This window comes from Quercus robur, chromosome 2, assembly GCF_932294415.1.
Source record: "Quercus robur chromosome 2, dhQueRobu3.1, whole genome shotgun sequence".
NCBI classification, from domain to species: Eukaryota; Viridiplantae; Streptophyta; class Magnoliopsida; order Fagales; family Fagaceae; genus Quercus; species Quercus robur.
Window position 1 is genome coordinate 81657860 of NC_065535.1, and position 72089 is coordinate 81729948.

The following is a 72089-nucleotide window of genomic DNA, read 5'->3' on the forward strand; positions in this document are numbered from 1 at the left end:
GAGATACTTACCACAATTGTGATGCCAACTAAAAGAGTGAGAATTATAGAGTGATACTTGCAAAAAAAAAAAAAAAAAAACCCACAATCAGATAACCATAAAAAATAATTCATTAATCTAAAATTTGAATAACAAGAACAAGAACAAGAACAACAACAACAACAACAACAACAACAATTATCATAATCATAGACATACAAATAATATTAATTACAATTACAACAATACATAATATTTTACAATGTATTAGCTTTTAATATTTACAAAGCACATGTTTATACAATAATAATAAATCTGTTAATTTCTAGAGCTATAAGTTAATAAGCAAAGCAAAAAAAACTTACATTAACAAAAAACTTACAATCTTTAGTTGTGGCACACTGAAACAAAGTAAAAGAGTAACTTTGCAACCTGAGGAATTGTGATGAGATGCAATTCTAGTTCACACTTCCCTTATCTTTTATTACCAATTGAACAATAAAAAGACAAAAAAGAATCACGTGGTGTGGTAGGCGTGGCAAAATATAGATTCTGCAGAGAATAAAAATCAGATGAGATGAGAAGCAGACAAGAAAGAATCATGTTGGAGATGAGATGAGGAGTAGACAACAAAGAATCACGTTGGACATTTAGGCGTAGTAAAAAATATTTTCTGCAGAGAATAAAAATCAAATGAGATGAGGAGTTGAGGTGACTGGTTGATTGAATCTTTGTTTTCTTTGGTTTACTTTCTTTGCTTTTTTTTGTTTATAGCGTACATGTAAGAATTTATGTACTTTCTTTGCTTTTTTTTTGTTTACAGCATGCACATCAATCATTTTTTTTCTTCCGTAGTGTAAGAATATATGTACTTTTTTTTTGTTTTTTTGGTTTACTGTGTGCACATCAATAATTTTTTTTCTTCTATATTGTAAGAATCTATGTACTTTCTTTGCTTTTTTTGGTTTACAGTGTGCACATCAATCATTTTTTCTTTTCTATTGTAAGAATCTGTATACTTTCTTTGTTTTTTTGTTTACAGCGTGCACATCAGTCATTTTTTTCTTCTATAAGAATCTATGTACTTTTTTTGTTTTTTTTACAGCGTGTACTTTAAAAAAAGATTCAATGTAGCAGATAGTGTACTTGAATCTATCCTTATCTATTTCTAAAAGAATATGACAAACCAAACTGGTTCAGTCAAAAAAATATTGAAAGAATAATATGCGTACTTTTTTTATATCTCTCTCCTCTATTTCGGCAATGGGAACAAATTTTTTTTCTCCTATTTCGGCAATGCCATTGTCACAAATCCATTCCACATTTTATTTTTTAAAGAAATGATAGGTACATATAATTTTTACAATATTTTAACAACAAATTTTAAGTGGAGGTTGTTATTGTTAGATTAAAAAAGTAATATAGTGATAAATTCAAATTTGAACTAATAATAATTAATTACCTGTGATTTATTGTGAAAATATTATAAAAATATTGTGAGCCTAACACTTTTTCTTTTTTTTTAATTCCTCCCCAGATTTTGGCAACCACCTTTTTTTTAAAAACAATTTCACCTATTTCAGCAATGTTATTGCCACAATTCCATTCCATTATTCCCCTCCCCATTTTCGGCAATGACATTGCCACAATTATCCCAAAAAAAAAATCATCTATTTCGGCAATACCATTGCCACAATTACCAAAAAAAATTCGCCTAATTCTTTTTTTTTTTTCCTCACATTTTCGGCAATCCCATTGCCACAATTCTTTTTTTTTTTTTTTTTTTTTTTTTCCACACATTTTCGGCAATCCCATTGCCACAATTCTTTTTTTTTTTTTTTTTTTTTTTTCTTTTTTTTCACATTTTCGGCAATCCAATTGCCACAATTACTTTGTCACAAATTTTTTTAACTAATAATAATTAATTACATGTGATTTATTGTAAAAATGTTGTAAAAATATTGTGGACATTACATTTTTTTTTTACTCTTTTAGATATTTTGGAACCACTTTTTTTTTTTTTTCTTTTCCTCACATTTTCGGCAATCCCATTGCCACAATTCTTTTTTTTTTTTTTTTTTCCTTACATTTTCGGCAATCCCATTGCCACAATTCTTTTTCTTTTTTTTTTTTTCTTTTCCTCACATTTTCGGCAATCCCATTGCCACAATTCTCTTTTTTTTTTTTTTTTTTTTTTTTTTTTTTCACATTTTCGGCAATCCAATTGCCACAATTACTTTGCCACAAATTTTTTTAACTAATAATAATTAATTACATGTGATTTATTGTGAAAATGTTGTAAAAATATTGTGGACATTACACTTTTTTTTTTACTCTTTTAGATATTTTGGAACCACTTTTTTTATTTTTTTCTTTTCCTCACATTTTCGGCAATCCCATTGCCAAATTTTTTTTTTAATTTTTTTATTTTCCTCACATTTTCGGCAATCCCATTACCAAAATTTTTTTTTTTTTTTTTTTTTTTTTTTTCTTTCCTCACATTTTCGGCAATCCCATTGCCACAATTCTTTTTTTTTTTTTTTTTTTTCTTTTCCTCACATTTTCGGCAATCCCATTGCCACAATTCTTTTTTTTTTTTTTTTTTTTTTCTTTTCCTCACATTTTCGGCAATCCCATTGCCACAATTCTCTTTTTTTTTTTTTCTTTTTTTTTTCTTTTCCTCACATTTTCGGCAATCCCATTGCCACAATTCATTTTTTTTTTTTTTTTCTTTTCCTCACATTTTCGGCAATCCAATTGCCACAATTCTCTTTTTTTCTTTTTTCTTTTTTTTCCTCACATTTTCGGCAATCCCATTGCCACAATTCTCTTTTTTTTTTTTTTTTTTTTTTTTTTTTTCTTTTCCTCACATTTTCGGCAATCCCATTGCCATAATTTTTTTTTTTTTTTTTCACATTTTCGGCAATCCTATTGCCACAATTACTTTGCCACAAATTTTTTTAACTAATAATAATTAATTACATGTGATTTATTGTGAAAATGTTGTAAAAATATTGTGGACATTACTTTTTTTTACTCTTTCAGATATTTTGGAACCACTTTTTTTTTTATTTTTTTATTTTCGGCATGGCCATGGCGACAATTACCAAAAAAAAAAAAAAAAAAAAAAAATCTTTTTCTCCCCTATTTCGGCAATTGCATTACCGCAATTGCCTTTTTTTTTTTTTTTTTTCCCCTGGGCACTCCACACACGAGCACATAGGAGAGAGGGTTGGGCAGCAGAACTGGGCAGACGAATTTCGGTAACCACGTTGCCGAAATTCAACATTTTCTCTTTCCTCCTTTTGCATCTTCTCTCTCATACTTTTGGCTGAATTTCGGCAACGGTGATACCGAAATTCAGTCTCTCTCCTCAAAATCCCAAATAAGTTTCAATAGTACCTATAACGCAAATTAATTTCAGTTTTTGCAATATTAACCCAAAAGACTCATGTTCATGAGCACACTTATGGGTGCATAAAAAAAATATATTGAGAATAACTATTAACAAATTGGGAAAAGTTCACACATGCCCTAAGGGTATTGATTTAAAAAATATTTTTAGTAACTTTTTATGAAAAAAAAAAAAAACATTTAACTTTTTTGATAACTTTTTATATTTCTTGTGAAAATGATATTAAAATTTTATTAAAATGATGTATTAACTAATGCCCTAAGGATATTCGTTAACATGACCCTAAGAAATTAAAAGATGCTTGTTTCTTCCCTATTCTTTCTTGTCTTTGTTGACTTGTGTTTTGTTCAAATATGTATATTTATTTAAAATATTTTTTTTAGTTAGATAACTCTTCATAAAGGGAGACCATCTTATTTTACTCTTCATGTATTTCTTTCAATTTAAATATTTTAACAATTATTCTTTATAATGAGTGAGAGACGAGGGTTTGAACTATGTTAGAACATGTTTTAGTCTAAAATAGTTTTAGCTATTTGTTTGCAACTCGGAAAACATTTTTCATGTGTTTGGCTTTACAAAAAATTCCATCAAGGATGGGCTCAATATTCATTAATAGAATTTTGTAGATCTCAACAAACTTTAAGAAACCAAAGGGATCAAGGAACTAAGATCGTCGACAATGTGACGGTCGTAAAATGAAGGTTGATATAGGGTGGTGGTAATCGCAAAACACAAATCAATATTTTGTGATCGTAGTAGTGAATTGAAGGTCAATTTGGGGATAATGGTGATCTCAAAACATAGATCTATTGGGGATGGTCACGAAACATTGATTAGTATTTTAAGTCACACCAAAAACCTTGGAGAAGATGTTTTAGGGTGAAATATACACAATATAGGTTCTATTTAAATCATTTTATTACTACCACACTCTTTTGGCGTGATAGTCACTTTACAAATACAAGTTATTGTATTTATATATATAAAAAAAAAAAAGTACAAGCTCTTGTGCGTGGAGTACTTACATAAAAACAAAATTATTTTCTTTATTAGGACAAAGTTTAGCTACAAAATTGATTGTAACCTAAGACTACAAACTTACTTAATAAAATAAATATTATTATTCTTAATACACATGTTAAATTTTGTGTTAATCGGATATTATTTACTATATGATCTATAAGATTATATTTTATGCATAATTTTAAACTACAAAAACTTGTAATTTAAACAATTTTTTAATGACATAGTTATTGATCTTTAGTTTTTTATAAATTTTGTAAGTATAGAAGATATAAGAAGAAGATGTAATTTAATGATGGATTTATCAAAATTCACTTCCAATAAAAAAATATTGAGTAAATTTGTAGTTTTAAGTTACAACTAATTTTGTAACTAAATTTTGTTGATCATCTAATTTTTAGTGATATGAAAAAAAAAAAAAAAAAAAAAAATCTAAAAACTTCAACCAAAAAAAAACGCAGGACCTAAGGCCCAACAAAAAAAGTGAAGGCCCAAGCCCACACGCGCACACCGCTTTCCTCGCCGTCAAGAAAACTATCTGAGTCCTATATATAAAATATAAATGGATTCCCAGTTTTATTTAAGCTAACACAGAGCTACCCACCCAGATTCTATCAATAGAAACTCAAACAAAGCGAACAGTAACTTCAAAATCAGATCCCAAATCGAAACCCTAACCCTAACTCTCATTCCGACGATGGCGACTGTAGGAATCGAAGCTGTGGCGGCGCCGGCGGAGGAGACGTGCTCGGCGAAGGCTTCGAAACAAGGCGAGGGGCTCAGGCAGTACTACCTCCAACACATTCACGAGCTGCAGCTCCAGGTTCGCCAAAAGACTCACAATCTCAACCGCCTCGAGGCCCAGCGGAATGAGCTCAATTCTCGAGGTATTTTGTTTTATTTGAATCGAGATTCGTTAACCCTAAGCTAAGTTTTACTCTTAAGAATTGGTTTTTTGATTGGAATTCTGCTTGTAATTTCGATTGGTTGGAGTTAGGGTTAGGGTTATATTTTGGTAAAAATCTTGGACTGTATGATAGTTTTCATACCAGTGAAAACGATATTAGGGTTTAATCTTTGAATAATATGTAGAAAAAAAAAAAAGGTGGCGACTTTAAGAATGGATTATGAGTGATTTTACATGTGGAGGATGAGACGTGGCATTGGCAGAGCTTTGACTTGAAAACGATATATGATATTATTACTGCAATTTTATTTTTGGGTTGAAGTAACCATCCTAGGCTGAAAGTTGAGATTTGGGAGTGATTGTTGTGGATCTTGGGAGCTATTCAGTGATTGTTTGGAAGTGTAAGTTTTGGTTGATTGGAGGGAAAGACTATTGAGTTTCAGGAGAATCTGAGTTCCGAAAATTCCTCCAACCCGCTGCGTAGAAATTCATAAGACCATCCGCATATACTTTTAGTCACATGACTTATGAAATGAGTTGTGTGACTTGTTTAAATAACACAAGTGGATAGTTTTATGAGTTGGGTTGGAGGAGATTCTTTCAAACAGGTATGGAGGAAAACTTTGCTGGTAAAGGAAAAGAAAAAAAAAGGGTTGAATAAGCTTGGAAGATGTGACCTATAGTGTTTGGAAGGATGATAAATCAACTTCTAGTGATTGAGATGACATTTTTTTATTGTTAAGTTACACATGCACCCGGTTGGTTGTGGATGGAGATAACATGAACCTCAGCCTGGGTGTTTATTGAAGTCTCTAGAAGGATACCTATGCTCTCCCAATTCATTAAGCGTCATATGCTGCTTGAGTCACTTTGATTTCCCAATGTAATTTTTTTTCTTGGGATAATATTTCCCAATGTAATTATATTACTTGTAAATTTATCACACCCTTTTTTTTACATAGAGTTGAAAAATTCCTATATCAGAAAGTTAAGTGCTTTATGGCGAGTCTGCAACTTCTATTCAGTTATCAGGATGTCATTTAATCAATGTTTTGGCTCAAATGTCATGGCATTGTAATGGGTGGATATGGTTGTCATGGGATGCTAAACACTAACTTATTTTATTATTCTCTTCATTTAGGAATTAGGATGGGTGGCTAGTCATTAAGATTGATGGATTTATTTAAAGTTGATTGCATAACACACAAATTTTGCATCTAATCAATTGCAGTAATTTTATTTTATGTTTCTAGATATATATTTTTTAGTTTCTTGAGTTTTGGTTAGGATTCGGTCAATGACATTATCTAAAAAATTGGCAGTGAGAATGCTTAGGGAAGAATTACAGCTACTCCAGGAGCCTGGATCATATGTTGGTGAAGTTGTCAAAGTAATGGGGAAGAATAAGGTTTTAGTTAAGGTAAGTAATATTCCTATATGAATGCACTCAATTGTAAATTTGCAGCTGCGCCTTAACTATTTCTTTTTTTGAAAAGTAATGATATTTTAGCAAGGGAATAGACTATTACATGCACAAGGAGTGCCTTTTTGTTAGTAAGAGATGGTTTGATAATAGTTTGAATATATTTTTGTCGAATGTTTCATCTTGTTTCCCAGGTTCATCCTGAAGGGAAATATGTTGTTGACATTGATAAAAATATCGATATCACCAAGATAACTCCATCAACAAGAGTTGCTCTCCGTAATGACAGTTATGTGCTTCATTTAATCTTGCCAAGTAAAGTTGATCCATTGGTCAACCTCATGAAAGTTGAAAAGGTTCCAGATTCCACATATGACATGATTGGCGGTCTTGACCAGCAAATTAAAGAGATAAAGGAGGTTTGCCTCGTGTACCCTTTTACTTTCTGCATTTAAACTCCAATGCTTATTGTGTCTCCATATTGCTTCCGTGATTAGGGAGGCATATTAGGTGGTTGATTGATATAATGGTTATTCATGATTTGTCATTATCTTTTCAGGTCATTGAACTTCCAATCAAACATCCTGAGTTATTTGAGAGTCTTGGAATAGCTCAACCAAAGGTAACATGATGTTGCCACATTAACTTGTAGGTTTATTTCTTTACTTAATAGACATTGAAGCTTATGGTTTTCACCAACTCTCTCTCTCTTTCTACGTGATAGGGTGTTCTGCTATATGGCCCACCTGGTACAGGGAAAACATTGTTGGCTAGGGCTGTGGCTCATCATACTGATTGTACTTTCATCAGGGTTTCTGGTTCAGAATTAGTTCAGAAGTATATTGGAGAAGGTTCCAGAATGGTTAGGGAACTTTTTGTCATGGCCAGGTTTGTTTTTATCTTCTTAATAAATCACATGCTCAGTTTCTTCATAATGTTATATATATATGTGTGTGTGTGTTTCACATGTTCCCCTGTTCCTCCTTTTGTTGTATAGCTTTTTATGCTTTCTTTATAGCTGAATAGGCTTTGCTTTGTTTACGGAAAAATGGATAAGGAAAAAGAATTTTTTTTTATGTGTTAGTGCTCAGCTGAGTAGTATTGAAGTCTTTTCATACCATGAAATAAAATTCTATGTCTATATATATATCTGGCCTAGATGTCTCACCAAGTGGCACCTTTGAATATACAAAGGAACCACTTTGCAATTTCATTGGATTTGTGATGTGGTACAAAATATATTCATCTGTATCTGATTTGTTTCAGTTGTAGAGGTACCAGTGATCATTTAGCAGTCTGAATACAAAAAAGAAGAGAGATTCTCATGCATTAATGTTTCTGGTTTTACAATTCTATTAAACTAAGCATTTTGGATATCAACTTCTCTCTTTTTCTTTGGCAGGGAACATGCTCCATCAATCATATTTATGGATGAAATAGACAGCATTGGATCTGCTCGAATGGAATCTGGTAGTGGCAATGGTGACAGTGAAGTGCAGCGGACTATGCTGGAGCTTCTCAACCAGCTGGATGGATTTGAAGCATCAAATAAAATAAAGGTATCGTGTGTGTTTTCAGTATGCAGATTGGGTTGTTTAGTTTTTGGTACTTTTCTTTATTGTGACCTCTACCTACAATATCTTGATCTTTGACAGGTTTTGATGGCTACCAATCGGATTGATATTCTGGATCAAGCTCTCCTTAGGCCAGGGCGAATTGACAGGAAGATTGAATTTCCTAATCCTAATGAGGAGGTACATGTCACTGTGACTAACAGCGTAGTGTTTTTGTGTATAATTTTGTACATATTTGCTCTTATTCTCCATAGTAAGTGCTTTTGTTTTTGTTTGTTTGTTTTGTTTTGTTTTGTTTTTTGTTTTTTTTGTTTTTTTTTTTTTTTTTTTTTTGTTTAAAAAAAAAGAAAAAAGTGTTCTAGTGTTTCTAGTTTCTGAAGGTTAATAGTAATTTCTCAGTTGTGGGAGATACTTTTTACTTATTCTTAGCACGCCTTAGTAAGCTTAATCTGTAGTTTGTAACATCTTAGTTTATCTTGTGATTGGAAAGTGGTCGCTATGTGATGTTTGGTGGGTAATTTAAATTTGCTGAAATGTTGTTCTTCTAATCCTGCAATTGACGTTCTATCAGATGCAATTTGCAGCTTGTCTGTTTTCTTGTGTCATGTCATGTACTCATGTAGTTTTGATATTTTAATTTTAAAGCAACATCTTATTTAATTTTGAGTTCTTTTTAGCATGGAGTTTTCTGACCTTCTAGTTGAATATTCCTCTAATTGATGTATGAGTGAATTTTAGTTTCTTGTAGTCTTGTTTTCTCTTTTTAGCATTGCATTTTCTTGTGCGTTTATTCTTCCTGACCTTCTTTCTGAATATACCTAAGAGATATATATTTAAATATATAAATGTTTAATTGGTTACAATATGTAGGAGTGAAATTTATGAATTTTTCAATTGCTGCCTATAACGTCTAATCTGAAATGAATTCGTTGTTGCATGGTAATAATGAATGTAATTCTTACAAGGTGCATATACTTATGTGTATAAAATGCAGTCTCGTTTTGATATTTTAAAAATACATTCAAGAAGAATGAACCTGATGCGTGGGATTGATCTGAAGAAAATAGCTGAGAAGATGAATGGTGCATCTGGTGCAGAGCTCAAGGTATGTTTCACACTAGATGAATGGGCTTTAATGTCTTGGCTTTGGATGTTATTTACTTCTCCATTGACTGAGCCATGGCTGGTTGTGAGTAATTAGATGCGATTTTGGTGATTTTTTATTATTTTTACTTCATTGGTTGAACTTTAATGTAAGGAAGCATGGACACCGACACAAGACACAGTGACACAACAATTCTCAAATAATTAGGACATGATATGGTGGGGACTGGGGACACCATGTTTAAATAACTAATAAATACATATTTTTAGGTACATTTTATATATTTTAGGGCATAATTTTTTAGTACCAATCCGATATTTGGTAGTCATTTTATCTACAAACGATTCAATTTCAAAAAGAAATAGAACAATACAACTAAATGATAATTTTTAACAATAAATTGACCATAAAGTACTAATAAATAATAGTTTATAACTATAACTAATTAAGAATTATAAAAAGAATGATTACAAGTCAAAATTTTACTGGACCTTAATTTAAGAATGATTAAAAGTCAAAACCAGACCATAATTTATTGGGAAGGAGTTATCTTTAAGTACTTAATTAAAACTTTTATACTTTATAACATTTTTTTTTTTAAAAGGGGTATATTTAAACCCCATGTCTTGATAGATATGAGAGAGTACTCAATAGAACTCACTAAAAACCAAAAAAGAAACAGGGTCAAAAGCATTAGGAAGAATAGAACAGGGGCAGGTGGGTGATGGAGTTTAAACAAACAGTGAATTGGGTTTACTGACGAGAAATCAGTGATGGAGCTTTGAGAAATGAGATGGGTTGCTGATCTGACACTAACAATGGTTGACAAGGTGCAATTGCTCTATTGGGTCACCAATCTAACATTGAGAAAGTTGAGGATGGCTGATGGGTTTTTTTTTTTTTTGGTTAGTCGTGTTGTGACTGTATTGAGTTTGTTTCCTGATTTAAAAACAATTTTTTTGAATGACACTCCACAGACAGGCATGCAGCCTTCTGAGGTGTGTTCATGTCCAAAACGGACATGCGGCTATTTTTGCTGTGTTTGTGCTTCCTAGCGTGAAACTGTTTGGATATGTCCCAAAACTTGTGTAATCAGTAGTTTGTGCTGGTGAAGTGCATCGGCACCTATTGCCAGACACTTTTTTCCTTCTCTATTTTTTCATAAGCCATCATCTACTGAGAATATTAATACCTAGCTCTTAAATATTTGAATTATCTTAACCAAATCTTGTGTTGATACTTGTAATGCTTGAGGGAGTCTATGCAGCAAAAATATGTGAACATGAGTCAATTAGGTTAAACAGGCTTGGTTAAAAACTTCAAATATGGAGATAACCTCTAGTTCAAGTGCTTCCTTCCTTGTGAAGGTGAAGTTTAGGTACAAAGTTAAACCCAGGGTGCATGTAACTTGCCAATAAAAATTTAAAAATTTCAACTATTTAAACAGATTCATCTCTTATTGAAAGTATTTGGCAAGCATGTCAAAATAGGCTTCATTCTTGTACTCAGGGAAGGTTATCACCGCATTAACCACAGGTTGTTTGATCTTACATATCAGGAAAAGAGAAAAAAAAAAAAAAAAAAAAAAAGAAGAAAAAACAGGTTGTTTGATGTAATGCTCCCAGGTTATAGCTGCAGCGGCAGCTGTTGACTTGTTTTGAACTTGTTTGATTTTATTTAGTGTTTTCCCCTTTAAAGATTGCCAGTATTTTATTCAATTTAAACAATCTCAAGTCTCTTGGATGGATTTGGACAGAATGATAAGTATAGTCTTGTTAATTCCATAACGAGCTATTGCACTGGGCTATTAAAGTCTTCAGAAGTGAAGGATTGTGTGTTTTCTCTGTGCATAATCATATTGTCACACATTTTTTCCTTTTTTTTTAATTTTTAATTTTTATTTTTTCTGCAGGCTGTGTGCACAGAAGCTGGGATGTTTGCTCTGAGGGAGAGGAGGGTTCATGTAACACAAGAAGATTTTGAGATGGCAGTGGCAAAGGTAATGAAGAAGGAGACTGAGAAAAACATGTCATTGCGGAAGCTATGGAAGTAGTGTTCCTATATGTTAATGTTTTGTTTCACTCCACTCTTTGAGCCATTGATCCGTGGCTTTGTTCTTCAAACACAGCCAACAGTTCAGTTCTTTGTATGGATATAAAAAACAGGGCGGGGGTGCCTACACTTGTTGAAGTTTTTAAAATACCACTGGCATCTCTGTTTATTTTGTTAAATATTCTTTTGTGATACATTTTTATGTAATATGTGTTTTACTTCAAGTATCTGACAACAATGTTCCTTGACAATGACTGTCAATCTTTTATCAATCTATTGGTTAGATGACCAGAATGATAATTAAAAATTTGTGCTTAGTGGACAAGCACATGTGGCTTAGTTTTCTGGGCATGTGTAGCTGTAGCAACATAGCACTCAGGGATCAATCATAACATGTAGTGCTAGTTGTGCTCGGTTTTGGGCTTCTATTCTCCTCCAAAAGAAAAAAGTTTAGGAATTCTATCAGGTTTCATAATGCTTTGGATCCTACAATTTGATTCCTCCAAGCATTGGTTTAGTAGTTCTCTAGGTTTTATGAGATCCATGAGGTGTTGGATTTTAGAGATTATTTCTTGGAATTATTAAGTGTGTGGAATGAAGTTAAAATATATTAGGGGCATAGTTAGATATTCAAAAAAGTTTGGATATTTAAAAAAATAAAAACCAATAAAGATGAAAGAGATGACCTTATTAGAGGTTATGATCTCAGTTTTAAGTGGGGGTGCATTCTAGTGTTAGCTTGGTTACCTTGGTAGGTTAGAGTAAAAAATTGTTTTTATTTGTTTAGCAAACTATTCAAGTTGAAGTCTAAGTTTAAGCTCAACAATAAAATAAGTTAAATTCAAACATAATAATGTGTTCGTAAACAAATTCGCAAAATAAAACTAGATTTAATGATTTATATATTTACTTGTGTAAATGTATACTTACATAAACTTGAAACTGTATTGAATAACTTTGTAAATAGATTTATATGATATCAAATTATTATTTATAGTTTTTTTATAATATCATAAACAATTCATTTATAGTAAAAATTCATAAATTTGTGAAAAGATCAAAAATTTTAGACATGATTTTACCATATAAAAGAAAAGAATAAGTTAATTAACTAGCTTGTCAATAAACTTGAGCTTAATCGACAAGAAAATGAACTAAATTTGAACATGTAGTCTTATATAGTAATGAGTTAGAACTTGAATTATATTCAAAATAAAATTAAAAGAACAAGTTTGAACTTTTAATAGTCGACTCAATTTTCTTGTTTATAGTTCTCAACCTAAATTTGTGTGGAGGTATTCTCTAGTATTAGCTTGGTCCCCTCATCAATGTGCCAAGGCAAACTCCAAATTCATAAATCTGGCTGCCATTGTCTTTTTTTTTTGGGAATAATCTGGCTGCTATTGTTGACCAATGGGGTTTTCATTGATTTCATATTTGACTTTAAATATGGTTCTTTATTTCCTCATAGGTTACAACTTCCATAAGGTTTCTACTTTAATAAATTTCATTTTAGGGACAAGCCAAAAAGGATTTTATTAACAATCCTCGTATTTGGTTATGTACTGTGATTTGTGAACTACCCCCATAGTTGAGAAGAAAGTGCTAGAAAAAAGAAAAAAGAAAAAAAAGAATGATGGCATTCCATTTGAAAATAATATATTAGTAAGTAAAAAAAAATTCGAATGATTGCATTTTATTTGAAAATAAGTGTATATATATATATATATTCTGTCTCATTTCATTTCGGGATAAGTAGCTAATACTAATCTAATAAGTAAGGTAGTTGTTGCTTGACCAATTAGCTTAGACACTAGACAACATATGCCTACCCATTTTATCTCACCCTAATGATCCGTTTGGATTGAGGGAGAGGGAATAGAGTAGATTTAGTACAAAAATTAGCTTATAGTAATGTAATGGTTCTCTTAATTATGCTATGCTCATATATGAGACATTTGCTGTTCTCCACCAACAAACCAAGAAGTTGGCTTTCCCAACACAAATATGAGGTCGTCCCCTTTATTCTATGTTGACCCCTGCCGAGAATGACTTTTTGGGAAGCCTATTCCCACTATGCTCATAGTCTGATAGGCTTGCCAACTGTAGTGGGGAGGATATATATATAACTCATTTGTTGTATATATACTCTTGAAGTTTGGACTAAAATCATTAGGGTTTAATTAAAAATAAACATTATCTCACACATATAAAACTTATGTAGAATTTTTAAAGATATTCATTTGTTGTAATTGTATCCTTAAAGTATAGATTAAAATGAAACTATTAAGGTTCGGTTAAAAATAAACATTATCTCACAGATATGACACCTATGTGGATGTGATTAGACACAATCCCCCCAAAAATTTTTGTTTCTACAATTTTCAGCCATTTTGTCTCCATCTCATGCCAACCGCTCACTATTCTCACACAAACAAAATTACCATTAAACATAAACCCCTCATTCCTCTTTCTTTTTGTTAGATGCATCTTAGTTCCTATCCAACAATTTGTTCGTGATAGTTATCCGTGGTAGCTTTAGAAATATTTTTAGGATATTCACTAAAAAATTTAACAAGTGAAGACTTAAAAAAAAAAAAAAAAAATCTCGGAATATGAATGTGAATAGTAAGAATAAAAAATATCACGTACATCATTATTGGGGAGAGAATGCGAATGGTAAGAAAACTCCTCCAACTATTCATCAAAAAAGAAAAAAAAAAAAAAAAAAAAACTCCTCCAACTCAACAACCACGCTCGGCATTAAACACACTTGAAATAAAAAGACAAAATTGCCCTTGAAAATCCCCGCCATTGGCATTAACACTCTTTCAACTCCAAACCTACCTCCACAGCCACTACTAGCATCGCCGCCGGAGCTACGCTGCCGAAAATCACTAGTTCCGACAAGACTGGCCTTTGTCTCGTCGGAAAATACCCAAAATGGTCTCTCCTTCTCGTTGCTTCCAAACCCCAACGCCGGAAGCTTTCTCGTCTCTTCCAACATCTGTCGTCACAAGAAGGTTTTCTTCTCTCTCCTTTTCTGTATTTTTTCACATCTTCGGATTTGGCACCATAATAAGACCTTACAAGGGTCTTATTTTTATAACCAAATCTCACTTGAAAGATAAACGTTTTTGGCTTTGCAGTTCTGTAATGGGGAGTGAGATTTGGGTGTTTTTGGTTTAGGGAAGAGACGGGTCTGATGGGGTTGGGGTTTATTGTTTTAGTTTGTATCCCTATTTTATTATCAATGTCTATAAACTTACATGAGATTGGGCTGCCTAGATTAATATTCATGGTTCCTTTGCAGGTAATGTATGATGCTCAGACTTCATGCTGAAGTAAGATCATATATTGCTATCAGTGGACTTTGTTACTTGCATATTAGCAATAAATAAAGAGTACATTTTGTTAGACACCTTTTGATTATATCAACATTAGTCACGTTTATCATTGAGTCTATATACCCTGTTTCTTTTGGTTTGCACCATGGCACTATGTTGCGCATGTAAATGCTTCTCTTTTTGAAAGCTAGTTTTTTTTCCCAAAAAAAAAAAAAAAAAGGTTTGATATTGCTCCAAACTCCAGAGGGCTTTACCTAGCTGTATAGTGTACTACTACTAGTCCATTCTGTCTTCACAAACCATATGAGCTTAAAATTTTGAAATTGCAGTGAGCTCACATAGTCAATGCTCTTCCAACACAACAACGTTGGGTTATTCCACTTTATTTCCCGCCAATTCCTTTCAAAGCCACACCTTTTCTCAAGCATCTCTAGCAGCCCCAGGCTGAGCAAGACGTCATGCATTCAATACCTGAAGAACTGCGAATCCATGACCCATCTCAAACAAATCCAGACCCAGATCTTCCGGGTTGGTCTCCACCAAAACCATGACACCCTCAACAAACTCATGGTCTTCTGCACTGACCCATCTCTTGGGAACTTGCACTACGCTGAGAAAATCTTCAATTATATCCAAAACCCGAGCTTGTTCATATACAACGTGTTGATGAAAGCATTTGCAAAGAAGGGTAGCTTTAGAAAATCCATTTGGGTCTTTGGCCAATTGAGAAAACATGGTCTTTGGCCCGACAATTTTACGTACCCATATGCCTTCAAAGCGATTGGGTGTTTAGGTGAGTCTTGGAAGGGTGCGAAGGTTCATGGGTTTGTGGTGAAGACTGGGCTTGAGTTTGATACCTACGTTTGTAACTCGCTTATGGACATGTATGCTGAACTGGGCAAGGTTGAGAATTTCAAGAAGCTGTTCGATGAAATGCCTGAGAGAGACAAGGTGTCTTGGAACGTTATGATTTCAGGCTATGTTAGGCGTAGGAGGTTTGAGGATGCTGTGAATGTTTTTTGGCAAATGCGAAGGGAGAGCAATGAGAAGCCTGATGAAGCCACAGTTGTAAGCACTCTGTCAGCTTGTACAACTTTGAAAAATTTGGAGCTTGGTAAGGAAATTCACGGTTATGTTGCAAATGAGCTTGGATTTACTACTGTCATTGGGAATGCTTTGTTAGACATGTATGCTAAGTGTGGCTGTTTAAGTGTAGCCCGGCAAATTTTTGATGAGATGCATACAAAGAATGTGATTTGTTGGACCAGTATGGTGTCTGGGTATGTGAACTGTGGTGAGCTGGATGAAGCTAGAAAGTTGTTTGAGAAGAGTCCCACTCGGGATATAGTTCTTTGGACAGCTATGATTAATGGGTATGTGCAGTTTAACCGTTTTGATGAGGCGGTGGCTCTATTTCGAGAGATGCAAATTAGAAGGGTTAAACCAGATAAATTCACCGTGGTTGCTCTCCTCACAGGTTGTGCTCAGTTGGGAGCTCTAGAGCAAGGAAAATGGATTCATGGATACATAGATGAGAATAGAATTTCGGTGGATACAGTCGTCGGCACTTCTCTTATAGAAATGCATGCAAAATGTGGGTGTGTGGAGAAGTCTTTGGACATTTTCTATGAGTTAAAGGAAAAAGATACAGCCTCTTGGACTTCAATCATTTGTGCGCTTGCCATGAATGGTAAGACAAGCAAAGCACTTGAGTTGTTCTTAGAGATGAAACAAGCTGGGGCCACACCTGATGATATCACCTTTATTGGTGTTTTAAGCGCTTGTGGTCATGGAGGATTGGTTGAGGAAGGCCGCCAGTTCTTTAATTCAATGACAAAGCAGTATGAGATTGAGCCGAAACTAGAACACTATGGGTGTCTGATTGACCTTCTTGGTCGAGCTGGAAAGTTGGACGAGGCAGAGAAATTGATAGAAGAAGTCCCTAAAGAAAATAGTGAGATCTTAGTTCCACTTTATGGTTCTTTGCTTAGTGCTTGCAGAATCCATGGCGATGTTGAGATGGGTGAACAGGTGGCTGAGTGGCTGGTGAAAATTGAGTCAAGTGATTCCAGTATTCATACGCTCCTTGCCAATATTTATGCCTCTGCTGACAGATGGGAAGATGTAACAAAAGTGAGAAGGAAAATGAAAGATTTTGGTGTCAAAAAGGTGCCTGGATGTAGTTCAATTGAGGTTAATGGGATTGTCCATGAGTTTGTTGTTGGAGATCCATCTCATTCAGAAATGAGAGAAATATATTCCATGTTAGATAGACTGTCAAGACCTTTGTTGGATTCAGAAGAGAGTGAGATTGAAAGAGAAATCCTGGTTCCAGTTTGTTGGTGAGGAACAAAGCTGCATTTTCAGAATTTTGCAAGCCACAGTGGAGCTATGAGAAAAAAGTTTATGACAATTTGCAGTTTGCTCAACAATAAACATTATTTATTGTTCAGCCACCAGAGAAGAGTGGGTCCAAGAATTCTCAGGTTAGAGAGGTTTCAAGTGATCATCAAAGACCCATAGCTCTAGAAGAAATGAGTAAACATGCTTGAATTGTCTTGGTGATTGGGTTTCTCAAATGAAAATGGGAAATTCTAAAGGAGTGGTCCGTCAACAAGAGTTGCTCTCTGCAATGACAGTTATGTGCTTCATTTAATCTTACCAAGAAAAGTTGATCCATTGGTCAACCTTATGAAAGTTGAAAAGGTTCTCGATTCCACATATGACATGATTGGTGGTCTTGACTAGCAAATTAAAGAGATAAAGGAGGTTTGTCTCGTCTACCCCTTTACTTTCTGCATTCTAACTCCAAGTCTTAGTGTCTCCTTACTACTTCCTTGATTAGGGAGGCATATTAGGTGGTTGATTGATATAACGGTTTATTCATGATTTGTAATTATCTTTCCAGGTCATTGAGCTTCGAATCAAACATCCCGAGTTATTTGAGTCTTAGAATAGCTCAATCGAAGGTAACATGATGTTGCCACATTAACTTGTAGGTTTATTTCTTTACTTAATAGACATTGGTGCTTATGGTTTTCACCAACTCTCTCTTTCTACATGATAGGGTGTCCTGCTATATGGGCCACCTGGTACAGGCAAAAGGCTGTTGGCTAGGGCAAAAGACTGCTGGCTAGGGCTGTGGCTCATCATACTGATTGTACTCTCGTCAGGGTTTCTGGTTCAGAATTAGTTCAGAAGTATATTGGAGAAGGTTCCAGAATGGTTAGGGAACTTTTTGTCATGGTCAGGTTTGTTTTTATCTTTTTAATAAGCCACATGCTCGATTTCTTCATAGCTGATTAGGCTTTGCTTTGTTTATGGAAAAATAGATTAGGAAAATGATTTTTTTTTCCTGTGTTAATGCTTGGCTGTGTAGTATTGAAGTGTTTTCATACCATGAAATTTAAATGCTGTGTGTGTGTTTGTGGGTGTATATCTGGTTTAGATGTCTCACCTTGTGGAACCTCTGAATATACAAAGGAACCACTTTGCAATATTATCAGATTTGTGATGTGGCACAAGATATATTCATCTGTTTCTGATATGTTTCAGTTGTAGAGTTACCTGTGATCATTCAGTAGTCTGAATACAAAAAAGAAGAAGAGAGATTGTGATGCATTAATGTTTCTGGTTTTACAATTCTATTAAACTAAGCATTTTGTATATCAACCTCTTTGTTTTTCTTTGGCAGGGAACACACTCCATCAATCATATTTATGGATGAAATAGACAGTATTGGATATGCTCAAATGGAATCTGGTAGTGGCAATGGTGACAGTGAAATGCAGTGGACTATGCTGGAGCTTCTTAACCTAACATTGTGCTTCCTAGTGTGAAACTGTTTGGATGTCTCAAAGCTCGTGTAATCAGTAGTTTGTGCTGGTGAAGTGCATCGGCACGTATTGCCATACACTTTTTTTTCTTTTTCTTTTCCTCTATTTTTTCATACGCCATCATGTAATGAGAATCTTAATACTTAGTTCTTAAATATTTGAATCATCTTAACCAAATCTTGTGTTGATACTTGTAATGCTTGAGGGAGTTTATGCAGTAAAATATGTGAACTTGAGTCAATTAGGTTAAACAACCTTGGTTAAAAATTTCAAATTTGGTGATGACCTCTATGGTTCAAGTGTTTCCTTGTGAAGGTGAAGTTTTAGTTTCAAAGTTAAACCCAGGGAGCATGTAACATGTCAATAAAAATTTAAAATTTTCAACTATTTAAACAAATTCATCTCTTATGGAAAGTATTTGGCAAGCAATGTCAAAATAGGCTTTCATTCTTGTACTCAGGGAAGGTTATTACCCTATTAACCACAGGTTGTTTGATCTTACATATAGGGAAAAGAAAAGAAAAGAAAATTTTAAAAAGAAGAAAAAAACAGGTTGTTTGATGTAATGCTCCCAGGTTATAGCTGCAGCAGCTGCTGTTGACTATCTAAGGCTGCTATGCTGCCTTTGTTTTGAACTTATTTTGGGATTTCCCCCTTAAAGATTGCCAGTATTTTATTCAGTTACACCAATCTCAACTCTCTTGGATAGATTTGGACAGAATGGTAAGAGTATAATCTTGTTAATTCCATAACGAGCTATTACACTGGGCTAGGCAAGTCTTCGGAAGTGAGGAATTGCGTGTGTTTTCTGTCCATAATCATATTTTTCACACATTTTTCTTTTTTGTTCTGCAGGCTGTGTGCACAGAAGCTGGGATGTTTGCTCTGAGGGAGAGGAGGGTTCATGTAACATAAGAAGATTTTGAGATGGCAGTGGCAAAGGTAATGAAGAAGGAGACCAAGAAAAACATGTCATTGCGGAAGCTATGGTAGTAGTGTTCCTATATGTTGATGTTTTGTCTCACTCCACCACCCTTTGAACCATTGACCTGTGTGGCTTTGTCCTTCACCCACAGCCAACAGTTCTGTTCTTCTTTGTATGGATATAAAAAACAGGGCGAGGGTGCCCTACACTTTGTTGAAGTTTTTAAAGTACCACTGGCATTTTTGTTTATTTTATTTTGTTAAATATTCTTTTGTGATACATTTTTATGTAATATCGGTCGTGTTTCACTTCTAGTATCGGACAAGAATGTCCCTTGACAATGACTGTTAATCTTTTATCAATCTATTGGTTAGACGACCAGAACGATCATAATTTCCAGCAAAAGTCTGCTTGGAGAACGACCACATGTGGCTTAGTCTTCTGGGCATATGCAGCATGGGGCATAGCACTCAGGGATCAGACAATCATATCATGTAGTGCTAGTTGTGATCAGTTTTGGACTAATATTCTCCTCCAAAAGAAAAAGGTTTTGGAATTCTACCAGGTTTCATAATGCATTGATCCTACGATTTGATTCCTCCAAGCATTGGTTTTAGTAGTTCTCAAGATTTTATGAGATCTATGAGGTATTGGGTTTTAGGGATTCTTTCTTGAAATTATTTGTTGTGTGGAATGGAGTTTACACCGGAGGGATAGTTAAATATTCATAGAGTTTTTTGGATACTATAAAAAAAAAAAAAAAAAAAAAACAATAATGATGAAAGAGCTGTCCCAGTGACAACCTTATTAGAGATTAGGACCTTGGTTTGTGTGCATTCTAGTGTTACCTTATTTCCCTCATAATGTGCCAAGGAGAGAGAGTTGACCCAAATGACGACCTTACATGTTACCTTAACAGGGTTGTAAATTAACTAATTAGAGAAAAAATTTGTTTATATTTGTTTAGCAAACAATTTAGGTTGAAGTTTAAGTTTAGGCTCGGCAATAAAATGTGTCAAATTCAAACATAATAATGTATTTGTAAACAAACTCACGAACATAAGGCTTGATTTAACAATTTATATGTACACTTGTGTATATGTGTACTTACATAGACTTGAAATTGTATTGTATAATTTTGTAAATATATTTTTATGATATCAAATTATTATATATAGTTTTTTTGATAATATCATAAACAATCCATTTGTAGTAAAAATTCATTAATTTGTTAAAGAGTAAAAAATTTTAGACATGGATTTACTTTATATGAGAAAAGATTAAGTTAATTAAGTAACTAGTCAATAAACTTGAGTTTAATTGATAAGAAAATGAACTAAGCTTGAACATATAGTATTGTTTGATAATGAGTTAGAGCTCTATTTATGTTCAAAATAAAATTAAAAGAATAAGTCTGAACTTTTAATATTGGCTTGTTTATTGTCCTTTACTTAGATCTGTGTGGAAGTTTGCTCTAGTGTTAACTTGGTCCCCTCATCAATCTGCCAAGGCAAAGTCCGAGTTGATAAGTCTGGCTGCCATTTTTGACCGATGGGGTTTTCATTGATTTCATATATGACTTTAAATATAATTCATTATTTCCACATAGTTTACAACTTCCATAAGGTTTCTGCTTTAATAAATTTTTTTTAAGGAAAAGCCAAAAAGGGTATTGTTAATAATTCTCGTATTCGGTTATGTATTGTGATTTGTGAATTATCCTATAGATAAATGGAAGAAATTAGTGTATAAGTAAGTTAAAAAATGAATAAGTTGGCATTTCATTATTTCAATTGTATAATTGGAATTATGACTATTTATTTATTTGTATATAATTTGATTTGATTTTTAATATATATACATATTACATATATAAACACACATATATATATCTTAAATGAGTGTCTTTTAACCCTTAAATCAGTCGTTCACAAAAACATGAGGTTGACTATTGTGCAACTTTCATAAAGTTGTTTCTACTTTAGAAACTTTTCTTTTTAGGGAAAAGTCAAAAAAAGAAAAAAAAAAGTGTATGTATATATATAAGTTTAAAAAAATATGAACGAGTTGCATTTCATTTGAAAATAAGTATATTAGTAAGTTAAAAAATAGTGAATAAGTTGGCATTTCATTGTTTTAATTGTATAATTGGAATTATGACTATTTATTTATTTGTATATAATTTGATTTGATTTTTAATTTACATATAAATATATAATAAATGTTGAATATTTCTTAAATGGATTTTACTAAGAATCATTTCATTATTTTAATTGTAAAAATGAATAGCTTAAGGTTGACTATTGTGCAACTTTGGTAAAATTGTTTCTACTTAAAAAAAAAAAAAATTCTTTAGGGAAAAGTCAAAAAAAGAAAAAAAAAAGTGTATATATATAAGTTAAAAAAATATGAATGAGTTGCATTTCATTATAAAATAAGCATATTAGTAAGTTAAAAAAAATGAATAAGTTGGCATTTCATTATTTTAATTGTATAATTGGAATTATGACTATTTATTTATTTGTGTATAATTTAATTTAATTTTTAATATATAATTATATATATAAAATAAAATGTTGAATATTTTTTAAATTAGTGTCTTTTAACCCTTATGTCAGTTGTTTACAAAATATAAGTATGACTATTGTGCAACTTTGGTAAAGTTGTTTCTACTTTAAAAAATTTTATTTTTAGGGAAAAGTCAAAAAAGAAAAAGAGAGAGAGAGTGTGTGTGTGTATATATATATATATATATATATAAGTTTTAAAAAATATGAATGAGTTGCATTTCATTGGAAAATAAGTATATTAGCAAGTTAAAAAAAATGAATAAGTTGGCATTTCATTATTTTAATTGTATAACTGAAATTATGACTATTTATTTATTTGTGAGTGTAGGTTCTCGTTTTTCAGCCTAATACCACACGATGGGTGGGATCTTGGACCAGCGGGCCCAATACAATGAATTTGTAGAGAGTGGGTTAAAAGGTTGGGCATTGGTGAACGGACAGTCGTTAGTTATGGTGTTCATGATGATCGCACAAAGGTGAGCTGAGCTTATCCAAGAAGACTTTCTCTTCGGCACGGCCTGGGTGGCTCCGGTTCTTGGACCTGGTCCCAGTCCCCTTTCTGGACTGCTTCCTCCTCCTTTTATACTAGCTTTTTCCCTCCTTTTATACTAGCTTTTTCCCTCCTTTTATACTAGCTTTTTCTCTCCCCCAACGTCCACGTGTAGGTTCAGTTTTATAGGGCTCGTACTTGTCCCATCAGCTCATACCCAAAGTGGTTGGGCGTGGTTGTAAAAGCTGAAAAACATGGCTCTATCAGGTGTAGAGTACTTAATTGTAGTAAGGACAGCCTTTCTCTTGTTCTTTGTCGTTTTAGTACTTTTCCTGTTCGGCGAAATGACCCGGAATGTCATCACCAGGACCGAGTTGCTCCCTTTGCCCTCGGCTACATTTATGGCCGAGGAGGGTCCTTCCCATGGCCAAGGGGTGGGCCTTCCTTGGATCGGGCCTTGGGCCCAACACAGACATTGACATGAACTTCCCGATTTTATACCCCCATAGTGAGTAATTTGATTTGATTATATATATATATAATAAAATAAATAAAATATTGAAGACTTCTTAAATTAGTGTCTTTTAACACTGAAGTCAATCGTTCACAAAATCATAAGGTTGATTATTGTGTAACTTTGGTAAAGTTGTTTCTACTTTAGAAAATTTTCGGTAAAAAAAAAGGAAAAAGCCCATAATTTTCTGACAGGCTCTATAATATTTTTTTGAGAAAGCACCCTCATAGAAAGAGGGGGGAGGACAGGCTCTATAATTAATGCCGCATGTTTCCAACGTATAACATTTATAAAGCGTGGAGACTGGATAATATGAATATCAGAACATTGGTTTGCTGCAACGGAAAAAGGCCACTGTCGTAATAAGAGTATTTATGGAGGATATGATAACTTGGAGGGAAGGATATATATATATATATATATATATATATAGCTTTAATATTTGTTACAACTTACAACTATTAGTCGAGTTGTTGAGGGGAATAAAATTGTTTTGACTATAAAGCTAAAAAAGGCAGAGTTGCTAACACTGCTAAGTATGATTTATAATTACAGTATTTCTCTTGATATTTATTTTTTTAGGAAAATGAAATTAGAGATTATTTTTATATAATGGATTAAACGAGTTATATATTTGAATGATTAGAGATTTTAATTTTTGTTTGTTTGTTTTTTAATAGACTCTTTGTTGAATGATTTTGTTCACTTGTGGTTTGGCTGAGTCTTATTTTTGTTTGGGTTATTTTTGCTATTATCTAATTTTTATTGTTGATTAAGGGGTTAAAAATATTATATTTGGGGACCTAAAATTATTTTTAAGAGTAATTTTATGTTCACAAAATTTTCACAACAAAACTTATATAATAAGACATTGTTGGTAAGTAAAAAAAAGTGATGTTACTGTAGGGATGGCAATGGGGCAGGACGGGACTGAAGGATGAGATCTTCACTCCCACCCCGCATGGATTTTTCTTGCCCCATTCCTGTCCCGCCCCGCATGATGGGGAAAATTTCTTGCCCCATCCCTACCCCTTAAGGCTCCACAAAGACCCACGAAGCCCCGCCCTACACTGTAAAACTTTATTTCTTATTAATTTTCTCTACAACTGTTACCATTTTTTCAAATAAAATGACATGTTTCAATAATAAAAATATACTTGAAATTATAAATAAATTTATTCTATCAAATTAAACTAATTTTTAGCAAAAACTAAATAATATTATCTAAATGTTTAACAAGACAATATCACAACAAAAATCTCATAGTATGACACAATAAAATAATCCAAACTCCTAATACATAACAAAAAAAAAATTGCCTAGTTCTTCAAAAAGAATCTCCACTTTCTTCCATCATTGTGACACCACTTTCTTCTTCATCATCATAATCATCCAGGATATTTTGGAATTTATCTTCAATTCCATCTATGGTAGATGAAGAACCTAAAAAAAAAGATAAAATAAATTCAATCAAACAATTGAAAAATATAATAAAGAATGCAGCAACATAAATCATTGCATAATTAAACTAGTAAATTTAATTACCATTAATTTCAGCTCATAACCAATTTTGAGCACACATTAATGCCTCCACAGTCTTTTGATGAAGTTTATTGCGATGTGGACTTAACAATCGACCACTTGTGCTAAATGATGACTCTGAGGCAACAATTGACACTGGAATGGCAAGCATATCCCTTGCAATACGTTGCAAAGTAGGATACTTTGGTCCATTAGATTTCCACCATGCCAAAATATCAAAATCCACAGTTCTTGGCATTAAATCATCCTCAAGGTAATGGTCCAACTCCAATTTAATATTCCCACCCCTTTTTTTCTGACTAAGATATCTTTCAAAGTCCATAAGGGAGTCATCAACTTGCAGATCCTCTCCCACACAAGGGCCACGAGTACTTCCCTACCCATTCTCCTAGAACTGTAGTCACGAATCATTTCATAACAAATATCTCTAACCCTTTGAATTTCATTATCAGCTTCATCACCATAAATTATTTGAAAATAATATTCTAACAATTCAATCTTATATCTTGGGTCTAAAATGGTTGCCACAGCCATAACACCATAAATCACATTCCAATAACAATCAAATTTTTCCAACATTTTAAATGCCATACTCCTAATCACATCATTTGCGCTTGTAAACCAAGAATTCAAAGCTATTTTTATTTCACACACTTTAGGAAAGAAAAGATTAGCTGTAGGGTATGAGGTACCTGAAAATAGCTCTATAACCTTGTGAAACACTGCCAATCTCTCATATATATTACTTGCCATCTCCCATTCTTCCTCTATTGGAATGCACTTATAAGATGACTCACATATGTTCAATCGATAAAAGACATTTTGATACTTTATAGCAATAGAAAGCATGAGATAGGTAGAGTTCCAACGAGTCTTACAATCAAGGGCTAGTTCTTTGGTACATTCAACATGTGCTTGTCGAGCTGTCTCTTCAAACTTTTGCCTTCTCTTTGTTGATGCAGACCAAAATCCCACACTTTCTTGAACCTTTTCAATGCATGATCCAATTACATCCAAACCATCCTGAACAGTCAAATTAAGAACATGTGCTGCACAACGCATATGCAACATTGATCCACGCATAATAAGTGCACCACGTTGAAGCTTATTTAAGATAATTTTTATAACTGCATCATTGGTACTGCAATTGTCCATAGTCACAGTAGATAACTTCCTATTAATATTCCACTCCAACAAAGTATCTAGAAGGACACTAGAAAGCACTTCTTTCATATGTGGAGATGGCACATAAATAAGCCTTAAATGAGAAATTTAAATAATTAGAACCAACAATGATATAAGTTCATAAAACATTTGAAAAGAATTTAAGTGAAACATAAAAATGAATATATACTTTAAAAAAAGTACCTCATAACTCGGCTTTGTAATCTCCACAAACCATCAATGAAGTGTGCTGTTACAACCATAAACCCTCGCTTTTTGTTTTGTGAAGTCCACATATCAGTGGTAATAGAAATTCTACCCTGATTCTTATCAATTTCATGCTTTGATTTCTCCCTTTCTTTCTCATAGATGCTCAAAATGTCCTTCTTGATTGTGTTCCTAGAAACCATCCTGAACAATGGTTGAAGAGAAGTTGAATATTTTCTAAAACCAATGTGGTCAACTATAGAGAGGGGATACTCATGCAAGATGATCATACGAGTAAGTTTATTTCTTGATACATTTTGATCAAAATTATAAGCATTCACACCCGCCATTGAATCCACTTTATTTTGATCCCTCGCCAAAATTTTTTGATTCATATCCCTAATGTCTTGAAACTTTCTCCTTGGACATATTTTCACGTGGTCATGCAAATGTTTAGTGTCATAATTGGATCCCCTTACTAGCAATTTCTTACAATAATTGCATTCAGCCTTGTCTTTCTCATCAACTCTCTTTCTTTTAAAATGATTCCAAACAATTGATTTGTACTTCCCCTCTTCTTGAATTATTTCATTGCTAGGCTGGACTGCTTGGACATCGTTTGGCATATTCAACAAAGGTGATGATGGGGTTGCATTATCTTCATCTACTATCAAAGGAAATTGATTGCTGCCAGATGGATTGGAGCTACCAATGTTTTCATATGAAGTCATTTTTTTTCCTGATGTTAATTTGGCAACTTAGTAATGGACAAACTATATTTCTCCAACAAATATAATATAAAATAATGGGAACGAAAAAAAAAATTAAAACAAATCTCCTTGGCAACGTTGTTAAACAATTAAAATATATTTAGCAACGTCGTTAAACAATTAAATTAAAAATCATAGCACCCGCAGCACATACACAAATGGGTATTCATATTTCATTGGCCTAAAAAATACTAAAACAAATCTCCTCTATACTAAGTAGTCAGTAGTATGCATTAGTTAATTCCTCCCATTTTGTGACTATTTCATAGAGAATGGGACAAAGTCTCAAACCTGTACCCCTTTAAAAAAAAAAAAAAAAAACTTGTACCTTATATTTTTTAATAAAAATACATAAAACAAAATTAAATTGTAAATGTGATATTATGCCTTTGTCCCCATTCCCTGTGTGCGTGTGTTGTTTGTTTGTGTTCCTTCTCAAAAGAAAAAACATGGGTAGTCCCACATCGCTTAAGATTGAGTTCAAAAACAGGTATAAAGTCTTCATACACACTACAAAAGTTACCGGCTTTTGTAATGGGTAAGTTGTGTGATATTATGCCTTTGTTCCCATTCCCTGTAAAACAAAAACCCAGCTTGTAAAATAGATATGGATTTTAACAAGTATAAAGAAGCAATGTTGTTAAGTAGCCAAATGCCCACACAAAATTACAAAAACAATGACACAGACACATATTTAGAGCCACAGACCCGTACCTCATTAAAAAAAATTATATTATGTTCATGAGGAAAAGTAAGTTGAGAAAGACCGTATGAATCATGAATGAAATCAGCAATTCAATATTATATAAATTTATTTCTAATAAAGACAAAAAAAAGTTAAAATTGGTACCTTATTTCCAACTTTGCTAGAGAGAAAAAAGAGGTAGAGCCACGTTAGGTAGAATAAAATAAGCTGATGATATTTTTGTTTAAATAGTAGGGTTTTAGGGTACGATAAAATTACAATTTAACCCTTATTAATGCTGGGCGGGGTGGGGCGGGGTGGGGTGGGTCTAAAAAGTGTAAACCCATCCTTGCCTCGCCCCGTGGTGCGGGTCTAAAATCTCACCCCATCCCCACCCCACCACCTTTGCGGGGCAGGGAAAACCCGCATGGGGCGAAGCGGGGAGGGGCGGGAAAAAATTGCCATCCCTAGATGTTAGTATTAGGCCCATATTAGAATCAATAACGACTTATTATCTAGGTTTTGTTGTTAAATTATTGTCAAGATGTTATAAATGTAGCATTACTCTTATATTTGTTAAATTATTCTAAATTTATGTATTCTATTATTTCAATTTCATAAAATAAATAAATAAATAAATAACTCATTATATTTAGGTAATTGAAATAATAGAAGGCATAAATTTAGCATTTAATAAATTAGATAGACATGTGGCATGTTTTTATTTGTGGAGTATATAGTAGAACAGGAAGTGTGGGACAGAAGATTTGGACTCCACAAGGGGAGAGTGGAGAAAGTTTTAAAGAAACTGTGGAGTCTAAATCTTTTGTCCCACACTTCTTGCTCCACTATATACTCCACAAATAAAAACATGCCACATGTCTATCTAATTTATTAAATGCTAAATTTATGTCTTCTATTATTTCAATTACCTAAATATGATGGGTTATTTATTTATTTATTTTAGGAAATTGAAATAATAGAATACATAAATTTAGAATTTAATAAATTAAAAGGACATGTGGCATGTTTTTATTTATGGAGTATATAGCGGAGGAAGAAGAGTGGGATAGAAGATTTTGACTCTCCCTTGTGTATGTATTAAAATACTTAGTATTCTAAAAAAAAAAAAAAAAAACTCTTATATTTATTGAACCCAAATTTTTTTTGATTCTCAAATCAGGTTGTTCAATACCATTTTATTTTTGCAAGTGGGAGACCATACTCGGTGAGGTGCATTAACGCATGAACTTTACCAAAAAACCATATTTCTAATTTTCTACACCGAAACAATTATATTTTTGTGAAGCATCACCAACACACCATCCATCAAATGAGTATTATTGCATGTATGAGGATAAACCATATTATATTGCGATCCCATCAAAGTCGTAAACTAACACAATGGAATACACCATCATCTTCTCAACCAAAAAAAAAAAAAAAAAAAAAAAAAAAAACACAAAACAGAAAAAAAATATTATTACATCTATGAGGATGAACCATATTATATTGTGATCCCATTACAGTCGTATACTAACACAATGGAACTCAGACTATGACGCTTAGCCTTCCCAGGTAATGAATTCTCAGTTTCGGTAAGATAGTTGCAACTCATTCGTAACCCCACACAGTTTTTGGCCTTATGCTTCTATTGTTAGGCAAACAGAACCTTGAGGACAAGTTTGTTCGTCCAGATGGGAAAATTGAAATAAGGATTAGGTCAATAGTCAAATATCATTTGGTAGGCAACCACCATCCGATTTTTTGGATTTTGAAAGTTTTTAAATCATACAACCACATAGTCAACTATATAGGTTGGGTTGCTCTGCGGTTATTATATTAATGTTGTTTTGACTATATAGGTTGGGTTGCTCTGCGGTTATTAACTCTTATATTAATGTTGTTCTGACTAGGAACCACATTGACATGGATCATATCCTCTCCATTTGATAAGCTTATTGAAAATTTGAAATGCATTTTTTTTTTTTTTTTATTCTGAACAATACCTAGGGCCGAAATCCCTACTAGCAAAAAGCTATTATTTTGAATTTATTGAGACTAACAGGCATAATAATGCCAACCTGAAAAAGGTTGTACATATAAGACTAACCGGGATAATAGCTGAATGCTATGTATTGGGTATGAGGCGATCATCCGAGGATGGGTAACCCAAAATGAACTATTCGAGAGGGTCGCCGAGGAGTAGGGTGCTTTGCCACGTTCCTAACAACATTCATAGCTTTACCCATTTTTGGCATCCGGTCCAAGGACCGAGGTATGATTGTACCGGGCCTACATACTCGCTTACATTAGTCTCCCTAGAGATGGGGATCCGAGGACGGTACGGGATTTCCATTCTGTCTAAAACTTAATCCATTTTCTAATGACTAATCTCCCCATAAGTTTAGGTCCGAGGACCATGCAATACCTTGATTCTGTCTAAAACTCATAATCTTCTTTAAGTTGTTGGTTTCCCCATAGGTTTGAGTCTGAGTACCATGCAATACCTTGGTTCTGTCCAAAACTTAGAATTTTCTTTAAGTAGTTGGTTTTAGAATTTTCTTTAAGTAGTTGGTTTCCCCATAGGTTTGAGTCCGAGGACCATGCAATACCTTGGTTCTGTCTAAAACTTAGAATTTTCTTTAAGTAGTTGGTTTCCCCATAGGTTTGAGTCCGAGGACCATGCAATACCTTGATTCTGTCCAAAACTTAGAATTTTCTTTAAGTAGTTGGTTTCCCCATAGGTTCGAGTCCGAGGACCATGCAATATCTTGATTCTGTCCAAAACTTAGAATTTTCTTTAAGTAGTTGGTTTCTCTATAGGTTCGAGTCCGAGGACCATGCTTGGTTTCCCCATAGGTTCGAGTTCTAGGACCATGCAATACCTTAGTTCTGTCCAAAATTTAGATTTTTCTTTAAGTAGTTGGTTTCCCCATTGGTTCGAGTCCGAGGACCCTGCAATACCTTGGTTCAGTCCAAAACTTAGATTTTTATTTAATTAGTTGGTTTCCCCATAGGTTTGAGTCTGAGGACCATACAATACCTTGATTCTATTCAAAACTTAGAATTTTCTTTAAGTAGTTGGGGGGATTAGCCCCTCAGCCAAGGTGTGGGATGTTGATCTGACGTTGGAAGCCCCTAGAACCATCCGCGCTACTAACGCTTCGAAGCGTAGCCCCTAGTAGAACTTTATGTTAGGGCACTACAACGGGCTGCTGGAAGTGATGGAGGGACTTTCTCGATCCATCGCCTGTACCAATGCACAAGCATTTCCCATAGATGGCGCCAATTGTAAGGACTCAATTTGTAACGACCCCAAAATGATGTTGGGTTCGCACGTTAAGGGCCCAAACAATATAATTTGTAGAGCGCGAGTTTAGAAGATTAGGCCTTAATCACCGGACAGTGGTTAGTCACAGTACTCATACAGAGGTGAACCATATTTGCTCAAGAAGTCTTTCTCCTCGGCATAGCCTGGGAGGTTCTGGTTCTTGGCCTTTTTTCCCAGCCCCTTTTTCTGGATTGCTTACTTCTCTTTTTATATTAGCCTTTACCCCTCCTCCAACATCCACGTGTAGGTTCAACTTTTCAGGGCTGATACTTGTCCCATCAGCCCATACCCAAAGTGGTTGGGGGTGGTTAAAAAAACTGAAAAGCATTGCTTTGTCTAACGCTGAGTATTTAATTGCAGTAATGACATCCTTTCCTTTGTTCTTTATCGCCAAATTGTCCAGGGGTCCTTTCTTCATCAACGTGGATGTGTTCGGTTTTTCCCTAAATTGTTCCTATACCGTTCTTGCCCTTTCTTTTAGGAGTGCTTTGGGATGCCGAAGACAGAATCATCCTCGGCTATGTCTTGAGGCTATTTGGACTTTCATTGTATGTCCTCGGCAATTCCTCTTCTCGGCTCGGGCCTTGGGCCCTAAAACAAAGTGGACCGGAGTCATAAGCTCTTTGACCCCACATATATATATAATAATAATAATAATAATAATAATAATAAAATAAATAAAATATTGAAGACTTCTTAAATTATTGTCTTTTAACCCTTAAATCAATCGCTCACAAAATCATAAGGTTGACTATTGTGTAACTTTGGTAAAGTTGTTTCTACTTTAGAAAATTTTCGGTCAAAAAAAAGGAAAAAGCCCATCATGTTTCTGACAGCCTCTATAATTAATGCCGCATGTTTCCAACGTTTAACATTTATAAAGCGTGGAGATTAATATGAATATCAGAACATTGGTTTGCTGCAACGGAAAAAGGCCACTATCGTAATAAGAGTATTTATAGAGGATATGATAACTTGGAGGAGGGAAGGATATATATATATATATATAGCTTTGATATTTGTTACAACTTACAACTATTAGTCGAGTTGTTGAGGGGAATAAAATTGTTGTGACTATAAAACTAAAAACAGGCAGAGTTGCTAACACTGCTAAGTATGATTTATGATTACAATATTTCTCTTGATATTTATTTTTTTAGGAAAATGAAATTAGAGATTATTTTTATATAATGGGTTAAACGAGTTATATATTTGAATGATTAGAGATTTTAATTTTTTTTTTTCTGTTTTTTAATAGACTCTTTGTTGAATGATTTTGTTCACTTGTGGTTTGGCTGAGTCTTATTTTTTTTTTTGGGTTATTTTTGCTATTATCTAATTTTTATTGTTGATTAAGGGGTTAAAAATATTATATTTGGGGACTTAAAATTATTTTTAAGAGTAATGTTATGTTCACAAAATTTTCACAACAAAACTTATATAATAAGACATTGTTGGTAATTAAAAAAAAGTGATATCAGTATTGAGCCCATATTAGAATCAATAACGACTTATTATCTAGGTTTTGTTGTTAAATTATTGTCAAGATGTTATAAATGTAGCATTATTCTTATATTTGTTAAATTATTCTAAATTTATGTATTCTATTATTTCAATTTCCTAAAATAAATAAATAAATAACCCATCATATTTAGGTAATTGAAATAATAAAAGGCATAAATTTAGCATTTAATAAATTAGATAGACATGTGGCATGTTTTTATTTGTGGATTATATAGTGGAGTAGGAAGTATGAGACAGTTATTTCAATTACCTAAATATGATGGGTTATTTATTTATTTATTTTAGGAAATTGAAATAATAGAATACATAAATTTAGAATTTAATAAATTAGAAGGACACGTGGCATGTTTTTATTTATGAAGTATATAGTGGAGGAAGAAGAGTGGGATAGAAGATTTTGACTCCCCCTTGTGTGTATTAAAATACTTAGTATTCTAAAAAAAAAAAAAAAAACTCTTATATTTATTGAACCCAAATTTTTTTTGATTCTCAAATCAGGTTGTTCAATACAATTTTATTTTTGCAAGTGGGAGACCATACTCGGTGAGGTGCATTAACGCATGAACTTTACCAAAAAACCATATTTCTAATTTTCTACACCGAAACAATTATATTTTTGTGAAGCATCACCAACACACCATCCATCAAATGAGTATTATTGCATGTATGAGGATAAACCATATTATATTGCGATCCCATCAAAGTCGTAAACTAACACAATGGAATACACCATCATCTTCTCAACCAAAAAAAAAAAAAAAAAAAAAAAAAAAAAACACCATCCATCAAATAAATATTATTACATCTATGAGGATGAACCATATTATATTGTGATCCCATTACAGTCGTATACTAACACAATGGAACTCAGACTATGACGCTTAGCCTTCCCAGGTAATGAATTCTCAGTTTCGGTAAGATAGTTGCAACTCATTCGTAACCCCACACAGTTTTTGGCCTTTTGCTTCTATTGTTAGGCAAACAGAACCTTGAGGACAAGTTTGTTCGTCCAGATGGGAAAATTGGAATAAGGATTAGGTCAATAGTCAAATATCATTTGGTAGGCAACCACCATCCGATTTTTTGGATTTTGAAAGTTTTTAAATCATACAACCACATAGTCAACTATATAGGTTGGGTTGCTCTGCGGTTATCAATTCCTATATTAATGTTGTTCCGAGAATATAGGTCGGGTTGCTCTGCGGTTATTAACTCTTATATTAATGTTGTTCTGACTAGGAACCACATTGACATCGACCATATCCTCTCCATTTGATAAGCTTATTGAAAATTTGAAATGTATTTTTTGGGTTTAGTTAATTGATTTGCCTAAGGATACAAGTTGAGATGCATCTAATGTTTAAGATCAATGTACACCTTTGTCATTGCTCAAAAAAAAGTACACATTGTCACGTTTGAGATTTTTTTCATTTTGGTTATTTTCGTTTTAAAATTTTTATTTTGACCCTTTATGTTGATTTACTTCATGTTGGCTTGTTTCAAAATTTTCATTTTGGTGCTTAATGTTTGATTCAATTTTCTGTTAAGTACTTTTATGAAAATTGTGGTGTGTTTTAGTGTTAGAACATTTTTCACTCTTCTTTGTGTGTTAGTATGTGTTTGTTTCTTAAAAAAAGTGTCAGTGTATTTATTTCTCCAAAAAAAAAAAAAAAAAAAAGTCTCCAGACAATTTTTGGGTGCCTATTGGCACAAAAAGTTTATTTTTGTAAATAATTAGTACTCCATTCGTTTCACTTTTTTTGTCCTGTTTGAAAAGTCAAACTTTTTAAGGGAACATCATTTATTGTTTTATCTATCTTTTAAAAATGTATAAGTTTCCAAAACTACCCTTAAAAATTTTTATCAAAAAATTGAATTAGTAAATTAATGACTTTTATTTTTAGAAACAGGACAATATTTTGGGACATCTCAAAATGGAATAGAGGACAAAAAAAGTGGGACGGAGGGAGTAGTATTTTAATGCTGAATTAATTAAAATTTTATGTAAAATTAAAAAAAAAAACATTTTACAAATATTACTGAAACTATCTATCTATATGTTATCTATTATAAAAGTTCGAATCCTTACCATCGGTAGATACATGAAATGGTGAAATGTGTCTCTTTGGCAATACATAAAATAATGACACATATAATCTTTTGTAATAAATATCTACTATACATTTCACAATTTATAATAAGAGATTAAATTCTATAAGGATGTGGTGTAAAACCCAAGTTTTACTCCTCTAATCCAAATATTATAATCATCATATTACATATTAAAGAATAGACACAATCACACAATCAATTCTAATACCCATTTGAAAATCTAACTTAACTGTGAGTTCATTAAGATGTTATTATGTGTGGTAAGATCTATTGAGTTTTGAGTCTGAATTCGGTAAGGATGGGTGTAAAACCCATGTTAAGTAAAAAAAAAAAAAAAAAACTAATGTGACAATTTCTTATTGAATGATGTAAAATATGAATTTTACATCCTATCCTTATTGAATTCAGACTTTTATAATAAAGAGATTAAAATTCAATAAAGATGTGATGTAAAACCCATGTTTTCAATCCCAACATGTCATATTATCTTATCTCATATTTGAGAATATACATAACTGCACTCAATCAATTTTAATACCCATATATAAATCCAACCAAATTAAGAGTTTATTGAGATACTATTAGGTGTGGTAGGATGTATTGAATTTTAAGTAAAATGCTGATATGACAATCTTTTATTAGATGTAAAACATGGGTTTTACATCTCATCCTTACTAAATTCGGACTTTATAATAAATATCCACTATAAGCTTTTTTTAAATACTCCATCAATTTTTTTTCCCATAGATTTTTTTCCATGTGCCAACAATAAATAAAAATAAGAAAAAAAGTTCCTTAAATGCACACTATAAATTCCACCATTATAATAAATATCCACTATAAAATCTTTTAAATACTCCATCAATTTGTTTCATTTTTTTCCCTCAAAATTTTTTTTTTCCTTGCGCCAACATTTAAATAAAAATCTAAACAAAAAACAAATTTCCTTAAATAGGCACTATAAATTCCACCATTATAATAAGTATCCGCTATAAACTCCTTTAAATACTCCATCAATTTATTTCCTTTTTTTCCCATGTGCCAACAATAAATAAAAATCTAAACAAAAATAAAAGTTCCCTAAATGTACACCATAAATTCCACAATTATAATAAATATCCACTATAAGTTCTTTAAGTTACTCCATCATTTTTTTTTTCTTTTTCTTTTTTGATAACCTAAAAGGAATGTTTTAAAATGTGTTTTTAATATCTGAGATAGAATTATACTATAGCCTAATTTGAGTATATATATGTGTGAAACTCCTTTTTGAAAACTTGAATCCCAGTCTTGCCTCTATTCCAAAAGAACTTATACTTGTGAAAGGACTATCATGCCAAAAGTATGCGGTGACCATGTTTTAAAATGTGTTGAATATGCATAAGTACCATAATAAATTACAAATGCGATTATAGTACTCGATTTAAAGGATTTATTTATTTATTTTTAAGAAAAAAAATTTCCAAATATATTTCATTGACATCTAATTATATATCTAATTGTATGGGTACACAAAATGGTAACACATGTCCCTTTGGTAATGCATAAAACATTGACACATATCATCTTTTGTAATAAATATCCACAATAAATTTTACCATTATAATAAATATCCACGGATAAACTCCTTTCAATACTCCATGAAAGAAAAATGAGTAACATTAATTACATTCAAATAATAGTTAAGCTCCTTTGTTTTTTATTAATTATTATCAAATAAATCACAATAAATATTCAAATAATAGTTACATTCTTTCTCACCTATATATTAGCAAACCATAACATGGAGTCCACACTTTCCCTCTCCCTTGTGTGTGTGTGTTTGTTTCTCAAAAAAATAAAAAAAAAGGAGTCCACAAGTATAAGAGTAATATTCAACAACACAAAAATTTACAGGTTTGTCCTCTTTTAATTTTTCTTCTTCTTTATTATTATTATTCTTGTTCGTTGTTTTTGTAAAAGTCATGTTTATAGGTAGGGGTGTTCACCAAACCACACACACTGCAAAAACTGCACCAAAACCGCCCGCAAAATAGCATAACTACACCGCATCGCACCACAAGTAATAGTGCACCGCACCGCACCACACCGCATGGTGCAGTGCGGTTTGCGGTTTTATAATAAGAAAACTGCACCGCACCGCACCGCAACCTCTATATATATTAATATATTAAATTATTTTTAATATTAAATATATTATTAATAGTTTAATAACCCTAGTTTAAAAAAAAAAAAAAATGGTTTGATAACCCTAGCAAGTATTAATTAGTTAAGCCAACCCAAAATAAAGAAAAACTAACTTAATAGTTTAAAACTTGGACCAAAACAAAGGGAAAAATTAGTTTTGGGTAGGGTAGGAAAAACCCAAAAATTTGAAAAATATATCAACTTTAAACCATTCAAACCGCATTTTATACACTGCACCGTACATGTGACTGCAAAAATGAGGTGTGATGCGATTATGGTTTTGGCTAAACTTTAAACCGCACCGCATTGCATATGTGACCATAAAAATAAGGTGCGGTGCAGTTATGGTTTTAGTTAAACCGCACAGCAAAGTGTGGTGCTAAAAATGGCCCAAAACCGCACTGCACCGCACCGCGAACACCCCCTATTTATAGGTATGTCATTTGATGGCTAATTTAAACAATTTCTTGGCAAATTTTTTTTTTGGAATATTTTGATAAATTATGTTATATATCTTTGGTTATTTTTTAAATTAATGGTAGTTTATTAAGTTAAGATTTTTCTTTTTGCCATTAAGAAATTGATCCTTAACTACTTATTTTTATAAAATTTTTACTTTCAACTTTAACTAAAAATTAGTTTGGATTTTTTTCCCCAAACACCTATTTCTTATGTCTCTTTTATCTCTCTGAAATTTTCAAGATTTTTTTTTTTTTTATTAATTTCATCGATCTCTACATAAAAATCCTCAAGTTTATGGCTAAGCAAATGGACATTGAAATTCAAAAATGAATTCTTAAGATAAATGCAAATCTTACTTTACTTATTTTAAAAATTTTATACTTTTATCTTTTTAAATTATGCATAAAATTTAATATCTTCAACACACACATTCAATTTATATATCTTTTATCTATTATAATAAATATTAATATTGTGCACTTAATTTTCAACTTAACATTCAATTTATATTTTGCATAATTATATCTATAGTTTTTTTCTCTATGCCAAAATAATTTTTTTGAACTCTTGATTTAATTATGTACAATTTAAATAACTTTAATGAATAAAATTTCATATGTGTATGAGAATATAAATGAAAGTTGTATATATCTAATTATACACGTGTCATCCGAAAAAAATTATACATCTTTTAAAAGATTTAAAAATCCTTTATTAAATTCATTGTCATTTGAATTATTACATATTATATTCCATGAGACGACAATGGTAAAACCAATTAATTTCTTCTAATAAATGCTTTTTGTAGTCCAAATTTTTAAAAAAATAACAATGTCATTAAAATATGAAAAATATAAGATCTAACGCTTTTTGTAGTTCAAGTAAATATATATGTATTTTCTCAACAAACAAAAAAAGTAAATATATGTGTGTGTATATATTTTTTTCAATCAAGCTAGAAATATGCAATTATTTTTTAAATGGGAAATATGAGGATGTATGCAATGATGTGATGACACATGGAATTTTCTTTGCTTTCCTTTGATTATAATTTTTAAAAAATAATTCTTGATTATAATACATCAACAACAACAATAATAATAATAATTGAAAAAAAATTATTTAAAAAATTGTGTAACTCACGGGTCAATAACTAGTCATAATAATTAGTAAGCCACTTGAAATTCTAAATTAATTATCTTAAAACACACATACATGCATATATATTGTAGTATAAAATTATGATAGATTATTAAAATAATTTTAATAAAAATTAAATTTTAATCCAATTTGAGTTGGAGTAGAATTTTTAATTTTTTGAAACTTAGGTAATAGAGTTTTAGCTAAATTATATTATCTTAAAAATTAATAAGATAAATTAACTTAATAATTAATTAATGAGAGTATGTTGCCAAGAAAATTCTCACTTGGCATAACCACAACTTTTAAACTTCAGTTTTTATTATGTAGTATATATATATATATATATATATATATAATATTTCCTTAAACATAAGAAACTAGTGATGTTTGAAAGATCGATTCTTCTTGTCTGTTCAGAATTATAATAACTTCTAAATTTCAAATATCTAACCCTTACAATAATTGATGGGATACAAATTTAGGATGATAATTTAAAAAGCTTCATTGATTTTTATTTTTTGTTATTTATTTATTTATTTTTCAAATTGCTTCATTGATCTTATTAGAACAAAAAACCTATAAAAGAGTATAATCAGGGGCGGAACTACCCTTGGACTAGGGGGTCAATGGGCCCCCCTAATTTAAAAAAAAAAAAAATATATATATATATATATATATTATTATATATATGTGTATTAATTTTAGCAATTTTGTTCTATAAAATTTCATTTTATTTCCCTTTAACAATATTATTGATTCTTTTAAGAGTAATGCTATACTCACAAACTTTTTTATAACATTTTTACAAACATTTTTAGTAGCAAATTTTTATTGGTTTGCATATGGGTACACCACTCACATTATTTTTTTACTTACCAGTAAGCACTGATTACATAAGTAATTTATAAAAAACTTGCAGCTCTAGCATTTTCCTCATTTTAGTGACCATAAAAAAATTTATAGATCTAAAATCTAAAACAAAATATACAAGCCAAAAAAAAAAAACTCAATAACAAAAATTACCAGTAAAACTAAAAACAAAATTAAGCTTAATTAACTAATTTTATCCAAAATAAATAACCCTACCATTTAAAAAATTCTAAACAAAAATAATTTTGTTCTTACCTACCAAAAAAAAAAAAAAAAAATTCTCAGTATCTAAGTAGCAGAATAAAGATTGAAATCATTGCATATAGTTAACAGTAAAACCGTCCCCCTTACCCAAAATTCTGGCTCCCTCTCTGAGTATAATATAATTATTATGAAAACTACACAAATTTGACTCATCGAGGTGAAGTAGTCAAAGTTATTTTTTGATACTAAAATAAATGCGGAATACTAATTTGAATCTTGCTTAATTTCCAATACTTATCGAATGCAAAAAAAAGCTTAGCTGAAAAAGATAAAGAGTAGGAGCTAGGAAGTGAGTCTCTCTGTCAAGGAGGTGGCTCTCTCTGTCTCTTCCCCTTTTGTTAGTTTACCTTGTATGGAATGGAAGACCTCAGACCTTGTTTCTCGAAAGCAAGAGACCCACAAAAAAAATAGTTATTAGACCGATTTATACGGTGTCTCCTTATAATGAATTTATCTTGAGTGAGAGATAGGGCTGAGTGAGAGGTAAGGCTTATAATTCGGGAATATATGAAAATTTGAATATAATTTTGGCAAAATTGAAAATTGAAATTATATATATATATATATATATATATATTGGCTGAATATTCATCCTTTGACCAGGAGCGTCGATCTCAAGCTGATCAACTCTTAATCTTTTTTGCTTCTTCATGGCATTGTCTAATGATGTCCACGTTCCTTGCACTGGAAAAATGCACAGGTCGCTACCACTTCTTCAACGGTTAGCTCTCTTCTCATTGGTTGTACTGTTCTTCCTCCATACCTGCTGCTACGGTGATGTTGGCACTGCAGCCCGGTATGCTCCCCCATATTTGCGTAAGTATATCCTCAGAAAACAAAAAGAAAAAAGTATTACACTAATTCCTTATAGCTTAAAACCATATCTAGCTATATATATAGCTAAAACCCTTCATGCATCAATCTCACACAACAATTTTCTGATCAATTATAGCCACAACATGTTATGGATCCGATACATCTGAATTTCCATCCAGCAATTTGTTCGCGGTATCTGGTGATGGAATATGGGACAATGGTGCAGCATGTGGGAGGCAGTACTTGGTGAGGTGCATCAGTGCTTCAATACGAGATGCTTGTGCAGCAAACCAGACTATTCAGATCAAGATTGTTGATTATATTAATGGAATACCTTCTCCCCCTTCAGCTTACAACACCACCATGATTTTGTCTTCCACAGCTTTTGGGGCCATTGCAAATTTAACCACTAATTCTCCCGCTATCAACATTGAATTTCAACAGTAAGTTTCTTTCATTAATACCCCTTCTCTGTTTTTCTTTCTTATTTTCATATGAATGTATGAGTTTTGTAATACATGGGACCAGAATACAAGAACTCGATCCAATCTCAGCAACTATAATTGACCAAACATAGACACCCAAGTCCTAAAACAAAAGAAACAAGCTCATCCCTACCCAAAAAACAAGGCTCATCATCAGTGCTAAGGAAACAAAATTCTGGGTTTTGTTTTTTAAAGTCAGATCTGGCCAAGGCTAGTGTCAGATTAGATTTAAAATTCTGCATGCTCAACATTTTTATCTCCAATTGAAGGACCTTCTAACCCCACAACTACAAGTTCTACTGATCCACCAGCATAATTCCACAACCTTCCTTCCTTCAAATTCCTCTAGTAAAGAAGCATTGATAAAAGATATGTTCAATTTTCTAGTCTGAGTGTGATTATAGCCAATATAGATATGCCATACCCCTGAAACTTCATCTAAATGATTCCTTTGTTTCTTGCTTTCTCGGTTCTAGTAAGATACGAATCTGAAATCTACTTTAATTCCTCCTCAACCTTTATTCCTGAGTTGAAGTTAAGGATGAATGAACTTTTAATTGCTCTAATGCAGTTGTTTTTTACTTAAAAATGGTGTTACTGACTATCAGCTGCTTGTTCTTAATACTCTTTTTTTCCCCTACCTTTCTTCCTGTTCAATAATTGTATCATGAATTTCACATATTTGGAGAATTAGAGGCAGAAAACATATATCCAAGATGAGATTCTTGTTTTTGTTGTCCCTCAATTCCTATAAGAGATTATTTGTTTTTTGTTTAATTAATTTTGAAAAATTGCAATATTTTGTTTAGGGTCTGATATGTGGGAAATAGCAAGGCTTGGATATCAATTCCTGTTGAGCTTTGATTTGTTGGATCGAGTTCTAAATAAAGTCCTTGAGGGTGCTATGCAGAAGTTTGAAGAGTGATTTTTTTCTCCTTTTTTTTTTTGATATATTTTTTTTATGGAAATAAATTTCTCCCTTTGTATACTGTATAGGCCCCAATCTATGTATTTGTAAGCAATAGCTATTTATAATTAAAAAAGAAAAGAAAAGAAAAAAGGCAACAGCAATTTGAATATATTAAAGATTATGAGTTATGTGATTAAATAAATTTAAGTACAATACTTAAATATTGTTCTTTAAATTTTCCTTTCGAAAGTGTATTTTTAGTTAAGTATAATTATATAGTTGAATTTAAAAAAAAAAATTTACTTAACAACACATAAATACTGTACTTAAATTTTGCTCTATGTGATATTGATACTGTACTATCTTTGTATTTATATTTGTTAGCATATTACACTCGAGTCCTTCTAGATAAGATAAAGCCAGGCAATCCGGTAGAAAACGCGTGAGTGTGTAATTGCATCATGCTCATATTCGAAGCTTTTGATTAGTCATTGCTTGGTCAGTTGGTTGTATGGAATTTTTCTTTTCATATCCAGAGATATTTGATTAGCCATTGATTATTGATGGTATTGAATTGTCTTCTTCAACAATGCTTAAATATCTGCTATCTCTGTCATGATTATAATCTACTTTAACTTTACTAAAATACTAGTCAAAGGGCAGGCATATCTTTCTTTTATCTCCGAACTTTCTTGCGTGCTTCTTGGTTTTTGATAGCTTCTGCGTGAGCTCTTGCCCTTTGTTTTGTTTTGCTGCGGACGTTACCAATCCTTTACGCAAAGAGCCAAAGACAAACGTGTGGCTGCGGCATAGAAAACGCCGTTTGAATGGTATCCATACAGTGCTATTAATTATTATTATCCTATGATAAGGAATGGAAGGTAGAAAGAATAGGATTTTTTTATTTTATAAGGATGGTGTTGACTGCCGCGTATTGTCCGCATCTCATTCCGGCCCGAATTTTTTACCCGTGGATACCCATACTCAACCCAATTTTTATTTATTTATTTTTTTTAACTACACTAAAAAAAATGAGAAAATTACACTTATTATCTTAAACTATATCTCAGATTACACTTTGCACTCTAAACTTTTCAAATGCACGCTTTGCACCTTAAACTATGACTGCTATTATACTTTGCACTCCGACGTTAAGTTTGTCGTTAACATAGATGGAAAAGTATGATATCAAGTAAAAAGACCAAATTGCCCATATTCCCAATCTCTTAAAAATAAAGAAGAAATTACGCTTTATCATCTTAAATTATACTCTCGATTACACTTTGCCCCCTAAACTTTAGATTTCCATGCAAGTTAACAACAAACTTGATATCGAAAAGTGTAACAAGGTTCATAGTTTAGGGTGCAAAATCTTCATTCGAAAAGTTTAGGATACACAATGTAATCTGGGGTATAGTTTAAAGTTGTAAAGTGTAATTTCCAAAAAAAAAAAATTAAAAAAAATATATACAAACCACTTACCACTTCATCATTCTTTGTTACTCTTTAATTATAAAAGTTTTCAACCCCACATCTTTTCAAATAAAACCCTTATGCTCTCCCTCTCTCTTTTATTTTATTTTATTTATTTTATGTATTGGTAATTAAAGTGTCAAATACATGTTTCATTTTTTTTTAAATCCTGTTATAAACTGTTGTATATATAGGTATATACATGAATAGGTTATAATAATGATATTTGAATTTGGAGAATATTATTTCATAAAGTGAAAATTCAAGTTCTGAAATTTTCTAAGTGAAATTTGAAATTCAGTATTTTCAATCAGTCAAATCTTTGGTCGATCGATTGAAGCTTTTGCTCGATCGATCAAAATGATGAAGAAAATAATCCTGAAATCACTGGATGGTTTGATCACTATTCGATTCCTGTTTGATCAACCGAAAAGAACATTCGATCGATACTCGATTCCTCTCGACCGATCGAAACTCGTAAAATTGAATTTTTTGCAGAATTTTATGGTAACTGTTCTAAATGTTTGAAAATGTTTCAAGCCTTGTGAACGATTTTATGAAACATTTTAACTTTCCATACATGCCTTTTGGTGAGATAAAACTCTATGGGTATAAATAGAGGCTTATGCTTACTTGAAAAATAGTAAGTTAGAGAAATACAAAAAATCCTGTGATCATTCTCCAAAATTACTATCTGTAGAACCCAATAACTTATTAGGGCATGTTTGGTAGACTGTAATAGGCATTGTAATGTAATAGCTATTCCTATGGTTTAGCTATTCAATAGTTTGGTTATATTTTTATTACAGGAAATAATCATTCCTTATGAATAGCTATTCTTTAAAATAAGGAATAACTATTCCTCTTTAAAAGGGTTGTAATAACTATTCCTTAGTAGATGTAATAACTTCTAATATTAATATATTTCCAAATAAATAAACTTTCTATATCCACTTAACAATTATGGAAATAAAAAATCATCAAAAAATAACTCATCTCTCTAAAATTTAAAATATATTATTTTCTAGGAAATATAATTGTATGAATGAGATATTTCCTAAAATAGATCATAAGTTTTATTCTAATATTACAACTCACAACCAAACTAATGAATAGGTTTAGTTATTTCATTACAACACATTTTATTCCCAGTAATAAAGATTACCATTCTTGTTGTAATTCACATTCAGTGTACCAAACGTATCCTGAGGACAAGTTTGCGGTAAACCTTTAGCAACAAGAGTGTGGGGGCAAATATTGTCTAAGGATAACAATTTTGTGTCTCTAAGTTATTTTCTATTTGTCTTTTGTGTTAATATTGTTCTTCTATTATTACTTTGTGTGTTATCCCCAACATAAACAACAATTCTAATTAAAGTGTCAAAAAAACTAATTTAAACTTTCTAAATATGTATTAATGATCACATAAGTTAAGGAAATAAAAAAGACATGATTGACGTAATCTTGCAAATTACTTCAATATGCATTTTATAGGAAGGTTGACACGCACAAACAAAATCAATTAGTAGTAATTAATTGGTAGATTGATGTTGTAGGGACACGATTCTCAAACGGCCCAACGGTGACGTTGGGCTCGCGCGTGAAGGATCCCTCACAATAAAATTTGTAGAGAATGGGCTTGAAAGGCTAGCGTTTGGTCACAGGGCGTTGGTCCAAACTGGATTTTATGGAACTTAGATAAGGAAAGGCTTCAGCCTGGATTTCCAAGCCCCACAGCTTTATAACTTGATGGATTGGACTCTTCGGATCAGGTCCGAAGAGCACTTAATGTTTTTCTCCGGTTACCCGGCGGCGGGTTTTTCATGGTGGTGTACATATATTATCCGGGCATTCTCATCCCTGGAGTTTTTCCCAGGAAGTGAGATGGGGATCTCTTCTAATTAGTTTACCTTTCCTTTTATACTAGCCTACGTTTGTTGTCCCTCGTCCACGTGTAGGGTCAACTTTTCCAGGACTGATATTTGTCCCGTCAATCTAATCCCAGAATTGTTGGGGATGATTAATAAAGCATAAAAATCAGGTTCTGTTAGGTGTAAAGTCTTATCAGTGAAGGGTATTAAGGACAACTTTCCTGAGATATTTTAGATCTTCTTATGGATTTGTTCTTATAGTTCTATTTTACTCCTTTTGTCAAGGGAGCTTTAGGCTTGCCGAGGACTAAACTGTCCTCGGCTGCAAATTTGGACCATCCTTGGTCTTATACTTTTAAGCTTGGGCCATAACTTTTTTCAGTTTGGGCTTGCGGGCTCCCCACGAGCAAGTGGGCCTGGCCTATAAACTATCGGGCCCCACAATAGCCCCTCAAAACCCTGTTGTCCAACATCTTGGTTGGAAAGGTGGGTTTTGGTAATGCCGAGCCTTCATTATGGCTCATTCATTTCAACCCTTGAAGGACGCGGGTAACTCTTCACCTCCCCAGGGAATGCGCCGGTCTACAGGACGTTTCCCTCAAGTTACGCGCGATACGTTTATGCCGTTTGGGTATTCAAGGCGCGTCTTTAATATCCTCTCTTTACGAGGCCTCCTAGATCTGACGGTTATTGATGGTGTGGGAGAGCGAAACGGCGTATTCTTATTTGTAGGTTTCCTTGGGGATCTGAACGTGTTGTGCACCTTTTTTTTCGTCCCTTATATAAAGAGAGAAGACAAAAGGTGATTCTCTCATATCTGAATCCCCCAGGCTCTTCCCAGAGTTCATTTCTTCCCTCTGGTTATACCCTATCCAATAATATGTTCACCATAGCAGTCAGCCATGAATAGACCATTCCTTTCCCAGAAACGCCATGTCCTAATAAAGCTTGAGATGACTCGGTCAGGGCAAGGATGGCGGAGACTCAAGATTTGTCTCCCCTTCCTTTTAGCCAAAATCCGAAGCAGGGACTCGTCACATCTCACTTTCGATGTGACTGAGTCAAAAACAGCCATTATCACCACCGTCCGCTCTCTCACGAGCATATCTAACATGGCGCCAGCGTGTTAGGAGTCAGGACTGGGGCAGGGACCAAGTGTCTCTGCTTCTTCCTCTCTTTGTTCACTGGCGCCCCCCTTTGCCTCTCTCTCTTCTTCTCCTCCTTCCTACTCATGTCCTCCATCTTCTTCATTCATCTCCTCCATCTTCTGCTCATGTCCTCCATCTTCTTTTTCTTTTGCGCTCCTTGGTGACAAGAGCTTGCTGAAGTGCTTCCATGTGTTCCAATTCTTCTTCCTTCTCCTTCATCTTTTTCTAAAGGAAGTTCTTCTCCTGATATGAGCAGTACGGAGGCAGAGATTGGAGAGACTTTGAAGGCGAGTTTAAAAGACACCTGACGGTTTACTGATCTGTATTGCGGATGCTATTGTTGCTTTTAGCAATTAATTTTTTGTATAGGCTTGTTTAAGCCCTTCTTTGTACGTTGTAATAATTTTTCATATTAATAAAAGTTATTGTTATTCTACTTCGCATGTTCTATTTATATGTTTTAATAAATTTGCAAACACTGCTCGGTACAATAGTATAACATTCGAATCAATGACAACTAAGGCCAAAATATTTGCTAATAAAAAGAGGCCACCATAACTTTAACAGAATTACCTGACATAGCAATGCCGACCAGGGAGGGATGACACTTATCTCAAAATTAACCAAGATGAGGACTGAGTATTCGATACGGTGTAAGGAATAACTATCCGAGGACATGCCATCCGCAAAACGAACAGTTTCCTTAGGCTATTGAATAGGGGGTCATTTTGCCATCTTAACATACTGGCCTTAACATTTTACAGTATTTGAGCCGAGGACTTTCCCGTCTGAGTACTTGGTTTCCTCATAGGCTTGAGTCCGAGGACCATGCAATGCCTTGGTTCTGTCCAAAACTTTAAAAGTACTTGGTTTCCCCATAGGCTTGGGTCCGAGGACCATACAAGGCCTTGGTTCTGTCCAAAACTTGTAAGATTTCTTTTTTGTACTTAGTTTCCCCATAGGCTTGGGTCCGAGGACCATACAAGGCCTTGGTTCTGTCCAAAACTTGTAATTTTTCTTTTTTTTGTACTTGGTTTCCCCATAGGCTTGGGTCCGAGGACCATACAAGGCCTTGGTTCTGTCCAAAACTTGTAAGATTTCTTTTTTTGTACTTGGTTTCCCCATAGGCTTGGGTCCGAGGACCATACAAGGCCTTGGTTCTGTCCAAAACTTGTAAGATTTCTTTTTTGTACTTGGTTTCCCCATAGGCTTGGGTCCGAGGACCATACAAGGCGTTGGTTCTGTCCAAAACTTGTAAGATTTCTTTTTTTGTACTTGGTTTCCCCATAGGCTTGGGTCCGAGGACCATACAAGGCGTTGGTTCTGTCCAAAACTTATAAGATTTCTTTTTTGTACTTGGTTTCCCCATAGGCTTGGGTCCGAGGACCATACAAGGCCTTGGTTCTGTCCAAAACTTGTAAGATTTCTTTTTTTTGTACTTGGTTTCCCCATAGGCTTGGGTCCGAGGACCATACAAGGCCTTGGTTCTGTCTAAAACTTGTAAGATTTCTTTTTTGTACTTGGTTTCTCCATAGGCTTGGGTCCGAAGACCATACAAGGCCTTGGTTCTGTCCAAAACTTGTAAGATTTCTTTTTTGTACTTGGTTTCCCCATAGGCTTGGGTCCGAGGACCATACAAGGCCTTGGTTCTGTCCAAAACTTGTAAGATTTCTTTTTAAGTAATTTTTTCTCTATACTCATTTATTTTTCGAAGGTTAACCCCTAGGCCAGGGAGGGGAGAGTTGGCTTGAGGCCGGAAGCCCCTAGAGCTGCCCGTGCCGTTAGCAGTGCAAGGCGTAGCCCCTAGCAGAAGCTTATGGCGGAGCAACAACTGTACGTCGCCGAAGATGGGAAAAACTCGTGAATCTCTGCTTGCTAGAGAGCTGACTCATGCGCCACCCGTGCCAACGCGCAAGCCTTCCCACAGACGGCGCCAATTGTAGGGACACGATTCTCAAACGGCCCAACGGTGACGTTGGGCTCGCGCGTGAAGGATCCCTCACAATAAAATTTGTAGAGAGTGGGCTTGAAAGGCTAGCGTTTGGTCACATGGCGTTGGTCCAAACTGGATTTTATGGAACTTAGATAAGGAAAGGCTTCAGCCTGGATTTCCAAGCCCCACAGCTTTATAACTTGATGGATTGGACTCCTCGGATCAGGTTCGAGGAGCACTTAATGTTTTTCTCCGGTTACCCGGCGGCAGGTTTTTCATGGTGGTGTACATATATTATCCGGGCATTCTCATCCCTGGAGTTTTTCCCAGGAAGTGAGATGGGGATCTCTTCTAATTAGTTTACCTTTCCTTTTATACTAGCCTACGTTTGTTGTCCCTTGTCCACGTGTAGGGTCAACTTTTCCAGGACTGATATTTGTCCCGTCAATCTAATCCCAGAATTGTTGGGGATGGTTAATAAAGTATAAAAATCAGGTTCTGTTAGGTGTAAAGTCTTATCAGTGAAGGGTATTAAGGACAACTTTCCTGAGATATTTTAGATCTTCTTATGGATTTGTTCTTATAGTTCTATTTTACCCCTTTTGTCAAGGGAGCTTTAGGCTTGCCGAGGACTAAACCGTCCTCGGCTGCAAATCTGGACCATCCTTGGTCTTATACTTTTAAGCTTGGGCCATAACTTTTTTCAGTTTGGGCTTGCGGGCTCCCCACGAGCAAGTGGGCCTGGCCTATAAACTATCGGGCCCCACAGATGTAATACGTTCTTATTTAACATATCCCCTTATAAATTCTTAAGAAAATTTTGTGAGTAAATTGTGTCAATTTAGCATTTCATGGGAAGTAATTATACTAATGACAATAATACTTTCTACACAAGTGAAAGTCAAAATAATGATATAAGAGATTTGACTTTGCAAACAAGGAATAAGTAACAATAATACTTTCCACACAAGTGAAAGTGAAATTCATGTTATAATCACACACAAAAATTCAATTAAGAAAACACATCTATGCAATTAGTAAGACATAAGTTTTTTGTATTAAAAAAAAAAAAAAAGACATAAGTTTTTAAGGATTTGTTTTCGGTTAATTAATTTATTAAAAGGAGAAGAAGGTCCATTAAATTTTCCCATAACATTTGACTCTGTCTCTTTAATTTCCAAATTATAGTTTTGGAAAGATAATAAATATTGGCTTTATACTCTTTCAATTTTTTTCCTTCTTTCAATCACTATGTTTTTGTTGCACATTTATGCATTTATAGAGGCTAAAAAAAACCATGTAATATAAATAATATTTAATGGTGTTTTAAATGTTATTTTTAATTTCCTTTCTTGTTGATTTGACTATCAAATCAAATGGTTAGTAAATAGCCTATAACAATAACGTATAGTTTAGTCATGGTAACAAATTGTATATTAGTAACCTATAAAAGGAATTTAAAAGGAATATTTTTTAGAGGGTTTTAACCTATGACGTCCGCTTCTAATAATAGCTCTTTATCATTAGACTAAGACACCAATCGGTTTTTGGTATAGGCGGAGATTGAACCCCAGATCTCTTATACAAGAGCCATTAGAGACTTTACCAATTAAGCTAATTGGAATTTTTGATAACATATTTTTAATGTTATTTTTTTTATTTAAAAAAAAAAAAAAACATGGGTCGGTCAAGTAATACCCATACCTATACTTAATCTAGAAAATTAGGTAAACAAGGATACCCATACCTAATACCTGAATACACTGATGGGTCAAGTAATACTCACACCAATCGAGTTGGGCTGGGTTGAGTACCCATTGCCCAGTGGGTTTGGCCATCCCTACTCTTACACACATCAATTAATTATAAGGAATAATCCTTTAGTGATGGCCCTAAGATGTTGGTTTGATGTTTCAAATTCACGACCTCATGGATCTTGTAAGGACCAGATATGAGTTTCTAGCCCAAAAGATAGATGGACTTAGGCCCAAAAAGCCCAAAATAATGAATTTGTAGAGAGTGAGTTGGAAAACTGGGATTTAGTGAATCAGACAACAAATAAGTAGATCTTGATGATAAGAGAGTGAAGATAGACAAGTTTTAATTAAAGAAAATTGTCCTCGGCACAGTTCGAGGAGATCAATTCTTATATATTAATCCTCAAGTTTGATTACAAGTTTTGTTCTTAGTTGCTATAGTGTTTTTTCTCTTTCTAATTCTCGATCCCCTTCTCTCATTGCCTCTCTCCTTTTATACTCCCTTCCCCTTTCATCTTTACCCTTCACGTGTAGGCCAGATGGTTGGTGTTGATACTTGTCCTATCAGCACCTTCCTGAAATCTTTATGTAGTAGATGTAAGGCTGAAAACTACTGTTCAGGTATCACCTCCATATTAATGCGGCCAGAGGGTTAGCTGTAAAGCATTTAATGCGATGGTAGCAGTTTTCTCCTTAGATATTTTAGGACTCCTCCTTGTCCTACGTTTCTGTAATGCTTATCCGTACCAACAGAATTTCCTAGAATGTTCCCCTGGATGACACAGTTCGAGGAGATCAATTCTTATATATTAATCCTCAAGTTTGATTACAAGTTTTGTTCTTAGTTGATATAGTTTTTTTTTTCTCTTTCTAATTCTCGATCCCCTTCTCTCATTGCCTCTCTCCTTTTATACTCCTTTCCCCTTTCATCTTTACCCTCCACGTGTAGGTCAGATGGTTGGTGTTGATACTTGTCCCATCAGCACCTTCCTGAAATCTTTATGTAGTAGTTGTAAGGCTGAAAACCACTGTTCATGTATCACCTTCACATTAATGCAGCCAGAGAGTTAGCTGTAAAGCATTTAATGTGGTGGTAGCGGTTTTCTCCTTAGATATTTTAGGACTCCTCCTTGTCCTACATTTCTGTAATGCTTATCCGTACCAACAGAATTTCCTGGAACGTTCCCCTGGATGGCAGACCATCTCTTCGGATCTCGGCTTTGATTAGCCGAGGTGGCATTTATCCTTGGTCCACCCTCCTGGGCCCTTATGACCAAAACTAACTTTCTCCTTTATCAACACAGACTCCCTTGACAATGTTTACTCCTCCTCGGACGATCTTTCATCCTCGGATTGGACCCTAGGCCCAATATATACATAGACAATGAGCTCCTGAGCCTAATACCCCTATAGATCTCATGAGGCTGTAAGAACCACTAGGTCTAAGAAAATTGTGTGGTTCATACAGTTAGGATCTTTGTAGTGTTGACATATTTCGTGTTATTTTAATTTTTAAATTTTTTTTTTGTATTTTGTATTTTGCAAATCAATTTCATGCATCTGTACTTTATGGAGTTGTATTACATTTGTGATGAGAGGATCAAAATTTGAAGTTGGAGTTGCAATGTCAACAATTGAAGAGTGAGAGAGCTACCTACTCCATTAGAACAAAACCTATAGTAGCCTCCATACTTTCACCCTATCCAAATTGCCTTATCCTTGAGAGGAGATCCAAGCCAAACAAATTGATACCCTTGAATAATCATGGATGGCGCTTGAAATTATAGGAGCAATCTCAAGAAATCTTCAAGAGGCCTTGAAGTGTCCAAATGTTTGGACTTGCGATTAGCATCTCACATCACATAATTGGAAGCTAGTAAAGAGAAATGGTTGGTGTAGTTGGTTGTTTGTAGGAGGGGAAGAAGGCTCATAAGTGTATCGTTATCACAACTATCTTTACTAGTGGATTGATTTGGTGGTCTAGACCTTGGAGCATTTTTTACCTTCTCTCCGTAAGCACATTGTTTTTTGATGTGTGTGTATTGAGATTTTCAGAATTTTGCGTATATCCTTATGAGTATGTGATTGGCTAATTGATTATCTAGCTCAATTGATTAATTTGTTAAAATTGGTAATTAACTGTAGTTGGAATTCAAACTGGCATCTTTACACGTACGTACTAAGGGAATCATATAAAAAGATGATAGAAATCATGTGAAGGTTGTATTTGTATCAAGTAAAAGCAAAGCAAAAAACTCAGATACTATTTTTTTATTTTTTTGATGAATGAAAAGGGTGGGCGGGGGCGGGGGCAACCATTGTGACTCACCCCTTGGGTGTGATCAAAGGGGCACCTCCCGTTAGGAATGTTAGATTAAGTCATAACTACTATGATCCGGAGTGACCACAGACCTCACCCTAACACCACAAGAGAGCTAGCAGCAAGGGGTTAATTGCAAGGGAATTCCCACATTCCTCCCTAGGTACCCAAGGAGGAATTAACTAATTTAACTTAGATATTAAATTAGCTTTGTAGAATTAATATCTTTCATGTCCAATATATTAAGTATGTTGAAATAGGTTAAGATTTGGAAGAAAGACATTAAAAGATATTCTATGTATCCAATATATGCATCATCGGTCTTAAAATGGTAAAGGGACTGAGTTTGGAGCGAAGGAAACCACTATTTGTTAGCGAAATTACTCGTAAGGAAAAATACAAAAGACGTGTTTAATCGAGAAGCCATTAAGCAAACACTAGGAAAATCTGGAAGTCATCGGATGGTGTCTTTAAGGTACGTGACATTGTGGACAACTTGTGCCGTGGTCTTTTGGAAAAACTTTGGAGTTTGGAGGTGCTACAAATCATTGACACGTACGTGAAGGCAAAAAGTAACTCATGGTGTACGTACTCCTGCCTGTACGGGAAAGAAAAGAATAGTAGTGAGATGAGATTGGTCAAGTTATTTTCCAGAGTTCAAATCTGATATATGAGCATTTCAAAAAAAAAAAAAAAAAAAAAATCTGATATATGAGTCAGGCATTCAAATTAAAGACCCAACTAATTATCTCGTAGTCAACACGCTTTAGCACGACCCACAAACAATCAAGGACAGACTAGAGACTACACGAAGTTCTAAGTCTTCTAGTCTTCTAGAGATAGCTATACCATCAAGTTTTTACTCATTAGTTTTCACTTTTTGTTGCTACACAACTGTCATGAATGTAAGTCTATTTTGTATAATTGTGATATATAACATCGTTCTCACATGATTTAAACACAATTTTCTACGATAATCATGGAGAGCTTGATGTTGTTAATTATTTCTTGGACTAAGAATCTTGTCTATTTCATGCCAAACAAAACAAAGACGTTTAGCAAAAGCTACACTATTGTTTGGGCCTCCTAGAAACTATTCTCTTTTTAAAACGTTTACTCCTTAGTCCTTGCTCAAGTCAAGATTTCATCATTCGAGCTAATAAATAAGAATCTATCATTGAGATAATCAAAATGTCCTTCAATTGCTCCCTTGACTACAAGCTTTTGATTTCGTAAAACATCATATCATTATGTTGATTAATTAATGTGCATCACTTTAAATTTTTCTTTAATAAAATGAGCAAATCATCTTTGTTAGATTTCCATCACTTAAAAAGTTATGCAAAGCCTCTCTCCCAAAAAAAAAAAAAAAAATGTTACTGGTAAAGCCAAATAAATGAGTCACTTTCAGATTTTTGTATTTGTACTTTATAACAGCAGTTTGAGAGAAGAATATGATGTTTGGGTTAAGTTACGAACTCAAACAGCCCAAGGCCCGGAAAAAAAGAAAAGCCCCACCAACTTTATTCAAATGAAACAAAAGTCAACCATGAAAGATTACAATTTTTTTTTTTTTTTTTTTTTTTTTTTTTTTTGAGAAAGATGAAAGATTACAAGTTGTTTGTGATTATTTTAATTTTGGAATATGTTGGAAGGGGGAAATACCATTTTGATCCATATATTTTTAGAGTCACAATTAATTTAGTTTCTACATTTTGCTAATAATCAATTTAATTTATATTATTTTTAACTTACAAGTGATTTGGTCCTTACAATCAATTGACTAACGGAAAATTGTATCTAAATTTTAGTGGTCATCTCAATACTTGATGCAAAAAAAAAACCATATTAGGTTCTTTGTTTTTTTAAATTTCTTTTCTTTACCAATCATTTTACTTTCTTTATTTTTTTTCTTTTAATTTTCTTACAATTTCTTTAACCCAAACCCAAATTCTACGATTTAACCTACCTACCGTCAACTCATTCATTGTTCTTGTTTCCAAACCCATATTCTATAATTTAGCCATAGAGAATTGTTACATTAACAATATTTTCACAACAAATTATAGGTGGTTTAGTTGTTATTGGTTTTAATTTGAACCTATCACTAAAACTATTTTTTTGTCTCATCAATAACAACCTGTCACTTATAATTTGTTGTCAAAGTATCGTAAAAATGCTGCGGATATAATATTTCTCTTAATGAAATCTGAACCAAATATTAAAATATTAAACGGCACTGGGGATCAAAGTGAACCCAAAAAGCAAAAATCTTGCTCGTCTAATCACATTCATTCCAAGACCCATTGGTATCTCTATGAAGGGTTACATAGCTAGTATTATGTTTTATTCTGTTAAACAAGGTCTCTGAAATAGCAAAACCCAAATATAATGGCCATCAACAGTGGGCTCAAAGATTTGGAAAAGAAAAAAAAATTAATAGAACAACCACAGAATTGATCCGAATACACTAATTCATCCAAACTGTACAAAAAATTTTCTGCACTATTTTAATCTATATATTCAAAAATTAAAAATATGATTTTTAAATGGCTTAATAAATCAAATAAAAAAAAATTCAAGATATTATAAAAAAAAAAAAATGAAAACATTGATGTGTCATATAAATAGTAAATTATGGAACTAGAATGATTTATTTTGCTAATTTTATCTTTGATGAGTCGAAAAATAACACAGGATTGTAATTCCCATTAATGACGATCCAAGCAAGCGTTACATATTTATTGCGCACATTGATAATGAAACGCAACGGACAGAACAACGGTAACAAGTGAGTTATACACTTTAGACCTCCCATTGATAACGTACTAGCCGTTACTCATAAATGCTGGGATTCATTATCCATTAAGGCAGAAAACAACTATAAAAGAGAAGAACAACATAATCCAAAGGTACACACAGATACTCATCCAAAAATCACTTCAAGTCATTTTCTCTCTAAACAATTTTCTCCCTTTCTGACTTAAGCATCGAAGTGTTTTTGGCAAACACCACACCGGTGTATAACACTTCTTTCCTAGGCTTTCTTGTAGGTTTACACCGAAGACACGACCAATCACAGGATCGTCCATCCGCTAAGACGAGATCCTCAACTTGGTGATTTTTTGCATCATCAATCTTCATATAGAAAAAACAACATTGACACAATAAATAGTCATAATGTTAACTAGCCTCATCACATGTACTTCGTGCGTGCGATGAGGCTTTTTTACTTTTTGGAGTTTAGTATTATAATTTTTTATTCTTTCATCTCTTTTTTGTGCAATGGAAATCTATGGTAAATTTGAGTTTGTTGAATGCCTAGAGATTTTTCTATTCAAAATAAAAGCCAACGTAGATGAAGCAATAAATAAATAAATAAACAAAGTGTGTCTGTTTAAATTTAAAAAGAGGATAAGAGATTAAGAGGTTGTAAATGACTGAGAATGTGGGTTTAGTGGGAGGTTTTCAATTGCGAGCTTTTATTTTATGAATTTGCCCCCTTAATTAAAAACATATAAGTGAGCAGAGAGAGGATATTTTGGGATATCTAAAACTTAGAATCCATGGCTTAAACGACTTAGAAACCCCTTAAATAGCAGTATAAATAAAATATTAAATTTTAGTTAATTTTAATTATTTTTATATAAGTATTATATGAGAGCATTTTATACATGTTTGTACTTTTTATAAGACACGTTTTATACTTGTTTATACTTTTTTATTTTATTTTATTTTTTTTGAGAAACAAACACACACACACACTCAAGGGAGAGGAAGGAGTTCTAACACAAAAACACACCACAACTCCACTTAAAAGCCATGGTAACTTTTAAGGGAGGGTGGGGTAAGTTATACTACACACAACACACTCTCTTATACTTTTTAATTTTGATTATAGAAAACACATAATTTTAGTGATTTATTTTTGTTTATATATAGTTGACATAGTACACATGTTTTACTAATTATGCCACATTGGCATCACTTAATAAATTTTAGTTAGATTTAAAAAAAAAAAAAAAGTCTATTAATAAAAGTTACCAATATATTAAATATAGAGATGGAAAACAAGGTCACTATTTCCGCTAAATTATGCATTCTTTTCATGTTTAACAAACACGACGCCAAAGGCCTTGTAGCTGAATTGACACCTCGTCATCCACAAAGTGCTTGGGGGTTTAGGGAGGAAAAAGTTCGAACTGTGGGATTAGTAACATGTTGTAATTATCTTTAAAAAAAAAAAAATACACGACAACCAAGAGTCTTATAGCTCAATTGTAAAGTCAACAAGTCATATATTTTTATATAATTTTAAAATACTAAAAAATTAAAAAATTAATATTAATTATAAGGATGCAATGAAATTCAATTGTGGTTATATCAAAATAATCATCCAATAGAAATTATTAAGGAGTGCGAGTTAATAAGAGTAAAGTCACATCTAATTAGTGTTAATTTTTTGAATTTAATTAATTTTTACTTTATGCAATAACTTGATCCTATAATTTTTTTTATATAAAAAAAAAACAATGTTTTAATCACTTGATTTAAAATTAATTATTGTTTATAACTCAAACAATTGGTAAAGAACATTAATAAATGCCGCCCTAGTACACGAGAATAAGAAAGCGCTCTTAAAATGATTATTCTCTTCATCTTTCTTACTATTATATGTAACAAAAATAATGCTTATTAATCTTGGAATAGATAATTTTATGTTTCATGAAAATGAATAATATTTATATCATTAGGATTTCGGAGTGCATTGTATTTAATCTTGGAATAAATAATTTTATGTTTCTCAATATAAGTATTGTATTTTGAAATAAAATATTTGCAATCCAAAACAAATCATTTCTTAATGGTTTAGCATTATTTTAGCATGTGAAAATGTTATCTTATAACCATATTTTTTGAATAATGTGTTAAATCCGATGTTAGCAAAAATGAAACCTGTCTTAGATAATTATTATTGAAAAAATCTAGAGGAGTGACAAGACAGATAATTATTATTGAATAAATCTAGAGGAGTGACAACTGACAAGACAAAGTCAAACAGAACAGACAATTAGATTCTAGTTATTAAAAAAAGGTATTAAGTGTGCGACGTTGAAGGTCATGTCCTAATTGATATACTTTATTAAGAGATTAGCATCATGTGTGTCAAATGCGAAGTTTTTGGCATTTGACACGTCAAATCTCAAAATCTTTGCTTCATGAGTGTTTCAAGCTGTAAATTTTTTCCAACATGCTAAAGTGCCATTCTATTAATAGAAATAGAACAATATTGTAGCAAAATCTAAAAAGTTTCATTATTTTTTTTATTCACCCCGGTGGGTCCAGACAGATGTAGTAAAGTTTTTTAATATTATTTTAATATTAATATATATTATTTAATGTATAAAATTAAAAAATAGAAAATGTGATGTACGGTAAATTATAAAATGGTGTGTTAAAATAATAAAATAACATTTTTAATGTGTTAAATGACATATTTTTAAAATATCTAATGTTGACGCTCTAATAGATACCAACAACACTGCTAAGTCTGCTATTTATGCCAACATCAAATGTTAATTGTGTCGTTGGCTATTAACTTGCACCTAAACAAATTAAACAAAATATTGTAAAACATATGCAAATGTCAACAAGTTCCATATTGGTTTTTCATTTTCTTTTTTAATAGAAACAAATGTCATAATAATCAATATTGATTCACCAGCAAAACATTTATATCGCTTTACCTATTTTTCTTTATAGGTATATGATAGGAGAAAGAGAGAGTTGATGATTGAACTACAAACATCAAACACTATGACGGATGTGGTTACTACCAACTAGATGAAACCACAAATGTGATCACTTTATAATTATAAAATGGGTCATTTTAATGGATGCCTTTAGAACAATTGTTAATAAACCATAATAGAAAATTTTGACATTATTTTCCTGAAAAATATAAAAAATTGTCAAAAAAATTTATTGTTTTAATATTCTCCGAATAAAATATTTTTAAAAATAACTCTTAAACAGGCATTAGTTAACATTTCCCTTATAAAATAAAAATCTCTCTCTCTGCATGAAACAACGAATGAAAATTCTTTTTGAATGATACGGTGGACTCACTATTTACAGACACACTTGCACTATTTTCAGAAATGGTGCAACGGAAACATATACACTATTTTTTAATAAAAAACAATACATAGTAAACAAGGATTTAACCTACCGGACAATAGGGCCCAACTACCACACAAACCTTCACCCACGTGTATATAAATTCATAAAATGCCCAATTTATTTCCTATACAGTACTTAAGAATTTCACCGCATTAAACCATGTTGAAATTGGTAATTTAGGATTTAATTTCTCATTAATTCCTTAATGGTTTGGGCAAGTGATCATATGAAGTTAATCTTCTCACATAGAAGAATATGTTCCAACTTGGACCCACCTCAACAAACGTGTGAATCCCACTTTAAATTTGGCTAAAATATAGCCATTCAAACACTCACAAACAATCATTTTTCTAATAGCATCAAATCTATAATGTCATTTGTAGGAGTATTGGGCCCAGAAGCTCATTATCCATGTATATATTGGGCCTGAGGTCCAAGCCAAGGACAAAAGGTCGTCCGAGAAGGAGTAAACGTTGTCAAGAGATTCCGTGTTAGTAAATAAAGGAGTTAGTTTTGGTCATAATGGCCCAAGAGGTTGGGCCGAGGATGAATGCCTCCTCGGCTAACCAAAGCCAAGGTTCATAGAGGTGGTTTGTCGTCTAAGGGAATGTTCCAAGAAGTTCTATTGGTACGGGTAAGCATTGCAGAAATATAGGACAGAGGGGAGTTCTAAAATATCTAAGGAGAAAGCTGCTATTACTGCATTAAATACTCTGCAGCTAACTTTCTGACCGCATTAATGTGGAGGTGATACCTGAATAGTAGTTTTTAGCCTTACAACTATTACGTAAAGATTTAGGGAATGTGCTAATAGGACAAGTATCAAACACCAATTATCTGATCTACACGTGGAGGGTAAATATGAAAAGGAAAGAGAGTATAAAAAGGGAAGGAAGCAATGAGAGAAAGGAGGGAAAATCAAGAGAGAAACACTGTAGCAATCATGAACCAAATTTGTAATCAAACTTGTGAGAAATATATAAGAACTGATTTCCTCGGACTGTGCTAAGGAAGATTTTCTTTAGTTTAAATCAATTTATCTTTCTGTTTTTGTCATTTGAGCCCACTTTATTTGTTGTCCAACTCATTTTAACCCAGTTTTCCAACCCACTCTTTACAAATTCATTGTTTTTGGCTTTTTGGGCTTAAGTTCATCCATTTTTCAGGCTAAAGACTCATATCTGGTCCTTACATCATTTATTCCTATATAATTTTGTTTTTTCATTCTCAATTCATCTTGATATTTTGAATAGATGAAGAGTATAATTATTGCTAACCTTTCAACTCGAATCCTTTCCCTCTTAAATCCTCAAGCACTTTGTGCACGAGAAAGTATTAATTAAGCTATAAGACCCCTTAGTGATTATCTTATCATTTGATACTAAGTGTCTCTATACTTCTCAAAAAAGTGTCTTTATACTTTAAATATACTCCAATTTTTACCAAATGTCATTCCAATTATACTTTAATAGTATGTCAATTATGTTTACACGCACAAATTAATGTATCATAATTTAGAAAATATAAAAAGACTTAATTTAAATTTATTATACTTCTATGTAATACTATGAATGTGTATAATCTATTATTTATTATTAAGTAAAAATGCTACATATAAATATACATATAATTTTATGTTTAATAAAAACAAAAAATATTTATATCATTCTCAATGCATTACTTAAATTTATCTATACATATTTGAAATTTTTGTTTATGATTTGATTCTTCCGATGAATCCTCTCTCTAAAAAGTATTGCATCATATAAAAAAAATTTAGAATGCAAAACAAATAATTTCTTAATGGTTGAGCATTGTTTTAGCATGCGACAATCGGACAATGTTATTCTATAATCTTATTTCCTCCAATATGTTTGAAACTGTGATGTTAACAAAAAGGAATGAAACCTGTTACCTGTCTTAGATAATTGAATAAACCTTTTTTTTTTTTGAAATGAATTGAATAAACCTTTTGAAGAATCACATAAAATAAATTTTTATTTATATTATTCTAAAAAACAGCCAAAATTAGTTGTTAACACAAAATAAATAGCCCAACGAGTTTAACAACTTGGGCCCAAGAAAATCATTGATCCAAAACCATTACTTTGTCCAATGCAATTAGAAATCCAGAGTATAGATTGATGGGTCCCATACCAAACTCCACGTGTAACATGTAACAGTGTCTTTTTATACAGTGCGTCCAATAGATAAGAACCATTCCTTTTCTTTCTGCGAAGCACTCGCAGACTTTGTTGGTATTTTCGGCGATAACTGTTCAACCTTCTTATACCGGAATTGGATTTTGAATTTGAAATCTGCGCTTGATTTTTAGGGTTTTTAATTTTGATCAATCTTTTTGTGTATTTGGTAATTGGAGGTGTGAATTTTTAGGGTTTTGGGAGGGAAAAAAAAAGGGTTTTGATCAATGAAAGGGGAAGTACAGCTAGAGGTAACGAGTGCAGAGAACCCTAGTCCTAGTGATGCTGATCCTCTGCTAGACAAACATGCCGATTCATCGTCACCAAGGAGCTCGAGCTCGAGCTCGAATGAGATCAGGAATGAAGATATTGAGACCGGTTCGAATTCGTGTTGTCGCATTTGCCTCGAGAGCGATGCGGAGCCAGGTCAATTTTTCTTTGCTTATCGATTCGATTTCCTTTTCTTTGAATTTGATCATAATTCATGCTTTATTAGAATCATGTACAATCTTTATTTATCTGAGCAAGTAGGATTTTATTAAAGAATAAAAAATTGCAGTACAGAACAACAAACAAAAACAGAGCACTAATACTCTGCAAAGTGCCTTATTCAATTAAAAAAAAAAAAAAAAAAAACCATACCCGGTGCACAAAGCTCAACTTACCTTATTCAGTGCAGATTTTTGGGAGTTTCCATTCCCTATGATCCGAGCTTTAACTTCCGATTTTATAGGCAGCAAAATAGTGATTCTATCTTCTGTATTTAACTGGCCACTATGAAATGAATACACATATTTCTTTGGGACTATTCATGGTTAGCAGTAGCTCCCCAAGAAATCTTAGACAGAGCAGCCCTTAAATGCTTTCCTGTTTGTTACTTGTAGACCCAATTCAACAATCCCTTCCCAACGTGATTCTGCCCTGTTAGAGGTTGAAGATGTTGGCTGGATAAGAACATATTGGAAGAATTGCGCTCAGCTTTATGGCTTGTGTTGTGAGTAACTAATCAATAAATAGAAAAGGGGGCGGGGGTGAGCTGAATTGGAGTTCACTTTTACTAGAAACAGAATTAGAAAAGACCCACTTCCTTGTAGTTTTCAATCGGTTCGGCATCCCTTATTTTTAATTCTAGATGGAAGTTGAGAATATAAAAGTAGCTTTCTTTTTCTTTTTTTTGCTTGGTATGTCCTAGATTAATATTCTTGGCACACTTTTTATGTTGAAGTTATTCATATGGGTATGAGATGTATATAATTGTAGCTTTGGCATACATCTGCTTCCCTTGGTCTAATGGCTATTGTTCAATTTCGCAGAGGATGAATTAATATCTCCATGCATGTGCAAAGGTACCCAGCAGTTTGTGCATCGTTCGTGTCTTGATCATTGGCGTTCAGTTAAGGTAAACACTACTCTTTTATTTATTTATTTCAGTAGTGGTTCTTTTAATAAACGGTCTTATAGTGATTTCCCCCCCTTTTTACAGGAAGGATTTGCTTTCTCACATTGTACCACTTGCAAAGCTCAATATCACTTTTGTGTTGCATTGTTTGAGGACAACTCTTGGCGAAAACTAAAATTCAGGATTTTCGTGGCAAGGGATGTTTTTCTTGTATTCTTGGCTGTACAAACTGTGAGTGATCTTATCTTTCTTACTATTTATTGAATAGACTCTCAGAGATGCCTTTCATTTATCAATTGAGCTTCTCATCTGTAAGTCTCTGTACCATATTATTAGTATTGTTTAGAAAATTCAACTTTTTAAGATGCATTTTCTTTCTAATAAAAAAGTTATAGGTTTTGAAAACCACCATTTTTAATTTGAACTTAAATAAAAAGGTGCATTGTCTTTTCAAGTTAAGTAAAAGGTATGTTGGGAAAATTATTGACATTAAGATCGTTGATTTTTTAAAGAGTACCATATTTTGGGACACTCCAAAATGGAATAGAGGACCAATAATATGAGACTGAGGAAATAGTATAATCGGGTTTTGATGGGATGTGCGTGAATCCTGGTCTCCTAGTTAGGCCAGGGGTTTGGGGGCTGGAACCTGGAAGGCCTTCAAGCCAAATACAACTATTGGGGGAATTTTTGGTTTTTGTTTATGCTTTAATTTTTCTGTGCCCTTTATTCAGCGTCCTATTCACCTTTCAAAGAACCTAGTGTTTCATGATAGAATGAAACATATACAAAGAGATACCACTTTATAGAACTCTTCTGGATTATGGAGTGTTTTCACATGAGAAGATCCATGGGTGTCAATTGAAAAAACATGTTAACCAAGGCAGTCACCATTGAGAAGCTGAGGCTATGCTCAACTTCAATTGACTTTTGAACTTGAGTGCAAAGGAGTGAGTTGCTACAACATTCATTATGTTGAGAAGGCATGGAGCTTGATATTTTGATGGGAGATTTATGGGATGTGTATGAAGGTTAATTGACTATGTTGGTTATGCTGGGGGGTTGGAACTAAGGAGCAGGCAGGCTCCTGAGCAAAATTGGTGTTCATACAATTTATATATATGCTTAATATGTCATTACAGATGTAACATATTAAGCGTATATATATGTGACATCACATATTCACGTTACAGTTAGAATCGATAATACTTTTACATTTTTTATACTGTAAAAATATAATGAAACTAAGAGCTGTAAGGATTTTCTTTTGCCAATATCAGTGGAAATGGAAATTTGAATGCCTATATCGATTGGTTGTTTATGCGTAATATGAATCATAATGCATATTGGTGGCATTTAGGTGATGTTTCCTTACACTGGCTGGTATCTTATATTTTATTGACAGAACAATTCATTTCTCTCAAGTTTTTCCTCACTTGTTCAGTTATGTCCACTATTTTAATTTGCTTTGTTTAGTGTGGACATCTAGTCTCAACAAATTTAAGTCCTAAATAGATTCCTTAGCTTTCACCAAGTTCTTCTTGTAAGGTTTTAATTTAAACTTAATACGCTTTTGAGAAATGGAATTGAGCTTCAATTTGCGTTTATTGTTAGGCTTAGGCACAAAGCATTCTTACCGAGAACTCTCAAAAATCTCCTCTTATAAGATGTACCTTTCTTCAGGTTATTGCTGCAATGGGTGGCTTTGCATACCTAATGGATAAAGATGGGGCCTTCAGGAACTCATTCAGTGATAGTTGGGATCGGATTCTGTCAAAACATCCTATACCTTTCTATTATTGTATAGGTAAATACAATCGCTTCCTGCAGTTATTTTATATGTTTATTTAATTTACCTTGTGGGATTGAAAATCCTAATTGTAGTTTTCATACTAATGGACATGGTTATATGTAAAGCCAAACATGAATTTAATGTGTCATGTCCGTCTCTAATGGAGTTTGTCTTATTTTCTGCAATGGAGTTTCAACCATCAACTTGCTTTGATATTCTCTGTTGCTTTTAATTCATATCCTGGATATCATTGCTAGAAAATGTTGGTGTAAGTTGTGTGCTCAAAGGCATTTATACCCACTGTTGATTGATCTTTGCACTACCTGTACCATAATGTATTTTGGCTGCCCCCTCTTTTACATGTGAATAAGTATCCCTTCCATATATTATGTTATGAGATTCCCCCCCGCTGTAAAACTATTTATGTCAGCTATTCTATGGGCAGTATCTTCTGTGCCGGTCTTGCTGTAGGCTGTAGCCCATAATTAACTGGAATTGGAATTTTTTCATCTTTCTTTCAAATCTTGAAGATGTCATTATGGAATAGACTTGCTTGCTGTGGTCTAATTTTTTCTCTATACAACAACACCCCCCACAACACCCCCCCCCCCCCCCCCCCGCCCCCCCGGCCCTTACTTTTTTTTCTCTCTGCAACACACAAAAAACACATATATTGACTTCTTTATTTATGTTTATTAAGAAGGATAATGGATTAGTTGGAAAAGGTTTGCTTATTATCTTTCTGTGACACACGTCTTCAATGAAACTCTTGAATGTTTGGATTGGTCAGTGGCTTACAATGTTTGTTCTGACTCATTGAATACTTCCAGGGGTACTGGCCTTCTTTGTGCTGCTTGGATTTTTTGGGCTTATACTACATTGCTCCTCCCTCAATGGTAACGACCCTCGGATGGCTGGCTGCCAGAACTGTTGCTACGGATGGGGAATCTTGGATTGTTTTCCTGCTTCAATGGAGGCATGCTTTGCCTTGGTTATTGTTTTTGTTGTCATTTTTGCCATTCTTGGCATAGCTTATGGTTTCCTTGCTGCCACCATGGCCATTCAGAGGATCTGGCAGAGACACTACCACATCCTTACTAAGAGGGAGCTCACTAAGGTAACCTCGTACACGTTGTGCATTATGGTCTGTTGTAATGTGGAGTCAATAGTTGGCCAAGAACTGAGCTCACTTGGCATCCTTGCCACCTGTCACTAGTTGACTAAGACTTTACCCAGAATAGACAATGTTTTAGATACTAGATCATTTTTTACTGTCAGCTTTAGATATCATCATATCAATAAATCATTTCTTAAGTCAAAAAATGCTTACTATTGACATTTTGCAGGAGTACATAGTGGAGGATCTTCATGGTTGTTATGCCCCACCAAAATTGGATCCAGAACATGAAGCACGTCTGAAAATGCTTAAGCTTTTGTAGTGATGGAGGGGTGAGTGAAATTATGTCTTTTAACTTGCTGTTAAATTAATCACCATTTGGGAGCAACAATATGTATTTGTTCCACAACTTTGTTTAATACAGTGGGGAGGAAAGAGAACGGTCTTATATTCTAAGTGCTCAGAGGTATGTAACCAATCTTGCAAAGCTAAGTGAAAAATATTTGGGAAATGGGCTTATACGACCACCTGTGCTGTTATATATATATATATAGAAAGAGAGCTTGCACCATTGATAGGCCTCTGAAATGAGCAGTATGTCACACAATGCCTCCATTTTCAGTTTAAAATAGCTGTTCCGGTTTGTGTAGATCAGAAATAAAGATAAGTCTGGATGGGCCGTTCTTGTACTATGCCATTGCCTCCTCAGGTCCTCGCATTTGCTCGTCAATGGGCTGACCTATTTATGGTACATTCTATGGCCTGTTCCACTTGGCTCTGTCCATCGTTTTGGAATGAGTTGTGCGCTTTATGTAGCTCACTGAAGAGGGTTTTTTTTTTTTTTTTTTTTTTCATGCAACCATTTTGGGTTTTTCTTGTAACCGACGCATTTAAGCAACAAATTAATTGACTACGTTATTTTTTATTTTATGCAACCAACCTCAGCAAGCAACTTGCTTGCCTCCAATTGAAGTGGCGTTAAAACTTTGGAATTATTCTACATGAACTTTCTTCGCAAAAGAACCTGACCATAACCATTGAAACTCTAGCACTCATAAGAACTTTTTGGAAGGCAACAACGAAACGAATTCACTGTCAAGGATTAGACTGTGGTTTCAAGGAAAATCAACTTAAGGTTGAAAAAACACGAGGGACCTCTTTTTTAGGCTCTACGAGAAGGCACGTTTAGATTTAAGCTGTAGATCAACCTTCTTAGGTTAGAAATCCGACCTCAAGGAATATATATATAGATAAGCAAAAGGTTAGAGGCAAGCCAAACTTCAAGTTATCAGAATCAAAATTTTGAAGTCTCCGTTAAAGGCCTCACAAACTTTCTAAAAAGTTTTAATGATCGCTTGAGCGAATCCAAATTTTGCTCAACCAAAACTTAAGATCTTAAGAGCATGTTTGGAAAGGGACTAACTCAAAATTTATAAGTCAAAACTCATTACTCAAACTGATCACTCGTATCTCAAAACTCTATATGTCACCAAAAACCCAAAACTCTTTTACTTCCTGTTTGGTTCATAACTCAAAACTGTGTCATCAAAACTCAGTACTCAAACTCATCACTCATATCTTAAAACTCTATATGTCACCAAAAACCCAAAACTCTTTTAATTCTTGTTTGGTTCATAACTCAAAACTGTGTCATTTTTCTCATAAGTTCACTTTATCCATTTTTTAGTGGACCCCACAGCCTACCTGATGATCAGAATGGTCACTGCTGTCTCCTCTTACCCAATATAAAAATTATTTTATTTGTTTCCTTATCTCCCACACTCCAAAGCTGGAGCATTTGGAATAGAGAAAGCTTCCAATGGTACTGAGATGATGTGACAATACACTGAAGGGGGTCCCACATAATTATACTTGTATGGCACCTAACGTCCAAGTTTATTTGGGCCTTGGGCCATGAATTAATGATATAGGCCGAGGGTCTAACCTCCTCACTGACAAAAGCCCCATTCCAAGCCCACAATGACTACTAGTCTAAATTGGGTGTTGTCCGGATGCTTGGAAAGCGAACTGCGGATGCCCTACTCGCATGTTGCCCGGGAAACCATTTTCGGGCTCTATACCCATGCTTGGTCACATCGCCATTCAAATGCTCAGCAGAACCCTAGAAAACTCCGCTGTCGAACACATTTGCTGTAGTGGGAACCGTTCCTAAAGCCACTCATACCTAAAAATCCACTTAAATTTATCGACATTGGACCTCTCTTTGCACTAGGAAAAAAGATAATGATGATCACCCCATTAACAAGGGGCTATAAATAGGAAAAACGAATGAATGGTAGGGGGATGCAATTTTGGGGGGAGAAAGGAGAGAGAAAGAGAGGATCTGAGAAGAAGAAACGTAGAGAAAGATAGGAAAGTGATCTCATTGGGTCCCTAAACCTAGAACAACCTAAGGTAGGATACCCAAACCTACCATACAAATAAATTGTGAGCCCAAATAGCGGTTTGGCCCAGCAAGCCCGTCTTTGGAGCGTACAATTGGTGCCTACCGTGGGGCTCTCCCATGATGCTGTGGTTCTAGAGGGACTCGAGCTCGGGGAAAATGTCTGAAAGACATTCGGGGAACCATGCGGAAACTGGATCCGTAGGGTCTTCTCGGGGGTCTAGTTGGCGAGAGCGCAAACAGAAGGAACGAGAAGATAGGGAGTACGACCAACGAGAAGGAATGTTCGGCACAGGGGAAGGGTCGTACCAAACCCAACGGACGGTCTCTGGCGCTACGGGACGTAGGCAGAGGGAGGAATGAGATGAAGAGTTTGAACGGCTGCGCAGACTAGTTAGGGGTTTAGAGCTGAAGGTAAGAGGTAGGCGTCGGAGAAGAGACAGAATTGACCAACAACAGGAGGTCAGAATCGGGGGAAATAGATATGGGGAAGGGTCTAATCAGTCCGGATCTTGACTACGGCGAAGTCGTTCACATTCCTGAGAATCCCATTGCTACTGAGATCGTTCGCATTCGCGGGGATCTCGACGAAATAGGAACCGGTCTCCCTACCGAGAGACTGGGCAACACTGGGACCGCTCACATTCTCGAGAAAATCAAGTTAGAGACTCGGTCTCCTCGAAAGAAAGGCGACCTCGGAATGCTGCCATGGATGCCATGAGTCGCGCTTTGCGAAAAGCAGCTCGATCGCCGTTTTCGAACGAAATCGAGCAGGCCGAAATACCAGACAGGTTTACCCGCCCACCGTTTAACTACTATGACAGGAAGACTGATCTGGTAGAGTACGTCAGTCATTATATTCAGATGATGTCTTTGCATACTCATAACGATGCGCTGATGTGCAAGGTATTTCCTTCGAGTCTGGGACCAATTGCTTTGAGGTGGTTTAATGGGTTACGGAAAGGATCCATACGTAGTTTCTTTGAGCTAATTCAGGAGTTCGGCGTTTGGTTTGTGACATGTAGTCGAGTACCTCAGCCGGTAGACACACTTCTCTCAATGAAAATGAGGGCGGGAAAGACCCTTCGTAGTTACGTCAGTCGGTATTGGGAGCTATACAATGAGATAGGTGGGGATAACGAAAGGGTTGCAGTAAGCACTTTTAGGATGGGGTTGCCCGAGGATTTCGGGCTACGAGAGTCGTTGACCAAGAAGCCTCCCAAAGGCATGCGGCAGCTTATGAGACGCATCGAGGAATATAAACGATTAGAGGATGACCGGCTGCAGAGCAAAGGTAAAGCACCAATGATGAATTGTCCTCGGCAAACTGGTTTCCCGTTCAGGCCTTAGGGGGGGTCTAACGATTCAAGAGCCGACTGCATAGATGGGAGAAGTGAATGTGACGTTTAAGGAACCGGTACACAGGATTCTTGACCGGATCAAATACGAGCCGTATTTTCGATGGTCGAATAAGATGGGAGGGGACCCATCCAGAAGGAATCAGAATCTGTATTGCACTTATCACCGGGACAAAGGTCATACTACCGAATAGTGCCGGGTGTTAAAGGATCACCTCGGACAATTAGTCAAGGCCGGGCATTTAAAGGATTTCGTGCTGGACTCTGGGGACAGAGTTGTAGGGCAAGATACTCGGCAAAGGGGAAACCCTCTCCCACCCCCTGTAGGGGTGATTGAAGTAATCCATGTTGCCCTGGAGAAGCTCATTGCAGGAAGAAGGAAAGGAGTGTTGACAGTAGTATCGGTAGAGGGTAACCCGGACCTACAGTCGTCGAGTAAGAAGATGAAGTTTGTACAGGAGCCCATCTCATTCGACGATGACGATTTGGAGGGGATGATCCAACTGCATGATGACGCATTAGTGGTCACGGCTCAGATAAGTGGCTTCTTAGTAAAAAGGTTGATGATAGACCAAGGAAGCGGGGCTGACGTAATGTACCGGGATCTGTTCAGGGGACTCAGACTAAGGAAGGAGGACCTGATGAAGCACACTTCGCCTTTGGTGGGGTTTAACGGTAAAGTAGTGGTTCCTGAGGGGAAAATTTCCCTTCTCGTGATTATGGGAGGGAAGGAGGTGGCAGTGACATTTACGATAGTAATTCATTTTCCCCGTATACTGCCATTCTGGGAAGACCATGGATCCATTCAATGAAGGCTGTCCCATCTACACTACATGTAAAGATCAAGTTCCCAACTGAGCAAGGTGTCACCGTGATAAGAGGAGACCAGCAAGCGGCTAGACAGTGTCTTACCGCTGTAGTTAATTAAGAGCGGGGGAATCAAGTCAATCTGGGAGAAACCATCGGACAACTGGTAAGAGATAAGGGGACTGGGCGGTCCGAACAGGAGCATGTTGAATGGAAGATGTGTCCCGAAAGAGCCCTTTATTACAATCACAGGGGGCCCGATAAGGAATGGGGGCTGGCTGCGCTGAGGAGTTAGTAAAGGTAAGGATATTCTCAGACACTAATAAATATTTCCAGGTTGGAGCGAGCATGAGTAATGAGGAAAGGGTCCAAGTATTGCTGTTTCTGATTCAAAACATGGATACTTTCACTTGGAACCCTTATGAAGTTCCCGGGGTTGATCCCGGGTTTATTGTCCACAAGCTTAACGTAGACCCCTCATATCCCCCGAAGAAGCAGAAGCCGAGAAGGTCAGCCAAAGACCATGTTGAGGCAGTAAGGCAGGAGGTAGAGAAGCTAAAAGAGGCAGGAGCAATAAAGGAGACCTTTTTCCCGGAATGGCTGGCAAATACCATGGTCGTCCGAAAGAAGAACGGCAAGTGGAGGGTCTGTGTGGATTTCACGAACTTGAACCGAGCATGTCTAAAGGACCCGTTTCCCATGCCAAAGATTGATCAATTGATGGACGCCACTTACGGGCACTCAAGGATGAGTTTCCTGGATGCTTTTCAAAGGTACCATCAGATTGCCCAGACCGTTGAAAACCAGGAGAAAACGATGTTCATATCCCCCGGTGCTAATTATCATTACACCGTGATGCCCTTTGGGCTAAAGAATGCCGGAGCGACATATCAACGGATGATGACAAGGATGTTTCGGGATAAAATTGGGCATACGGTTGAGGTGTATATTGATGACATGGTGGTAAAGAGCAAGCAAGAGGCTCGGCATGTAGAGGATCTCCGGGGGGTGTTTGAGGTGTTGCGGAAACATAGACTGCGTCTTAACGCAGAAAAATGTGCCTTTGGAGTGGGGGCTGGTAAATTTTTGGGGTACTTAATCACCAACTGAGGGATAAAGGTTAATCCTGACCAAATAGAGGCTGTGAAGCGTCTCTGGTGGCCGAGCAATCCGAAAGAAGTACAGGTGTTGACTAGGATGCTGGCCGCTCTTAATCGGTTTATCTCAAAATTTTAGATCGCTGCCGTCCATTTTATTAGCTTTTAAAGAAGTGTAAGGAATTTCGGTGGAATGATGAATGTGAAAAGGCTTTCCAGAACCTCAAGGAATACTTAATGCGAGTGTCGATGTTGACTGCACCAGAGCCTGGAGAGGAGCTGTTTATGTACCTCTTGGTATCCGACCATGCTGTAAGTGCTGTGCTTTTGAGAGACCGGGGAATACAACAACCCGTGTATTATATTAGCAAGACCCTAGTCGACGCTGAGACCAGGTATTTGCCTTTAGAGAAATTGGTGCTGGCCCTAGTACATGCTACCAGGAAATTGCCTCAGTACTTTTAGGCTCATACCGTATATGTGCTGACTGAATACCCCCTATAGTTATTATTGAAAAGATCTAATTTCACGGGGCGAATAGCTAAATGGGGGACACAACTCGGGGCATTTGACGTAAGGTATAAGCTGAGAAGTTCAGTAAAGGGGCAGGTATTAGCTGATTTTGTGGCGAAATTCTCTCCTAAAGGGGAAATGGTCTGTCAGTTGGAATATTGCCCGTGGAAGGTGCATGTGGACGGGGCTTCCAGCGCCAAAGGGGCCGGAGTCGGGATAGTCATAATTACCCCGGAGGGTATTCTCTTGGAGCATTTGTTCAGATTAGGGTTTAACGCTTCCAACAACGAGGTAGAGTATGAAGCTTTGCTTGCCGGATTGAAGGCAGTCTCAAGGTTAGAAACCCGAGATGCAGAAGTTTATTCGGATTCAAGGCTCATAGTCAACCAGGTGCAGGGAAGTTTTGAGGCTCGAGATCCCCGGATGAAAGCGTACTTAGAATTGGTGAAGCAGGCCATAGGTAACTTTTGCACATTGAAGGTGATTTAAGTGGCCTTAGCATAGAACAGAAATGCCGACTCTCTGGCCACTCTGGCATCGTCGATTGCCAAGGATATTCCCCGAATAATCAGAGTGGAACTCGTCCCAAAGCCTAGCATTAAGGTGGTAGGAGATGAGGGGGTTGCGAGGGTCGAAGTCACAACAGTCGCAACACTTGGACCGAGCTGGATGGATCCTATCATTGATTTCTTAGCCAATGATCGAGTCCCGGACGATGAGAAGGAAGCCATCAAGATCCGCAGGATAACTGCCCAATATTGGTTGTCTAGAGACCGGAAGCTCTATCATAGGTCATTCGGGAGACTGTATCTTTTGTACTTACACCCAGAGAAAGTAGGCCAACTCCTGGCCGAGTTGCATGAAGGGGTATGCGACAGTTATGTAGAGGGACAGTCATTGGCACATCGGGCAATGACTCAAGGATTCTGGTGGCCCCAAATGCATAAGGATGCCGCGGAATACGTTCGAAAGTGTGAGCAATGTCAAAAACACACCCCTTTGATACACCAGCCTATCGGACATTTGAACCTGATTAGTAGTCCTTGGCCCTTCGCATAATGGGGGCTGGACATACTCG

General features: G+C 34.3%; 5 protein-coding genes and 1 pseudogene across 6 annotated transcripts; 5 read left to right on the forward strand and 1 right to left on the reverse strand.

The window, feature by feature from the left end:
- Window positions 1-4984: 4984 nt before the first annotated feature.
- On the forward strand, window positions 4985-11753 carry LOC126715315 (26S proteasome regulatory subunit 8 homolog A). Its single transcript, XM_050415868.1, has 9 exons — window positions 4985-5307; window positions 6650-6747; window positions 6945-7169; window positions 7310-7372; window positions 7475-7638; window positions 8153-8309; window positions 8406-8504; window positions 9319-9429; window positions 11342-11753. Exons 1-9 carry the CDS (start codon window positions 5118-5120, stop codon window positions 11480-11482), a joined length of 1248 nt encoding a protein of 415 aa, XP_050271825.1. The 5' UTR covers window positions 4985-5117; the 3' UTR covers window positions 11483-11753.
- Window positions 11754-14203: 2450 nt separating this feature from the next.
- On the forward strand, window positions 14204-17381 carry LOC126715314 (pentatricopeptide repeat-containing protein At1g31430-like). Of its 2 annotated transcripts, XM_050415867.1 has the most exons (3): window positions 14204-14504; window positions 14795-14825; window positions 15158-17381. In XM_050415867.1, the coding sequence occupies exon 3, from the start codon at window positions 15174-15176 to the stop codon at window positions 17172-17174; it is 2001 nt and encodes a 666-aa protein (XP_050271824.1). In that variant the 5' UTR covers window positions 14204-14504; window positions 14795-14825; window positions 15158-15173; the 3' UTR covers window positions 17175-17381. The 2 variants fall into 2 exon arrangements, with proteins under 2 accessions (XP_050271824.1, XP_050271823.1); XM_050415866.1 differs by lacking the exon at window positions 14795-14825 and having other exon boundaries at window positions 14206-14504.
- LOC126704187 (26S proteasome regulatory subunit 8 homolog B-like) lies at window positions 17235-19973 on the forward strand (annotated as a pseudogene).
- A 4517-nt stretch (window positions 19974-24490) lies between these two features.
- On the reverse strand, window positions 24491-26807 carry LOC126704196 (zinc finger BED domain-containing protein RICESLEEPER 3-like). The gene is made up of 3 exons (XM_050403220.1): window positions 26074-26807; window positions 25398-25963; window positions 24491-24606 (listed from the first exon to the last, which is right to left on the reverse strand). Exons 1-3 carry the CDS (start codon window positions 26805-26807, stop codon window positions 24491-24493), a joined length of 1416 nt encoding a protein of 471 aa, XP_050259177.1.
- Window positions 26808-39662: 12855 nt separating this feature from the next.
- Window positions 39663-41873, forward strand: LOC126715316 (EG45-like domain containing protein). The gene is made up of 4 exons (XM_050415869.1): window positions 39663-39910; window positions 40031-40243; window positions 40380-40686; window positions 41538-41873. Exons 2-4 carry the CDS (start codon window positions 40078-40080, stop codon window positions 41542-41544), a joined length of 480 nt encoding a protein of 159 aa, XP_050271826.1. The 5' UTR covers window positions 39663-39910; window positions 40031-40077; the 3' UTR covers window positions 41545-41873.
- Window positions 41874-60540: 18667 nt separating this feature from the next.
- Window positions 60541-65413, forward strand: LOC126715317 (uncharacterized). Its single transcript, XM_050415871.1, has 6 exons — window positions 60541-60950; window positions 61838-61923; window positions 62008-62154; window positions 63607-63730; window positions 64546-64832; window positions 65062-65413. The coding sequence occupies exons 1-6, from the start codon at window positions 60752-60754 to the stop codon at window positions 65152-65154; spliced, it is 936 nt and encodes a 311-aa protein (XP_050271828.1). The 5' UTR covers window positions 60541-60751; the 3' UTR covers window positions 65155-65413.
- Window positions 65414-72089: the final 6676 nt, after the last annotated feature.

Excerpts from the sequence above, each read along its gene's own strand:
- LOC126715315 (XM_050415868.1), top strand. The coding sequence starts at position 5,118 with ATGGCGACTGTAGGAATCGAAGCTGTGGCGGCGCCGGCGGAGGAGACG. Across the intron at positions 7,639-8,152 it reads GAACTTTTTGTCATGGCCAG|GGAACATGCTCCATCAATCA; the intron begins GTTTGTTTTTAT and ends TTTCTTTGGCAG. Across the intron at positions 9,430-11,341 it reads CATCTGGTGCAGAGCTCAAG|GCTGTGTGCACAGAAGCTGG; the intron begins GTATGTTTCACA and ends TTTTTTCTGCAG.
- LOC126715314 (XM_050415867.1), top strand. The coding sequence starts at position 15,174 with ATGCTCTTCCAACACAACAACGTTGGGTTATTCCACTTTATTTCCCGC.
- LOC126704196 (XM_050403220.1), bottom strand. The coding sequence starts at position 26,807 with ATGACTTCATATGAAAACATTGGTAGCTCCAATCCATCTGGCAGCAAT. Across the intron at positions 25,964-26,073 it reads TTACAAAGCCGAGTTATGAG|GCTTATTTATGTGCCATCTC; the intron begins GTACTTTTTTTA and ends TTCTCATTTAAG. Across the intron at positions 24,607-25,397 it reads GGTTATAGAGCTATTTTCAG|GTTCTTCATCTACCATAGAT; the intron begins GTACCTCATACC and ends CTTTTTTTTTAG.
- LOC126715316 (XM_050415869.1), top strand. The coding sequence starts at position 40,078 with ATGGCATTGTCTAATGATGTCCACGTTCCTTGCACTGGAAAAATGCAC. Across the intron at positions 40,244-40,379 it reads GTATGCTCCCCCATATTTGC|CCACAACATGTTATGGATCC; the intron begins GTAAGTATATCC and ends GATCAATTATAG.
- LOC126715317 (XM_050415871.1), top strand. The coding sequence starts at position 60,752 with ATGAAAGGGGAAGTACAGCTAGAGGTAACGAGTGCAGAGAACCCTAGT. Across the intron at positions 60,951-61,837 it reads CGAGAGCGATGCGGAGCCAG|AGGATGAATTAATATCTCCA; the intron begins GTCAATTTTTCT and ends TCAATTTCGCAG. Across the intron at positions 63,731-64,545 it reads ACCTTTCTATTATTGTATAG|GGGTACTGGCCTTCTTTGTG; the intron begins GTAAATACAATC and ends GAATACTTCCAG.